Below are 72089 nucleotides of genomic sequence, written 5' to 3'. Positions count from 1 at the left end.
ATACATATATCACTGAGCTCCGCTGCCTCTGGCTTCCAGTCAGGTTTGGCCGATGAGGAGGACAGGAAGGAAACTGCAGGAATGGCAGAGAATAAAATTCGGGTACTTATTTCTATGACTTTTTCCCTGAGAGGGTTCTGTAGGCTGGCTGTTTCCCTCACCTGAAAACCGTAGCTCCTTCTGTCAGGTGGCCCTTGTCAAGTGACAGTTGCTCTCCCCACAGCCAGGTTCAAGAAACCACTCCCTCCCTTTGCTGCTTCAGGTATCAGAGTGTTAACAGCCTTTCTGGCCCGGGGTTTGCATATCACTTGTGGATTCCCTACACACTACCTCAATTTTGTGAAAAGTTGCTTTATTAAATGTTTCTTTTTAAAAATGTGAGTGTGCCATCTGTTCCTGATGGATGTTAACAGGTACAGGGCTCATGCTTATGCTAGTGAGAAAATTCCTGACAAGTTAATTCTATTACTTATATTAATGGCAAGTCAACAACATTAATTTTTAATTCAAAGACAAGATGTATAGAAAAACCATCTAACTGGTTATTTTGTTAAACAAAATATATTCACCTTAACTTCCTAAAGAAATAATTCCAAGAATATTGAACCTTAAGCCAAAAAATACATATTTTTTGAAATGCTGAGTTTTACAACAGTCATCTCAGATACATTTACTTGTCTAATGCCTATTTTCCCTACTAGACTGTAAACTCCATGACACCAGCGACATATCTGTTTTGTTCACAGCTATTTTCTCAGTGACCATACAGTACCCGTGAAATAGTAGATGCTCAATGAGTGTGTGTTTTTTGATTTAATGAATGAGTGAATTATGGTTCCTTGAAAATAGTCAAAAGCAGTAGTAAAAATAATTAACCACTATGGAATACTGATGGATCATTCTCTTAATTAGAGGCAGATATAATGAGGCAGGTACTTGCTTGGATAGATTTCTTAGTGAATCGTGACCTCTTTGTGGTTTACAATCATATTTTTGTGTGAAGGTGGTACGAGAGTGTTCACAAATTTTTCAGCTTCTGCTCAATTATAGAGATAACAGGAAATGGGAAATTTCAGCAGAGCCTGCACAGAATTGTTTGGGTTTTACTTCAGGAAAGCCTGAATGTAATCAGAACTGAGGGATTCATAGCACGTGCTTTGCAGAGGTATGCCTGTAATATCAAATGAATCCCTGAAGGGAAGAGGCAATAACACCAGGAAACCTATAAATGCTTTTGCTAGGAGCACCAGCAGAGATTTCTTAACTTGCTTGAACCCCTATTTAGCACATCACCCAGGAAATAACCCTCATCAGTACACCCTTTGCACGGCATTCGTTTGCGAATGCTTATGGTCAATCAACAAACATTGGCAGCACACCTATTTGTCCTGTCTTGTGAAGGCACCCTCCCACGCCATTCTGTAGCAATGTCTGTGATTGCTCATGGACTAGTGGAGCCACACACACAATATAATATAAGTACTCTAATGAAGGTATTACTGTTTTGGTATTTAAAGTTTTTATTTGGAGATAATTTCAAACTTCCATCAAAACTGCTAGAATAAGTTTCCTGGCTGGTGTGGCTCAGCTGGCTGGGCGTAGTTCTGTGCACCTTGATGTTTCACTCTCACATTGATGTTTTGTTCTCTCTCTCCCTCTCCCTCTCTAAAAATCAATGAAAAGGAATTTTTAAAAAGTACTAGGATAAGAAGAGTATAAAGGACACGTGTGTACTCTTTTGTGGGTTCCAAACCTTGGGAGCTTCCAGGTGAAATCTGAAATTGGCCCCCTCACGTGGAAGGCAAGAAGAGACCGAAGAAAGAGGCAGACCACCCCAGAAGCCTCCCTCTTCTGATTCCCTTTTGCCTTCATAGTCAAAATAAAACCAGAAATTTTGGGTAAAATATTTATTTCACCAAATGATACCTGGGAGCCCCCAGGAGGTGTTCCTAACGTCCTCATGAACTTATCTGTCAGCTGTAGGTAACATATAGCAACCACCATTCTCCTTCTCACCTGCTGCAGCCCTCTCATTAGTATCCATCACTCAATAAAACACCTCAACAGTGTCTCACCCTTGCCACAGCTGCATGTCCACTGTCCAAGTCTCATTTTTAGAAAGTTAAAAATATAACTCATACAAAATGTAAAGTGAGTCCCTAAAATTTTTATTTAACTCATTAATGAGGAAACAGCAGTATGGTAAGTTGGTTGAAAGGAGACTTTGAAAGAAAGTACATATAGGCACTGAAAGAAAGAATTCTAGAGTAAGGTTACTAAATTAGATACAGTACCAGTTAATGTCCTACAGGGAAATACAACTGTTACCTTTGGGGCCATCCTTTCTACTGGACACAATCATTTGCATGTCTATCAACTAAAGTCTGAAAGTTAACAGAGACTTCACAGAGGCTTGGCTTTAAACAATAGTAAATAGTAAGTCAAACAAAATGTATTTTACTCAAGAATACAATAATCTTTGGGTTGGCCTGTTGGGCAACGCTCCAGTATGACATGGAAATGACACCTTTTTACTTTATTTCCAAGTTTTGCATACTTTTTCTTACCACCACTTAAAAACAGCTGTGTCAAGGGTGTAGCCTCGTTATATTATTGAAATTGCAAATCATTGAGGTGTCAGGGGAGTGCTCCCTCCCACATTATCACACTTCAGCTGGGAACTAGATCCATCAGCTGGTGCCATTAGCCTCTCTCTCTCTCTCTGTGAGGCTCAAATATGTGTCTTTGAGGCTGGGCAGGAAACTCAAAACCCAAGAAAAATAAGGTGCCATCTTCTTTATTTTCACGTCTCCCCAGGTGCCTATGCAAACCTCCTTTACACAGATGCCCTAAGCAATCTGATATTATTGCAAATAAATATCTTTGTGTTGCTTGCCCTTCCAGGTTATGAGACATGCCCAGACATGGTTGAATTCCAGCCGTGGTAACAGTTAAGACAAACAGAAGACCCACAATAGTCATCTTCTTAGTTGATGACTGTCATTCCAGGAGGTCATGAAGGATGCCATATAGCTGATTGGGCACAGTGAAGGCAAAGGAAACACCCAATAGTTACACTGCCCTACTAAGGACCTCACTTCTTCCTACTATCCAATGTCAGTGTCTGCCTCTGGCCAAACCCAACCAGGAACCAGAGGGCAAGGAAGCTCATGTGATACAGCCCCCTGGGCATAGGGCAAGGCAGAAAACGATAAACGATGGGCTGTGGAATATAGGGAGATCCAAAGAAAAATACCCATCTCTTTCCTCTTATGGGCAGAGTTCTTGGTTTGCTGTCTCACTCTGCCTGCCAGGTACTTGTGACGTGGGCTAGGGAGTGACCTCTATGCCCTTCCAGCAATGCTGCTGCCAGGAGGCTAAGATGAATCTTAGGGTTCACTTTTTTCAAGGTATTGTGAAGTAGTAAATTAAGTGTGGGATTAACCCAGGGCTGCAAAATGACAGCATAGACAACGGGAGAAACCCAATGGTAGATGAGGGAGGGAGGGAGGGAGGGAGGAAGGGAGGGAGGAAGGAAGGAAGGAAGGAAGGAAGGAGGGAGGGAGGGAGAGAAGGGAGGGAGAGAAGGGAGGGAGAGAAGGGAGGGAGAGAGGGAAGGAAGGAAGGAAGGAAGGAAGGAAGGAAGGAAGGAAGGAAGGAAGGAAGGAAGGAAGGAAGGAAGGAGGGAAGGAAGGAGGGAAGGAGGGAGGGAGGGAGGGAGGGAGGGAGGGAGGGAGAGAAGGGAGGGAGAGAAGGGAGGGAGAGAAGGGAGGGAGAGAAGGAGGGAAGGAAGGAAGGAAGGAAGGAAGGAAGGAAGGAAGGAAGGAAGGAAGGAAGGAAGGAAGGAAGGAAGGAAGGAAGGAGGGAGGGAGGGAGGGAGGGAGGGAGGGAGGGAAGGAAGGAAGGAAGGAAGGAAGGAAGGAAGGAAGGAAGGAGGGAGGGAGGGAGGGAGAGAAGGGAGGGAGAGAAGGGAGGGAGAGAAGGAAGGAAGGAGGGAAGGAAGGAAGGAAGGAAGGAAGGAAGGAAGGAAGGAAGGAAGGAGGGAGGGAGGGAGGGAGGGAGGGAGGGAGGGAGGGAGGGAGGGAGGGAAGGAAGGAAGGAAGGAAGGAAGGAAGGAAGGAAGGAAGGAAGGAGGGAGGGAGGGAGGGAGGGAGAGAAGGGAGGGAGAGAAGGGAGGGAGAGAAGGGAAGGAAGGAGGGAAGGAAGGAAGGAAGGAAGGAAGGAAGGAAGGAAGGAAGGAAGGAAGGAAGGAAGGAAGGAAGGAAGGAAGGAAGGAAGGAAGGAGGGAGGGAGGGAGGGAGGGAGAGAAGGGAGGGAGAGAAGGGAGGGAGAGAGGGAAGGAAGGAAGGAAGGAAGGAAGGAAGGAAGGAAGGAAGGAAGGAAGGAAGGAAGGAAGGAAGGAAGGAAGGAGGGAGGGAGGGAGGGAGGGAGGGAAGGAAGGAAGGAAGGAAGGAAGGAAGGAAGGAAGGAAGGAAGGAGGGAAGGAAGGAGGGAGGGAGGGAGGGAGGGAGGGAGAGAAGGGAGGGAGAGAAGGAAGGAAGGAGGGAAGGAAGGAAGGAAGGAAGGAAGGAAGGAGGGAGGGAGGGAGGGAGGGAGGGAGGGAGGGAGGGAGGGAGGGAGGGAGGGAGGAGGGAGGGAGGGAGGGAAGGAAGGAAGGAAGGAAGGAAGGAAGGAAGGAAGGAAGGAAGGAAGGAAGGAGGGAGGGAGGGAGGGAGGGAGGGAGGGAGGGAGGGAGGAAGGAAGGAAGGAGGGAAGGAAGGAGGGAAGGAAGGAAGGAAGGAAGGAAGGAAGGAAGGAAGGAAGGAGGGAGGGAGGGAGGGAGGGAGGGAGGGAGGGAGGGAGGGAGGGAGGGAAATGAATGAAAAAAATGAAGGAAAGAAAGAAGCAAGGAAGAGAGAGAAAGAAGAAAGGAAGGAGGAGGGACTAACGATAGGTAGGGAGCAGGAGAGGGAGGCGAAGAGAGGAGGAAGGGAAAAGCATTCCAAGCATCAGTTCCCAGAAGAGAGACAAAGCTATAAAATGGGAAGACTTCCTTTGTGACAGGAATCCCTAACAAAGAAAAAGAAAGACAGTACAGATGAGTGGTCAATAGCATGGGCTATGGAATCAGACAGACCCTGGACCTCTTTCGTGTCTAGATATCTGGGTGTCTCATGTCTAGGTGGCACGTTACATTGCTGAAAAGCCATGAAAAGATGCTTAACATCATTAGTCGTTAGGGAAATACCAACCAAAATCACAAGATATCACTTCACAGCCACTAACGTGGCTATAATTTTTTATGGAAAATAAGTATTGGTGAGAATCTGGAGGAAGTAGAACCCTCAGACACAGTGGTGGGAATGGAAAATAGTGCACTCACTGCAAACAGTTTGGCAATTCCTTAAAAAATATATTAAATATACAGTTGTCCTATGACCCAGCATTTGCACTCCTAGGCACATATCCAAGAAAACTGATAACATATATTCATACCAAAACTTGTACATGAATATCCATAAGCAGCATTATTCATAATAGTCAAAAGGGGGGACCAACCAAAATGTCCATAACTGATGAATGGATAAACAAATGTGGTAAATCCATATAAATGGAATATTATTCCACCATACAAAGAAATAAAGTACTGATACATGCCACATCATGGATGAATCTTGAAAGCATTTTGCTAAGTGAAAGAAGCCAGTCACAAAGGCCACATTTTCTGTTTATACAAAACATCCAAAATAGGAAAACCCATAGAGACAGAGAATAGATCAGTAGTTGCCAGGAGATGGAGGGAGGGGGAAATTGGGAGTCATAAAGCTTCTTTTTAGGGTGATGAAAGTATTCTGGGATTAGATAATGGCAACGGTTGTAGAACCTTGTGAATGTACAAAAAACCCCATTGAAATGTACACTTTAAAATGGCAAATTTTATGTTATGTGGATTTATTCTCAATTAAAAATAAACAAAACAATGTTGCCGTTGTACAAACTGCCCTCAAATTCCTGGGACCCATGGTCGTAAAGCCACACTAATAATCAATATGTTTCATGCTGCCCGGCCGGGCATGGCTCAGCGGTTGAGCATCGACCTGGGATCCAGGAGATCGGGGTTCGATTCCCAGTCAGGGCACAGGCCCGGGTTGTGGGCTGCAGCCGATCAATGACTCTCTCATTATTGACGTTTCTATCTCTCTCTCTCCCCTCCTTTCCTCTCTCTGAAATCAATAAAGATATGTTTAAAAAAAAATAAAAATATATATTATATATATATATGTTTCATGCTTCAACCAGGGACCAGCGCCAGTTAAGAACTCTGGCGGGCCCTGGCCGAGTGGCTCAGTTGGTTGGAGTGTCATCCTGATGTGCCAAGGTTTCAGGTTCAATCCCCAGTCAGCACACATATAAGAATCAACCAATGGGTAGAACAACCATAAATGGGTAGAACAAGGAATCAATGTTCCTCTCTCTCTCTCTCAAATCAGTTTTTAATTTTTTTTTTAAAAAAGAACTTTGGCAAACAGCTCAGGGTAATTTTGATACTGTTATAATAAACCTAGTTATTAATTAAAAGGAAAGAAGCAAAGGGAAAGCTAAATCTTATAGGCATGCCATTTGTGCAGTTTTGCCAGGAAGCTGCAAAGCCACTGGTATATCCCCCTGCTGGGAGAAGGGACTGGACAGGGGAAGAATAGACACATGCCCAGTAAAGTCTGGGTAACATAGGGCAGTTACTTGTCTGTCAGTCACACCTGGGGACAGGTCATTGGCCAGAGTAGGTGTGGCCACTGCAAGGGCGCAAAATCTGACATACTTAAGCATTCTCTCTCTTGCTCCCCTGCCAGGCCCAGGGCCACGCGGTCCCCACATACAATGGACTAATGGACTACAAGTAGCCTAATGCTAAACCAGACCCAGCTCCACCATGGAATGGAAACTTTGGACGCTGGCTTTGCTTCTAGCTCTGCTAAATCCCCAGCTGCACCTCTTCCAGGGCTGAATTAAGGGAAGTGGGACTTTTAAAACCCAGAGATACAGTTCTACACAAATAAAAATCACTTGCCTTCCCATGAAAGTCACAGAAAATTCTTTTTCTCAAGCTATCATAAGGACCCAACTCCCAGCACCCAGTGGGGAAAGGGATCTCCCACTTCCACCAGTGGACACCACACTTCCACTGATAACAATTTCAGCCTTATTGAATATCCTATTATTAACCCTCACAACATACATCTACCAAGCACAGTGACCCCAAACCAGAGTGGAGACCCAACTCCTTTGGGGTAAGCTCTCCAGAAGAGGGCCCAACCCATGCCACCTCTGGGTAGCCCTCATTCTCAGACCGGATACAATCCCCATGTCCCACTGGGTACATCCTGATGGGCCTGCAACTCACACCAAAGCCCCCTTAATTTCCGCTAAACAGCAAAAGGCAAGAGTGCCCTGCTTCAGACTGACACTCCCTCCCATGCCACCAACAGGGCCCCACAGTCCAGGACTCTCTCCTGGTTTGAGACGTGAAAATCTCACTTCTTGGGAATTCCCTTGGTCCCAGGAAAATAGGATGGTTGGTCACCCTGAAGGCCCCCCTACTCCTGGGAAGGAATGTGTGTCCCCCACTACTGTGGAGAGTGCTCTGGTTCTGCGTGCAGGGAAGGGCCTGGCTCCTCTCAGTGCCCAGAAGTCACCAGAGCCCTGCACTTGACCTGAAGCTGTAGGGCCACCACTGCTCACTCTGCCGCAGCTGGGCACTTCTCCCCACAAGCCGCTGATGCCACCCCCCTCTCTTCTGCCTGCTAAATTATCTTTACTAACAGCGGGAACTCAAGGGCTCTTCAGGCCTCTCAAGATGGCTAAGTCTGCACCGATGCCTCTCAGCTGATTCTACACACATTTACTGAGCCCTTACAGGGTCATTAGAGGTGGCCCTTACTGCCACTTGCTGGGAGAGGGTCTGATTCAACAGCCCCTCCCGCTTTCTGCAGCAGCTTTTCCCATAGCAATAGGCAGGCCAGGCTGGGGTCTCCTCTCTGCCTGTCCCCAGGAGCTCAGGAATCCCACGTGCAGGTCCCAAGGGCTCCAAGCTTTCAAAAACACAGCCCTTCAGCTTGAGAGGTGCTCAGTTTTACTGTCCTGGGGACCCAGAGGCAAGCAACAGGGGTTCTTGCTTGTGAGGACCTAAGATCTAGAGGGGTGGAGGTGTGCCCGGGAACAGAGGGTCACACTGTGCTAGAGGCAAGTCCAGGTACCAAGGGTGGGATCAGCCAGGGCTTGTTGGGGAGGGGACACTTGAGAGGAGAGTCACAGGTCAGCTGTGCAAAGAAGGGGATCTTGGGGGAGGTCTGGTAGTGTCCAGAGAAGAGCATCCACAGGGCCATGGGATCGCAAAAGTGGTGAGGGGAGAGGTAAGTAGAGGCAGGAACACAGTCCAGGGGCTTGAGGGAGGAGAGAGTTTCACAGAGGAAGTTGGGACCCAGTGTCTGATCGCCAACCAGGTCCAGTAGGGAGGGTGGGAGGGAAAAGTAACCTTTGGATGTGGTAACTGGTGATCTCAGGAGAGATTGCACAGGCATGGTGGCAGAGGCCAGGTTATAAGGGTAGAGGAATGAATGGGAAGTGAGGAGGTGGTTCATCATATGGTGGCACAGGCCCCAGTTTGATCTGGGCTACCTCCTTGTGTGTGAAGTACTGATCTGGAAAGGAAGAAATGGCCTTCCCCTGGGCAGATACTGCCTCTTAAGGTGCATGGTTGTAGAGTGGATATTGAACTTTGGGAAGGATTCGGCACCAATGGTGCTGAGGGGATGAGGGGATGTGCCGTAGATACTGTTAGCTGAGGAGTGGGGTTCTCCATATGGGCTGAGTGATGGTATAGGTTTAAGTGTTTGTCTTTGTGGGACTTTGTCCTGGTGTGCCCAGTTCTGCTACAACCACAAAGTGTGGTCCAGGAAGGGACTGCCTTCTGCTCGTGGTGTGTGGATGAATGGTGTGGGTAAAGGCCCAAATTGGTGCTGTCTGATAGTGAGCCATGTGGTTTGATAGGTCTATATGCGCAGCTGTCTGCTGGTATGCGGGAGGTACAGCCATGTGTAAGGGCTCAGTTCTTCACAGGGACACATTCCTTCTTTGGTGAACATATAGGCCCTATTCAGGGCCATAAATCCTTCAGCTATGCTAAGTGGTGGTATGGGGTGTTTCATGATCTAGTTCAGATTTTGGGTTTTTTTTAAATATGTTTTTATTGATTGTAGAGAGAGAGGAAGGGAGAGGGAGAGAAACATCAATGTGAGAGACACACATTGATTGGTTGCCTTCCGCACATGCCCTGACCAGGGAGGGGGATGAACCTGCAACCCAGGCACTGCCCTTGACCAGGAATCGAACCCGGGACTCTTCAGTCTGCGAGCTGATGCTCTAACCACTGAGCCAAACCGGCTAGGGCTTCACTTCATATTTTATTATTTTATTTTATTTTATTATTTTAAAATATATCTTTATTGATTTCAGAGAGAGGAAAGGAGAGGGGGAGAGAGAGAGAGAAACATCAATGATGAGAGAGTCATTGATCGAGCCCGCAACCCGGGCATGTGCCCCGAATGGGAATGGAACCCCGATTGCCTGGATCCTAGGTCGACGCTCAACCGCTGAGCCACACCCGGCCAGGCTTCACTTCATATTTTAGAGATTTATTGTGTTCTTATTTAGAATTAAATTTATAGAAATTCCATATTTGGGTTCTGAGTACCATGTCTGACAGAGGGAAGCCAGATATATAGCGTTTTATTCCATCCCCTCCCTTGTAGTCATCTGCTATCCTACAAAACACTCTCCCTTGTTTTGCTTCATCCCATTATCAACACTACAACAATAAGCCTTCTGCCATCCTAAATTCCTGGATTCACGTCTCCTCTTGCCAATCTCCTGCCCTGGCCCAATTTCTCTACTCCCTCTTCCTACCACGTGCTATTAGAGAACCTCTCTAATTCAGACTGCCTAGATTCAGTATTAAGTCAGGCTCTCAGGCCTCCATAATGAGTCATAACAGATGGCCCCCAGCTAGCAAATGGTTTGCCAGCATCAATGCCTCACTTAAAACCCCCTGTTTAAGGTTACACGATGTGACGGAACCTCAGTTTCGCCCTTGACCTTTAGTAGCTTGCTGGTCTCTCCTTGCTTAGATCGCAGCTTCTGCCTGTTCACTCACCCATTGCCTAGTGCTGCCCAGCTGCACACCACCTGCCCCACTCCACATCATTTCCCCAGTTAGTGAACCTTGCCCAACCCTTGCCAGTTGCCTTGACTACTGCCATGCCCAGCCAGGACTTTGACTTCTCGACGGGGATCTTTAAGAAAACTGTTTTTGCCCAGCTGGGCGTGGCTCAGGGGTTGAGCATGGACCTAGGATCCAGGAGGTCACCGTTCGATTCCCGGTCAGGGCACAGGCCCGGGTTGCGGGCTCGATCCCCAGCAGGGGGCGTGCAGGAGGCAGCCGGTCAGTGACTCTCTCATCATGGATGTTTCTCTCTCTCTCCCCCTCTCCCTTCCTCTCTCTGAAGTCAATAAAGATATATTTTTTTTAAAAAGAAAACTGTTTTATTGAGCCATGCACTGTGCTAAATGCTTCTCATCCACTATTGAATTTAATACAACAACCCTATAAGCTATGAATCACCCCTCTCACCCTCAGCCAATGACCGCACACCTTACACTGTACAGGAAAAAATGGGGATGAGTTTGCCCAAGTTCCCTCTTCTCCACCTCAAAGTCTCTCTGGATCTTCAACTGCTTCACTTCCTTTACTTCAATTATGAAAACATGTCAAATGGGCAAGGACAGTAACAGAGGGATATCTGAGAGATAGACAGACATGGTTGATCCATGATCTTAAAGAGCAAAAAACTTAATGGAATCCATAGGGATCAACAAGAAATGTCTAAAAGGGCCCGGCCGGGCATGGCTCAGCGGTTGAGCATCGACCTAGGATCCAAGCGATCGGGGTTCGATTCCCAGTCAGGGCACATGCCCGGATTGTGGGCTTGATCAATGACTCTCTCATCATTGATGTTTCTATCTCTCTCTCCCTGTCCCCCTCTCCTTTCCTCTCTGAAATCAATAAAGATATATTTAAAAAAAAAAAAAAAAGAAATGTCTAAAAGGAAGCATCAAGAGCCTGCCAACCACGTTAAGAAAGCTGTCATCCAAGAAGATGCTGAAATTAAAAGATAAGAAAGAAGCCCAATACAGTTTAGGGTTAAGAACATAGCATGTCTTGTGGGGCAGCTTGCTGATTTCCGAGAACACCCTTTTTTTTCACGTGGAGTCAGCCAATGTGTATAGGCTTTTACCCTTCAGTCTTTTCAGGGCACTATTCACTTTTTGCTCCCTGCCTTTTCTACCTATCAAGGTTAATCACTCAGATGACTTTGATTTTATCTCTGCAACCACCACTTCTTTTTTGCTGATGCCTCCACACCCCTCCCTGATGAGTTTCAAAATAATGACCAAATGTTCCAGTTCCCCGCCAAGGCCCAGGGCCTCAGCCTGCCTTAGATTTGAGGAAAGCTAATATTGCCTTTCTTTACATTATATCACGTTCCAAGATGAAGCTCCTTAAATCACTAATCCTCTCTCTTCTTTCATCAAGCACAATACATCCTCACCCACCAAATTCCCACTGCACCTCTCCCTCCCAGACTTTTCCAGTTGGCCCTAGGGAATTCCCTTTCAAAGAAAGACAAACTCTCTTCCATGGAAACTCTCCCACTTCTGGCTTCAAATGAAACACAGTTCTCCCCTCCAGACACTCCTTCCCCGCCTCTCCCTGCAGAGAAGGCTGCTTATTCATGCATTCTCCACATATCACAGGACCCAGAGAGGGCTGGTGTCTCGCTACTTCCAAGCCATAACTCCTTCAGCATTCCTTCTTTGCAGTTCATATCATCCATCTTCTCTTCTTCATTGTGATCATCTAACAACCTACTGGCCTCTCTCTCTCTCTCTCTAAATATGTTGCTGCTTCACTCGCAGCCTCCCTCTCTAACAAACTGGCCACCACTCTGAGCAACTTCAGTGTTCATATTAACAAGCATTAACCTTGGGCACCCAATGTCCAGGTTGGGGAGTCTAAGAAGGCAGCATTTGAACAGCCTCAGTTGACCGAAACTTGTGGTTTCCTAGTGGTTTCTCAATATGAAATGGCTGTATTTGAACAGAGATTCGGCTTTGTGGTATCCAGGGTGGAGATTTCAGGATGATTGTAGTTGAGTAGAATTTCAATAGACTTAAATTTTTCTCAGCAGCAGACTTGGTCTCCAAGTATTTCTGGGACAGGATATGCAAGCAAGAGTTGCAACAGATTGAATCTAGGTTTATGTGGCTGGTAGCACTGTAGTCACATTAACTCTATTACAAAGAGACTGCCCTCTGAATTAAAGTTTCACAATGTTGATAACTAAAAAATATTTCAACAAATATTTCCTGAGAACCTACTATATACCAGGTACTGTCCCAGAAACTGAGAAAAGACCAAAAAAATAAAAATAAAAATCCCTTACCCAATGATTAAGTAAGCTTATATATATGTTTAACATAAACCATTTATAATCAGATAGAAATAATGATACTTCACGGGGTTATCGTGAATACAAAGCGAATAGCTCGATGGATGGGAAGTAAATGGAAAGGCCCAGGGCTTGCACGAGCCCTTCTGCACCGCCCAAAGGCGACCACCAGGTGGCAGCCTCCCCTAGCTAAACCCCATAGGCCAAGGGTGAGCAGGTCGTCGCCCTCTGTACCACCCAGGAAGGAGCGAAGGACTTCCACGCAACTATTGGCCCCTCAACTACTCCTGGTCGCAACTGCTTGGTTGCCGAAATTTCTTGGTAGCGATTTTAGGTGAGAATTTGTGCGCCTAATGAGGCAGCTCAGTTCAAAATGCTCCGCAGTATTCCTCCGCACCACAATTTGGAAATGCCCAAGATCAGGTCAAGGAGAAACAGGAAAAAGACATTCCCGGCCCAGAGGAACAAGGCAACCCTGATCCAGGAGGAGGCCAGAGAGAGCGGGCATAGGGGGAAAGAAGCTGGGCGAGAGGAAAAGGCGGAATGTTTCTTACTCAGCCACCTCTCTGGGGCCTCACCCTGAGCTCTGCCAAAGCCTTCTCATGTAAACCACCAGCAACCCGAAACAGCCACCTCCCAAGCTCCTGGCACCGTCAAATCCCTTGTTAATCCCCGTAATCCCTGATTCTCTAGCTGGCTTTCTCCTGGATATATTACCGAGAGGAGCTTTAGAGTCCCCAGCAAAGAACTCATTCTTTCGTAGCCCATGTAATTTCTACTTTGTATCTGAGCTGCTGTATTTTCCAGACTTCCCCGTTCTCCTTAATAGAAACTATATTTCCATTTTTTGAAAGACATCTTTTTCCCCCTTACAATAGCCTCTTTGACTTTGCCGGTTAGCCAACCTGCATATTTTATTTCCCAAGTGTCTAGTATTTTTGATCGTTGGCATACATTTTCTCAGGCTTCCAATTCGGTATTTTTAAAATAGTCCGCAGGCTTCCTGTGGGTTATTGACTTTTTGAATGTTAGTCTTAATTTTTCCTAATGTTTTCTAACACGTGGCATACCCAAAGAGGAATAGGCCTTGTTCAGATACCATCCTGAAGTAGAACTGTTGGCTTCAGTCTGCTCTCTCTGGACAGAAACCTGGCTGCAGCTCTTATTCGTGCCCAACCACCAGTTAAGAGCTCTTAACACAAAAAGAGATCTTTGCTCTGGAATTTCTAAAGAAAACCCAGAAAATTAATTGAGAAAATGGAACCTACGCTCTAGAAAGAATATAATAAAGAGTAAAGCATGTTGCAATATCAAGGCCAAACTTGTACGCTACCACTAATTCTTTCTCTCCCTTAGCAAGGTGTGGCAAAGGGAAGTGAATCAATTTCTAGGACAACACAAGGATTCTAGGAACTGTCATATCCAGTTACCTGAAAACTCTGAACTTGGATTTCCTCCAAATCATGATCAATCCAGGTCATTGCCGGATCACTCAAGAGAGCCCTGAGTCCTTCCACTTACCCAAGGCTGCTGCTGCTGTTTCTATCCATTGCCATTAGAGAAATAGCTTTATTAGGGAAATGGCTCTGCTATGGCAACATTGCATGTAACCACATAGGCAAAGGCTTGAACTATCTGAGTTTTGGTGGAATGCCTCGTGATCCTCCTGGAACATGAGGTGTGAGGCCTGTGAAAGTTGCTCCAAGGCCATCTCCCGCTTGCCTCCCTACCTCCCCTGGGAGGCAGTCATGAGACAGCTTCTCATCGCCTCCCTAGTTCTGATGAGGTATGGAACTTTCTGTCTTACTCCTTCAGAACAGAGCTGCAGAACATAAAACACCATAGCGGCAGCCGAGAATGGACTCCTCAGCAACATTGAAACCTTGTGTCTTCAGTGTTGTCCTTTTTACTGTGTGGCACAGGGATCACAGGGAGCTAGCACCTCAGGCTTGTTCTATTTTTTGCTGTCTACTTAAGTAATACAATGTCTAAATCTGGAAGGGACTTGGTGTATCTTTTCTGGCCAAATCAGTCAGGCCTAGACCTTGGCATTGCCTTGCCTCATGAGTGAGCTTGACAAACCTTGAGCAATTCCACATAACCCAGCTGTGATCGCATCCAAATCATGATGGGCTGAGGCTACAGTTGATGCCACTGACAAAGGTTGAGGCCTCCTACCCACTGAAGGCTGTTGCTCTTTATAACAGTAAGTGAGGGGCCTATAAACTAATGTGTTCCCCTTCTGTACACATCAGCTAAGATTGCCTCTGAAACACAGTAACATCTTCAGCATTTTTTCCGATTTTTAAATTGAGAATATAATTTACATAAAATTACACATAGCTTTTAAGTGTACTGCTTGAAGAGTTTGCCACAAATAAATGTAGTCACATAAACATCACCCCATGTAGATATAGAACATTTTGATCACCTCAGAAAGTTTCCACTTAAACTTGCAACTAGTAGATAAATAAGTTGTGAAGATCTAATTCATAGCATAGTGATTATAGTCAACAATATCGTATTATAAACTTTAAAGTTGCTATGAAACTAGATCTTGATTGTTCTTGCAATAAAAAAGAAACAGTTATGTGACATGATAGAGGTGTTAGCTAATGCTACAGTGGTTATCATAGTGCAATAAATGAATGTATCAAATCAACACACAGTATTATATAACAATTATTTCTCAATTAGAAGAAAAGTTCCCACTTGCCCCTTTCCCATCCATTACCACCACTCTCCCCCAAGGGGCAACTACTGTTCTGATTTTCATTTATAAATACGTCATATAAATGGAATTATAATGTATGAACTGTTGTGTATGGCTCCTTTTGCTCAACTTTAGGGTTCTGAGATCTTTGCAGGTTGTTGCATGTATCAGTGGTTTGTTCTTTTTTATTAATGAGTAGTATTCCATTGGGTAGATATATCGCAGTTGTTTACCCATTTACCTAATGGTGAACAGTTGCTTCCTGCTTTTTGCTATTAATAAAACTGCTATGAACATTTACATCCAATCTTAAAGAAGTGCCTGTTTGTAAGCATCTTTTTTTTTTATTATCAAATATTTCAAACAAACAAACAAGTAGAGACCATCATAAAAGGAATACCTGCATAACCCTCCATTCATTTCCCCCCTTAGATAGACTATATTTTAGAGCAGTTTTAGGTTCACAGCAAAATTGAGTAGAAAGTATAAGTTTCCCTATGCTCCCTTGCCCCCCACGGATGCACAGCTTTCCCCACTATCAAAATCCCCCACCAGAGTGATACATTTGTTACAACTGATGAACCTGCATTGACACAAGCCCCTACATAATCACCAAAAGTCCGTCATTTACATCAGCATTCACTCCTGCTATTATGTATTCTATAGGTCTAGACAAATGTTTAATGACATGGATCCACCATTAAAGTATAGAGAGTAGTTTTGCTGCCCAAAAAAATCCTTTATTCTCTGCTGTTGTAGGAGGTCACCAAGAATATGTGACTGTCACTTAACCCGAAAGCTGGACCTGGGCAAGCAGAGGCTCCTCATCTCCTCCCCTGTCCTTGGAATATATATTCTGCCGCTGTTCTCACAGTGAGAGCTCTTTTCAAGGACACAGCCTTGAGAGAGCTACGTGTTGTTGAGACCATCTGGACACCATACATGACCGAACCCAGCTCAGGCCCCTACATAAACTTTTAAGATTCCGGCAGGTGGGAAAACAAGAGGCGGCGCAGGGACCAGCTGCCCCCACTGCCTCCCGCAACCACATCAAAATCACAACTAAAACACAGAACCGCCACCACTCAGAGCCTCCTGAGATCTGGCTGCACAGAAGCCCCGCAACCAGGGACTGAAGCAGCACCGAGACCGGGAGGAGGGGGAGACGCGGGCGGGTCGGGGCTAAATCGGAGAAGCGGCCGCGGGCCCACACCCGGTGCCTCGGGTAAACCCGGGAGGGAATCTCGGCGGCGGTGGGGGTTTCCCGGAGGAGTGAGGGGTCCCAGCCCCACAGCAGGTCCCCAGCCCAGGGCTCCAGGGCTGGGAAGAGACGTCCCCACAACTCTGGGCTGTGAAACCAGAAGGGACTGGCCCTGAGGGTCGCGGAGGCTGCGGGAGCCCCAGCAGCTCCTCTTAAGGGCCCGGGACGGACTCACTCGGACGCTCCCTCTGAGCCCAGCGCCGGGAGCAGCGGGAAAGGACCCGGGACACTCGGGGGGAACTAACCTGCCTGAGATCCGGGCGAGAGGCGGAGGGCGGCTTCCTCCCAGGCAGAAGGGCTGGCGGAGGCCATGGCTCCTGTGGCGGGTCCTCCCCGCACAGCCGGCAGGCAGGCGCCATGTTTGAATCGCCAGCACCTGACTCACACCGTTGGCCCCGCCCCGTGATTCCCGGAGGCCCCGCCCTCCCCACCTGCAGCTCATCCAGGCCGTTTCCAGGGGCTTTTCTGTGCAAGTGGCCTCTCGAGCCTCATGCTTAGGACTTTCCTAAAATCTCTAAAACAAGCGGCAGCTGCCCCATGCGGCTTGAGAAGTGGCCCCAGGCCTGGCACTAGCGGCAGCTGCATTGGTTCATGGCTTGGCCTCTGCTGGACACCTCCAAGCCCAGCACAAGTAGCAGCCAACTACGGTTTGCTGTGCAGCTCATGCTGGGGGGGGGGGCCCTGGGCAAGGCACTGGCACAGGCTGACTTTGCATCTCCCAGGAGGCCTCAGAGACAGTGCACCTGGTAGTCAGACTCAACCACGCTGGATTTAACCCTTCCACATTCACGAGTGACACACTCAAGGGGCGCACTTGGTAAACACCAAAGTAAATCCTGCTCCATAGGGGTGTCTCCAGCACAGCAGCTCTTTGGCTGTAGCTGCAGCTGGTCCTCACAGCCAATTGGTCTGGGGATCAGTTCCTCTGAGTGATGCCAACAGCAACCGAGGCTCAACTACAACAGGACAGTGCACACGGCCCACACAGGGGAGCACCTAGAAGGCCCAGCTCAGGTGACTGGGGAGGCTGAGCCACTGGACCCTACAGGACACCTACTACACAAAGCCACTCTACAAATTCCAGGAGACATAGCAACTCTACCTAATACACAGAAACAAACACCTGGAAGCAGCCAAAATGTGGAGACAAACATGACACAAAGGAAAGAACGGAAGAAATCTCCAGAAAAGGATCTAAATGAAATAGAACCAAGCAAGCTACTAGATACAGAGTGCAGAATTTTGTTTATAAGGATGCTCAGGCATATTAGTAAAAGTATTATGAAAACAAGTGAGATCATCAATGACATAATAAAGTACCAATTTGAAATGAAGACTACACCAACTGAAATGAAGAATAATTTACAGGGCCTGGGCGTGCATGGTTCAGTGGTTGAGCGTCGACCTAGGGTCCAGGTGATCAGGGTTCAATTCCCAGTCAGGGCACATGCTGAGGCTGCCGGCTCAATCTCCAATCCAGGGCGTGCAAGAGGCAACCGATCAATGACTCTCTCATCAATAATGTTTCTATCTCTCTCTCTCCCTCTCCTTTCCTCCTCTCTCTGAAATCAATAAAGATACATTAAAAAAAAAAAAAAAGACAAAAAAAAAAAAGAATAATTTACAGGGAATCAACAGTAGAGTAGAGGATGCTGAGAATCAAATCAGCAATATGGAACATGAGGAAACAAAAAGCACCCAACCCAAAGAGCAAAAAGAAAAAAGAATCCAGAAATATGAAGATAGTATAAGGAGTCTCTGGGACAACTTCAAGTGGCCCAACATTCATACTATTGGGGTGGCAGAAGGGGAAGAAAGAGCAAGAAATTGAAAACCTATTTGAAAAAATGACAGAAAACTTCCCCTACCTGGGGAAAGAAATAGACTTACAAGTCCAGGAAGCACAGAGAGTCCCAAACAAGAGGAACCCAAAGAGGCCCACGGCAAGACACATCATAATTAAAATGCCAAAGGTTAAAGACAAAGAGAGAATCTTAAAAGCAGCAAGAGAAAAGCAATTAGTTACCTACAAAGGAGCACCCATACGACGACTGTTAGCTGATTTCTCAACAGAAACTTTGCAGGCCAGAAGGGAGTGGCAAGAAATATTCAAAGTGATGAAAAACAAGGAACTACAACCAAGATTGCTCTACCCAGCAAAGCTATCATTTAGAATTGAAGATCAAATAAAGAGCTTCACAGATAAGAAAAAGCTAAAGGAGTTCATCACCACCAGACTAGCACTACAGGAAATGTTGAAGGGTCTACTTTAAGAAGAAGCTAATGAACAAAAGAATCTGATGAGCTAAATAGATCCAGAGACATTGACACATGTAACAGTCAATCATATTTCAGGGGAAAGAGGGAAGGGGGTAGAGGGTGAGAAGAGATTAACCAAAGAAGTTATATGCATATATGCATAACCCATGGACACAGTCAATAACGGGGTGAAGGCCTGGGGAGGGGGTGGGAGCGAGGTGGAGGAGGTCAATTGGGGGGAAAAATGGGACACCTTTAATACTTTCAACAATAAAGATAAATTTTAAAAAAATGTCTTGAGTGTTGTCACTGTATTGTGGTTATGCAGACGAATGGCTTTGCTCTAGGAAATACATGCTGAAGTATTTACAGATTAAGTGCAATTTACTGTCAAGTGATTCAGAAAAAATAATGTATATTTACACATAGATAAAGCAAATGTGGAAACATGCTAACAATTGATAAAGGGTGCACAGGTGTTCATGGTATTATTCTTGCAACTTAATATTTTAAGTGTTTCAATATAAAAGATTACTGGGAAGAACCATGTTGCAAAGAACATCCTTGGACATATCTGCTTGGGCACATAAAATTCTAGGTTATATACTTAGAAGAAGAATTTCTGAGTCATAAAATATGAGCATCTCAGCTTTAATAGATATTGCTAAGCTACTCTTCAAAGTGGCTGTACCAGCTTATACTTTTACTACATTTCACCACATCTTCACAGACCACTCAGTTCTTGTTTGTGCCACCCTGATGGGTGTAAAATAGTATCTCATTATAGCTTTTTCATTTTGTTATGAAAAAATATAAACATACAGTAAAATGCTTTTTTTTTTTTTTTAAATATATCTTTATTGATTTCAGAGAGAGGAAAGGGGAGGGAGAGGGAGAGAGAAAGACAGAAACATCAGTGATGAGAGAGTCATTGATCAAGCCCACAACCTGGGCATGTGCCCTGACCAGGAATCGAACCCCGATTGCCTGGATCCCAGGTCGACGCTCAACCGCTGAGCCATGCCCGGCCGGGCAACATATAGTAAAATGCTTTTAATTATGCAATGAATTCAGGCAGTGTCTACATGAGCATTTTATCCTATTTGCTTTATCACATATCTATCCATCCCTCTATCCATAACTCAAAATCCATCATATTTTGTAATATCTTACAAAGTTGAAACATCAGTACTATATACTTCACCCCTAAACACTTCAGCATGCACATCATTAACTAGAGTTCAACTTTTGCTTACAGACTTTTAAGGTAAAATTTATACACCGTGGAATGCCCAAACCGTAAGCATATATATTCACTGAGTTCTAACAAATACATATACAACCGTGTAACCCAAACCTCCATAAAAATATAGAACACTGTACCATCACCAATAGACAGTTTCATAATTCCCCTTCAAGTCAATCCCTGGTCCCACTCCCACCAGATAACCACTATTATGTATTTGTTTTACCATGATAGATTAGTTTTGTCTGTTCTAGATACAATACATACTCTTTTGTGGAAAATTTCTTCCAGTCATCATAATGTTTTAAGACTCATCCAGGTTGTTGCATTTATCACTAGTCTGTTTCTTGCTCTTTTTTTCTGAGTAGGATTCCACTGTATTGTATGAATTTTTTAAAGAATTTGTTATCCATTTTTCTGGTGACAGATACTTGGCCTCTTTTCAATTTTTGGCTATTATGAATAAGGCTTCTATGAATGGCCTTATCAAGCCTTTTTGTGTATATATGCTTTCATCTCTCTTGGGTTCTTATTAATCTACCTGACTCTGATTACTAGTGAAATTGAACATGTTTTCATATTAACCACATTTCACTCTATATGTTGTCTACTTGTATCTTTTGTTCATTTTTCTGTTGAGCTGCTTGTCTTTAACCCTTTTTCAAAGAAACTCTTTATTCAGATGCTAATCAGGTATCTCTTACCTGTTGTAAATATCTTATTTAGGGTATCTATTCTTATGCATATGTTTTAAAATTTAATATAGTCAAATTTACTAATTTTTCCTTTATGATTTATACATTGTGTCTCTTGTCTAGGATAGTGATCTTCAGTCTAGGGTACACACGTTCCCTAGGGGTATATGAAGGTGTCTAAGACTACGGATAACTTTGAAGGAATAGATTTCTAGATCTTCAATTCCTTATCTATTCTTTTCTAAAACTGAAGTGTTTCAGAATGCGTGTGTGGTGGCCTTATTCTGGATCTCTTTTTCCATCTTTCCTTTCATAAATGCCTGTATACCCTTTCCCCAACCTCAATGTTAGTATTGTCACCCAAGTATAAAACTTCTGGTGACCCAAACAAAGAGGCAAATCAAAATATCAGTGTTAAAAGTGTACACACTGTATTTATATGAAAGTAAAAAACAGGGAATCTGAATTTACAGTGAAAAAATCTGAACAGTGGTTGCTTCTGGAGTGGGAATGAAAACTGACCACCTCAAGAAAATAAGAGCAAATAATACACATGTTGAAATATTGAGGAGGAAAGTGTACTAATGTCTGAAACTTCCTTTGAAATGCATAAAAATATAGATGGGTTAATGGATGGATAGGGAAATGGGTAGATAGAAAGATTGGTAATAAAGTAAACATAGCAAAATGCTAATTGCAGAATCTAGGTGCCTAGGACATGAACATTTGTATACCATTCTGTTAATTTCTCTTTGTGTTTAAATTTTTCTGTAGTAACATGTTGGGGGGTGGGGGAAGACCCAAAAACTACTGATGCTGAGGAAGCCTCCACTAATCAAACTCTTGTGTCTTTCTCTGCTACTGAGAGATGAGTCCATGAAAACAAAGCAATGAGACATTGGTAAGAAATACTGAAGGGGTAGTGCCTGATTTCATCTAGGCAATAAATTCATGGCAAGACTCTCGGGCTCATCTATCTTAGAATTAGAATTCAGAAATGAGATAGTCGTTACAAGGAATGCATTAACACATTTTATTTGAATTGAAAAACAAAGTCAGACTTTTAAAAACAGGGTAGGACTGACTCTGCCAATTAGATTATATGGTAGGCATTTTCCATAAATTGAATAAACATAAATCAGGAGGGTGGGGCTACTGGGAGCCTGGTTGGTGGGGCTAGTGGATCTCCCATGAGGATGAGGTGCCAGTCAGGTTCACAGGAAAGTGGGGGGAATGGACCCTGCCCCAAAGCCACACAACTCAGTCACTGACACCCCTCCTGAGTCTGCCCGGACCTCTACACCTGGGTCCAGGCAGCTGATTCCTCAGCAGGGCGTGAGCTCCCCAAGGTGACGCAGTGACAGGTATTCCAAAGGGTGGGGCTATTGCATTCCTTCAGGCTGATGTCATAAGGAGGGAAATGCTCCACCCAAGGAAGATGGCGTCTGTGGTATCCAAGGGGGACTCAGCATAGGGATCCTGGTGGTTGTCCCTTCAGCTCTCTCCCCAGGGCCACAAACCCCAGTGATTCCTCTTACGACTCTAGTCTGCTCCTCCTTCCCTGTGCTGGAGTCCAGGATGAATGGCAGTGAATGAGATTTTGTGCATTGGCCTTTGAAGAGTGTGCATGTTTCTCTTGCAGACTCCTGTCTCTCCCTGGCGGACAGAATCCTTGCTGATTTTCACAACTAGATTTTATGTGGGTGCCTCTTCCTGGCTCTGGTGCTCTGGGCTGGGCAGCCCAGCAAGAGGTTGAGACCTGATGCTAATCCGGGGTAACGTTTGGAACTGAGATATCCCTCAGGAATCTCAGCTGCTTTTCAAGGCTGTGGGGCCAGCCCTTTTCCGCATCTCCACCCTTCCTACCAGTCCCCATGTGGCTTCTTCTGTGAATACTTGGCTGTAAGACTTCTCTTCAGCTGGTCTTCACTTGGTTATTCACATTGATAGTTCTATACATTAGTTGTAATTCTAGTTTTGTCCTGGGAGATGGTGAGTGTACCCTCCACCTACTTTGCCACCACCTTAATTTCTGACTTTTTCTTTTTTTTTAATGGTTTATGCTGTTGACATTCTCACTGAATTCCTTGAGTATCCTTATAACCATTGTTTTGAACTTCCACCTACTCTGCTACCATCTTGTATCCTCCTGTCGCCAACTTTCTTATCCATGGGGTTAAATGTGATGATTAAATGTGATCATCTATGAAATGCATTTAACACAGTATGAACATAAAAACGTTCAATATATGTCAGCCATAAGGCATTAACTTCTATTCCTCAAATGCACACTGTTTTGTTTCACTTCCATGAGTTAGCACATGATGACATATCTGCTTAGAACGCCTTGCTCCCACTGCTTCACCTAGCTAACTCTTGGTTGTCCTGTAAGACTTAAGTCCTGGCAGAGCTCATTGTAACCCACCCTTCTCCCTATCTGGAGCCCTCCTCTGGGCTCCCACAGCACCCTGTGCTTGCCTCCACAAAATAAGAAGCCATTGCAGGGTTAGGTCTGGCTTGAGTACTTACTATATGCCAGGCACCGTTCTAGATTCTGAGTCAAGACCAGAATAAAACGAACACTTAGCTCATAGGGTTACTGAGAGGATTATGAGAGATAAAGTGTGCCAAGCACTTAAGACAGTGTATGATATAGGGAAAAGTCAGTAAATGCTAACTATTGTTATCAATCTATATTCAGGGCACTGCCTCACATCCATTGACATTTGTGGCTTTTGGTTCAGTCTTCCTCTCTAAACACAGATCCCACTACCATCCTTGGTAATGACCCCTCCAGCATGATAACCGCTTTCCTGGACCTCTACTCCAGTAGTTTTCACCTCCACTCTATCCAGACACACTATGACAACATCTTGACCTTGATACTGTTCTTGGAGTGTTGGATTTTTACAAACTGAATAGATTGTGTGTAACCATAGGAATGGATTAGATATAGAAAGCCCAGATGAAATGTTCCATTAGGTTGAGACAAGAGTGAGCTCTTCTGTCTCTACCCCAAACAAGCAACACGTCACGTCTCTTCTGTGTGCCTGGGTCCCTGGAAGATAAAGGCAGAGATGGGAAAGGGAGGGCTGGCTGGAGATGCTAGTTTTGCCAGCACAAAATAAGGGCAGGCATCTTTATGACTGCTTAAAGAGAGGAAATTATAGTTGCAGTCTTTCTGGCAGCAAGGAGGGATTGAGAGGTCAGAGGTCAAGACACCCAAGTAAAAATCAGGAGGCAGAGGGGCATGTGCAGCCAGTAGGCCTTATTCAACATGAATGTTCTTCACAAAGGTTGTGCTCTCATGATAAGTCTATAGTAATGCTGTGCAGGTGTGTACCCCTTCCTGCCAGAAGGTACATAAAACTCATGGTTCCAAGGGCAAGGTCTGGAAGTCACCCCACCTTTCTTCACTCAAAGCAACTCTGCTCTTTTTTTTTTTTTTAAATTTGGGCTTTTACTTATAACTGCTTTTGTAAAAAGTGTTCTAATGCTAAACATTTGCTGTCCCCTCAGCAGGTAACTATACATTTTACTTTCCAAAGAATCCAGTTGCCATTGAGGTGTGGTGACCACCCTCGAAATTTCTACTTATCTACATTGCATGCCCTTTGGCCTCTGAGGATGTGTTTTGTTTTGTTTTTTCCGTTCAAGGCTAATGCCACTAAGGCTTGATCTCATTTCTTTCTCATTTCCTCTGAATCTTTATGGCATCAATTTTCCTTTCTCCTATTAGGTTGACCCACATTAAACTGCTGCTTTGGACATTTGGCAATGATGGAACATTGGCAGTTTCATATGGTTTAAGCTAATATATCTCCATTCTTTTCCTCTCTGAATGTTTCTTCTCCTCAACCAAAAATAATTACCAAAAAATCCTTGTACAGGTAAGAGTAACCTCTACATAGGCTGTGTTCTTCTAACTTTATACCTCTATGTGTTACTACATGTAAAACCCGGACACCATATCTCAGGTATACCTGCCTTTGCTGCCCATGTCTCCCAAATGACAATATACCCAACCAGTATTTACTGAGGGTCTGGCATGTCTATGTAATTTGTATTCATTCATTCAATAAATACCTTCTGAGGGCCTACACTGTGCCAGACACTGTTCTAAGCAGTTAGACTACATCACTGAATAAAACAAAGATCCCTGTCTTCTTGGAGCTTATATTCGAGCAGGCGCGAGAGAAAGGAGATACACAATAAATAAACATAACAAATAAGAGAACCATATAGTATTTTAGAAAATGAAAGATGCCATGGAAAATGGAAAAGGCCAGCAGGAGAAGGTGTAATTTTAAAAATGGTGATCATGGTAGGCCTTGTTGAGAAGGTGACAATTGAGCAAAGATTTGAAGGAGGTGAAGGAGATATCTGGGGGAAGTGTTCAAGACAGAGTAAATGGCAAGTGCAAAGGCCCTGAGGCAGGGAAGCTAAAGAAACAAGGGGAAAGAGTAGCAGGAGATGAAGGTATAAAGGTAGGAAGGATGCCTATTATGTAGGATCTTTGTATCAGTTATCTACTGCTAAGTAACAAATTGCTCTAAAATTTAAAACAACAATACACAGGAATTAAAAGTAGCTTGGCTGGGTGGTCCTGGCTTTGAATCTCAAGAGGTTGCAGTTATCTGAAGTCTGGGCCTGAAGAATTCTCTTCCTAGGTGGCTCACTCACATGGCTGGCAAGTTGGTGTTGGTTGTGGGTGGGGGAGAAGGAGATGTGGAGAAGGGGCGGACCTAGTTTTTCCCTGTGTGGGCCTCTTCACATGCTGTGTGAGTATACTCAAGACATGGCATCTAGCTTCCCCCAGAGCAACCAATCTAAGAGAGAGCAAAGCAAAAGCCACAATGCCTTTTATGACATAGCATCTTAAGTCACACGGCATCACTTCCACTGTGTTCTATTGGTTACACAGGTCAGCTCTGGTTTACTGTAAAAGAGAACTACCCAAGGGTATGGAAAGCAAGAGGTAAAGATCACTGAAGATCATCTTGGTGGCTGGCTTCAACACCTTTTGTAGGTTTAAAACCTGTGGCTTTTACTTTGAGTGAAATGGGGAGTCATTGAAGGGATTTGAGCAAATAATTGACAAATATCTGAATATTTAGGATAACTCTGGCTTCTGTGTGAATAGGCTGGGGAGGGGCAAGGATGGAAGCTGAGAAACTGGTGAAGAAACTTTTACAGTCCAAGAGACTAAACTAGGGGCATAGTGGTGGTGATGAGAATTGGTGATATTCTGGCTATATTTTGAAAATTGAGATGGCAGGATTTGCTCATGGATTGGATGTAGGATAGGAGAAAGTGCAATTAAAGATGATTCCAAGGGGTTTGGAGGAATTACAAAAATGGGTTAGATATAGACTTTGCCACAAATGAACTTAAAACAGAAGTGAGATAAGGTGTGTACACAGTAGCTACACTGTAAGGCAGAAGGCACTGTGCTCCATAACAAAGGTACAAATTCAAATGCCAAGTAAGATGTAAAAGTTCTAGAGATGGATGGCGAATGTACATAACGCCACTGAACTCTACACTTAAAAATGGTTAAAATGGCAAATTTTGTTATATACATTTCATCACAATTTTTAAAAGATGCTAACAAAGCCAAAAAGAAAAATTCAACTGCCAAGAGAATTCAAAGGAGGAAGATACGACCTTCAGCTAAGGGAATCAGATGAGGCTTTGTGTAGGGGCAGTCTTTTCACCTCGCAGAAGGCACAGTTTAGCAGATTAACAGAAGAGGCAGAAAAACTGGGGATAGGTGCACAGTGAGTAGTTCCGTTTTGTTACAAGATGGGTAGGAGGCCCAAGGAGAGAGTAAACATGAAGCCCAGTAGTTTTACCATTATCCTGGAGGCCATACTGAACAGTTTAGCTCACATGGCCTTGTGCAGGCTGGATTGCCATGGACTAGTGTAGGGATAGAGAGACCAGTTAGGAGGCAGGGTCAGGATCAGACACACCTGTAATCAGACTGATCTAGGTTTGAATCACAGTTCAGCTCCCACACATATTAGCAGGGTGACTTTTCTTGCAGCTACCTAACCTCTCTAAACCTCAGCATCTTCATCTGTAAAATGGGAATAATGATAGTTACATACTTTATAAGGTTGCTGTGAGATTTAAATGAAATAAATATTGACTTGCAATTAGTATTATTACAGTAAGTCCGATGTGAGATTCGCAGAGCTGTGACAATGGGGGAGGATCAAAGGGGAGACCATCTTAGAAAATGCCTACAAATCAAAAAGAAGTCTTTACTCCCTTCGTGGTCCCTTTCCATGAAGGGCAGCATCATTTGAGGATGCAGGTGATACTTAACGATCTTCCCCTTGAAAGGAAACCTTCACATTCAAAACCTCTTATCTCACTACACTAGCTTGTAAAGGAGCCCAAGTTTCTGAAACAAAATTCATCTTTTGGTCTGACAATGCTACAGCATATTTGAAATAAATCTAAGGTATAATCAGCATTTTATGTACAGAGATTTCTTTTGTGTCCCTTCTTTGTGCTTTCTGTGCTTCCTATTTATTTCCCTCTTCATCTCCCAACTCCCTTCCTGCCCCCACTATTTTCTTCCTTTCTTTCTCCTTTCACCCTTCCCTCCTTGGACACAGGTCACATTGTAATCTCAGTTCCCTCGTTTATCAGCTGCGTGCTACTGGGGTAGTTACCCTCTCTGGGCCTCAATTTCCTCTGTAAAATGGGTTTAATAGAGTTGTCAAAATGACAACAAAAAAACACGTTCTGTGGCTACCAAGGCGCCTGGTCTATAGTAAGAATTCAACATGTTCACTGTCTTCTCTTTTTATCCTTTAAGCTCTATTTCCCTACTCCCCAACCCCAGAACCCCGCGGGTAAACACCGTGGGAAACAAAAAACGCCCCCAGGCTGAAAGAGGAAACGCTCGAGCTGGGGGGCGGAGCTGCGCAGGGCGCATGCGCGCCCGCCCGGTCAGTTTCTGGTTTCCAACTTGGGGGGTGGGGGAGGGGAGAGGGCTTCGTTTGCCCGGGCAGCCCCCTTCCCGCCCCGGGAAGTGGCGGGACGTCGGCGGAGCCCCGGGTGGGCTCGGCGCCCCGCGAGGGACGCCCGGGCCCTAGAGGTAAATTTGAAAATGATGGAGGGGAAAGAAGAAGGGGATTTGCGGGGCGGGTGGCTGGCTTCCTGGCGGGGGCGACGGGGAGGACACTGCGGGGGGCCCAGTGGCGGGGCCCGGGCGGCGAGGCGGCCAGACTTCGCCGGGTGCCTCCTGGAGGCGCTCTGAGGCCCGCGGGGCTCGTCCGGGCGACAGGCGGTCTGGCGGGGGCGAGTGTGGGAGACGCAGGGACTTCCGTTTCCTTGTAGGCCGGCCGGCCGCCGAGTGGAGTTGGCGTTTCCAGATTGGGGCTTGGGCCGCGCCTCCTCCGGGAGCCTCCGCTCGGGACCGCGCGGGGCGCCGCGGGTGAGGGTGATCCGGCCGGCTCTCCTGGCGCGGTAGGTGCAGCCCGCACGGGCTTCCTCCTCCTCCCCTCCTTTTCTCTTCTTCCCTTCCCCCCCCCTCTTTTCCCCTCCCCCCGCTCGCGTCCCGCGTTACCGGGAAAGGCGGGAAGGGCGCCCTGGCCCCGCGAGGGTGGCCAGGCCCGGGCTCCTGGCCCAGCTTTCCGGGACCGTGGAAGGGAGGCGTGGGCGGGTGGGTGCCAACCCGAACCCCATGGCCTCTAAGGTAAATCGAGTCAGAGAACTTTTTTAATGATCCAAGGGGCCTTCCCATCCCCCCAATGGGTGCCTGTGGTGTGTTCGGGGCGGGGTGGAATGTGGGGTGAAGGCGTGTGAAACCAAAAGAATGGAAGCCGAAGAGCTCCCGGAAGAGGAAATTAGCTAGTAATTCTTTCCAACCTTTGCCGCCCTAGTCACCTCCCCTGCATATTCTGTAAGTAAAACGAAATACAGTCTAACTTTCGGTTTCAGTAGTTTAACTCCGAAATATACTTATTTTCTTTTCGGGCGTACGGGCAGGGGGTGGTGGTTATAAATGAAACTAAGCCGCAGCCCTCCTCCAAGAAAAAAAACACACAAAAAAACAGGAAAACGTCAATCAAAGCTTTGTAAAAACCTATCCGATTGTAATCTGCTACTCTGCTTTCAAATATAATTATCTTACTAGCTTGTCGCAACTCTACCTTGATTGTTCATGACGCATAAAAATTTCCTTCCATAAGTCTGGAGATCGCTAGATTGTTTCTTCTCTTTTTTCACTTAATATTTGTTGCGAGTTCGAGAGAACACTGTTGCAGACGGCCATCTTAGAATTATAACATTTTAGAGGTGGAGGGGATCTTAGTCCAGCCGTTCTCGGAAGCTGTAACTGAGGCGCAGGAAGACTGCACGGCTTCCTGAGGCTACTGGGCCGCTCACTTTAGAACCCAGGTCCTCTGGCTTCTTGCTCAGGGCTCTTCCTGCGCAGCTGCCCCACGTAGCCTCGGAGCCAGAAACTTAAATGTATTCAGTGCGCCGCCCGTTTCCAAAGCGAAGGCTACTTTGTGGCATCCAGCTCTGCTACCACTTTCAGGGTTTTTAACATGCTTGCGGAGCCGAGCTGGTGCTTCGAGACATTTTTCTCTCAGCATTCAAGAAGTGGCATCATTTTGGGTTAAAAAGATGTGCACATACACACGGGCACCTATGTATACTTGAATATGCTCAGTAACTTCTTCAAGGATGCATAAAAACGTTAACTGTAGTTACTTGTGGAGATGGAGACGGGTGGGAGACTTTTTGCGCTTCACATGTGGCCTAATGTACTGTTTGACTTTCTTACAGTAAACAAGCATTAATTTTATAATTAAAACAAGTTTTAAAAGTTGACACATATATGTATATCAATATAAACAAGTATATATCAATGGTGTGTATATATGTTTATATACATATATGTATTTATCAGTGGTTAGGGTTTCTTTTATTTCTTACGTATCAGTGGTTTGTATTATCAAATCCAGTCTGGTTTATGTCAGCCCAACTGGTAAAGCATGCTCACATTTCTTCTTTGGTTTTCTCCTATTGTTCCTAATGTAAGATGGTAAAAATTATATATGAGTAAACTAGTCTTCAAATATTTTTACAAAATGTGCTAAGCTTTTTTTGGATTCTTTTGTTGAATTTATTGGGGTGACATTGGTTAATAAAATTGAAAATGTGCTAAGTTTTTTTTTTTTAATCGTCACCCGAGAATATTTTTTTCCATTGCTTTTTCAGAGAGAGAGAGTGGGAGGGACGGGGAGAGACATCCATGTGAGAAAGACACATGACTGGTTGCCTCCCACAGGCACTCGGGTCTGGGCAGAGAGAACCTGCAACCCAGGCTTGTGCCCTTGACTGGGAATTGAACCCGGGACCCTCCAGTCTGCGGGCCAGTGCTCTAACCACTGAGCAAGACCAACCAGGTGCTAAGCTTTTGGTTATCAAATAATGTAGCAAACTAACGTTCAGTATATCAAACTTGACACAGACACAGTGAAAAAAATCTGAATGTAGAATCGTGAATAAAAATCATTTAAAAATTAAGACTGGAAAGGTCCCTTGTGATAGTTCAGCTCTTTTGTTTTTATGAATAGGTTAATCAAGACTCAGAGATGAAAAAGTTAGTTGCCCAAGGTTATATGTTTGATTATTAGCAGAGCTTAGACTAGGGTCTAGATCCTAGTCCAGTGCCTCTTGTAATATACCTGTAATTTTATTGCTTTTTAGTGCATTCATGACTCCAACTAGGCAAAGTAGTGGTGACTAAAGGTTACTCAGGCCCATTTCAGTAGATAAGAATTATTGAAATTAATGCACCATTAATTTGTATAGTGCTTGAAATATTTTAGTAATGGAAATATTCATTGTAAACATTAATTTGTTTAGTGAACCCTTGTTTATGTTATAAATGCTTAGAGACCCCAAATGTGAAATACGTTTTTGTTTGGTCTCATATTTAAGTCAGGTAGCTAGTGCTAACAGGAAAAAAAAGCAATGGTTTATGTAAAAAAAAAATTATTGAGCACCTTCTATAAGCCAGTCATTGTGTCCTGTGTGGTGATGTTCCAAAGGTGAACATGGCAACGTAGGTGCCCTTGTTATTTTGAGGCTGGAAGATTATGATGAGCTGTCAGTTCTCAAACTTAATCTCTGATCTAATCTGGTAATAGTATTATAAAATGTAATCTGTAGCACTGTTTAAGGTCATTGTGTGAGTAGATTTGAGGAGACAAGAACAGTGGTAAAATAAGTTGATATTGAACAAGTGTTAGTTTTGTATCATAGAGGCCATATGGTATAGTGGAAAGAGCCCTGATTTAGGTTCTGGTCTTGGCTTTGTTTCCAGTGAGCTGTGCAATATATTTATTCCATTTAATTCAAAACATAAAGAGTATTTATAATATTATTAATATTATATAGTATAAAAGAAACATGTTTGAGATTAAGAATAGTATACAAAGAATAAGTATAGCCCACATTCTTTTATATTAATTTTTTTTCATTTAGGAACATATTATATGTAGATTGTTTTAATCTTTTTCTCTTAATATTCTGTATTGAATATTTCCTGTGTCATGAAGTCTTTCAAAATATAGTTCTTATTAATTCAGCATATTATTCCATGCCCCATTTCCTACATCTATAGAGTAACAGGTTTGAGCTCGTTGATTAAAAGATTGAAAACCCATTATAATAGTTTTTTTTTAAAAAACTGATTATCTCAGATTTTACCAAGGAAAAAAAATCCCATGTAACCATCCCAAATCTGTTCGTAATAAATATCTGAAATAAAGGGACAAGAAATTAAGAACAAGGTGGAGATGCAGTTCTTGTCATTTATGGTTTATACTTTAATGTATTTTATTTTTTTTAATCCTCATCTGAGGATATTTTTTCCATTGCTTTTCACAAAGTGGAAGGGAGGGAGAGACAGAAACATTGATGAGAGAGAGAAACATCGATGTGAGAGAGACACATGGCTGACATGTAGTAAGTAGGTGCATGGTAAAAAATTGTTGATTGAATACTCTTACTTGTTACCAAAAAATGTGTTAGATGAAAAAGGAGAAATTTAAGCTCCCAGGCCCTCTGGATAATCGAAAAGAAAGACCTTTCTGTGTTCTGAGAAATTAAGCAAAGCAGTTGTTGATTAGTTATTGTATCTTCCATGAGAATTTGAGGCCAACCATGGCCGGTGTGGCTCAGTTAGTTGGGTGTCCTCCATGCACCGAAGGGTCCCTGGTTTGATTCTCTGTCAGGGCACGTGCCGGGGTTTCAGGCTCAATATCCAGTAGGGGGTGTGCAGGAAGCAGCCAATTGACGCTTCGCTCTCACATCGATGTTTCTTCCTCTCCTTTCCTCTCTCTCAAAAAAAAAAAAATCTATAAAAATCTTAAAATTTTTTGAGGCCAAGCTTAAGAGTTACATGTTTTATGCCCCATGCCCTGGCCGGTGTGGCTCAGTTGGTTGAGCATCATCCCAGGCACTGAGAGGTTGCTGGTTCAATTTCTGGTCAGGGCACATGCCTGGGTTGCAGGCTCCATCTCCAGTAGGAGGCGTGTAGGCGGCAGTCGGTCGATGTTTCTCTCTCGTCCATGTTTCTCCCTCTCTAAAAAAATCAATAAAACATTTTTTTAAAAGTTACATGTTTTATCTGCTGCTCTGTGTTTAACTTAGCACATTGTCCTTTCTGTGATAAAAGCATATTTGTGTTCATTTTGTGGGACTCAGCATGGACTTTTATTATTTTTAATTATGATATAGTTGTAACTCTGCTGTTGGATACATTTTGGGATTTGATTTTGGTATGATTAGTACCCAGTCTTTGTTGAGGATCCATGTGATTCACTTAGCATGATCTGCATTTATAATGTGTTTTCAAGGACCTGGGTTATGGTGAAAAGTGAGGTGTATCTGTGTGGAGAAGGAAAAATAATTTTCATCTACCCTTCTAAGTTCTTCTGGCTGGACTAATAACCAAATTAACATGAGACAGATTAACAGGTGAAAATTTATTACATATGTACGTTCAGGGTTCCCTAAGAAGCTGAGACCTCAGGACACACTAGGCAGTTGAGGCTTATGTGCCATTCTGGACTCAGGAGAGGGAGGCAGGGGTCTGGGACTTCAAAGGGAAAGTAGACAGTTCACAGGTAAATGAGAAAGAGCAAACATGTGATAATTAAATAAATTCTTGCCATGCCACCTGGAAACAATGGGGAGTCCCCAGACTTTGCAAGTTCCTGTCTGCTACACTTGGATTATACTATGCTAAGGTGATAGCTCCCTTTCCTTTAAGCAGGTTTTTCTATCTGAATTCCTTGAGGCCTCTAAGGGGGAGGGTCAAAGGTTCTTTCTAAGTCTTCTGTTTCTTATAAATAACCAGCTTAAAATAATATTTCAAAAAGGCATATTTTGGAGTGGCAAATTCTGCTTCCCCTCTTCTCTCCTGGGAATAAATATTGTTTGAACTTTTATACTTATTCCTGTAATAATTTTGTTGACCTCAAAACACAGGCCTCTCAGCATATATCACTGTGGGATTTACCCTTCTGTGGCTCTAGCTAATTTTTCAGTCCTTGAAAGGGCAAGGAGCCTGACATTTTCTGTTACCTCATCGGACTACCCCTTCTGCCAGTAATTCTTATAAAGTCATTTCCTTAGACCCATGTTGGTCATAATCACCAGTTTTGGTTTCTAACTTATTCACTGGTCATGTGTTCTTTGATGAGTAACAACCAGTCAGAAAACCAGTTTCCCCATATTTCAGATGGGGGCTATGATATATTCTATAGGTTAAGTTAGATACCACATATGAAAACATTATAAATTCTAAAGCACATTATAATATGTTTTGGTTATTATCAAAGGTAACATGGTAAAAAAAAAAAAAGGGTGAGCTGTGGAATCACAAGTTCATGCTCAAATTTTGAACTTGTATTAAATAGGCTTAGAGATTTTTAGTTTCGGTTCAGCATTTTTTAGTAGATTAGAGACAATATTTACATGTAGCTAAAATGGTGGGGCGGAGGGAAATGAAAATTTGTAGATAAGTGTTTAGAACACGTGGGCACTCGTTAAATGTGTTGTACTGTGCCCAGTCAGCGAGGCTCAGCGGTTGAGCATCGACCTAGGATCCAGGAAATCGAGGTTTGATTCCCGGTCAGGGCACAGGCCCGGGTTGTGGGCTCGGTCCCCAGTCAGGGGCTTGCAGGAGGCAGCCGATCAATGACTCATCATTGATGTTTCTATTTCTTTCTCCCTCTCCTCCCTTCCTCTCTCTGAAATCAATAAAGATTTTTTTTTTTTTTAAAAAAAAAAAAAAGAAAAAATATGTCATACTGTTTTAATTTGGCTTGCAGTCACTTATTGTGGCAGAATTTCCTTTGTGTCATTTTTAAAAATCAAACGCAAACAGAAGACAAAACTATGAAATGTTTTCACATGGGCAGCAGAGTGGCTTTCAGATAGAAATAAATATTTTCACTAAGGAAAAAGAAAAGATGTTGGCTTTTATCAAGAACTTGTTTCAATACTTGTTTGAGATCCCAACATGATCATGAAAGAGAATACTTAATTCTGAAAAAAATACCTAGTATCACTTTCCCATTCACCAAGTCATCCATTAAAAGAACCTCGTCATGACACTTGAGGAACCATCTGATTTGTAAGTATTGCATCCTAATCATTCTGGACAAATATCAAGTACAGTGGGTTCCACTAATCAGCTGTATGGCCTTAGTCAAATCATTTAAATTCCTTATGTTTAATTTCCATATCTTTAACTGGAAGATTTCTATTATCCTGTTCTGCACAAACGTAGTTATGGTGAACAAGTTTTGCTTGGGGGTGTCTAAAATATAATGAGTTTACTTTTAAAAAATATATATATCTTTATTGATTTCAGAGAGAAGAAGGGAGAGGGAGAGAGCAACATACGTCAGTGATGAGAGAGTCATTGATCGGCTGCCTCCCGCACGCCCCCATTGGGGATCGAGCCCGCAACCCAGGCATGTGCCCTGATCAGGAATCGAACTTCGATCTCCTGGATCCTAGGTTGATGCTTAACCGCTGAACCACGCCCAGCCGGGTCTGAGTTTACTTTTCAGTATACTTAGTTTGAGCTGCCCTTTTAGGAAAATTTTGGGCCAAATATCAGGAGAGGCTCTTTTCTTCTTGCTAGGTCCCAAATTAATTATTTTTACAAGGCAGTAAGTGAACAGTTCAGAACTCCAGCAATAGACATCACTCAGAAACTTTTTTTTTTTAAATCCTCCCCCAAGGATACTTTTTCCATTGCTTTTCAGAGAGAGTGGGAGAGACAGAGAGAGAGACACATCGATATGAGAGAGAGACGTCAATTGGTTGCCTCCCGAACACCCCCGACCAGGGCCGGGGATCTACCTGCAACCCAGGTACATGCCCTTGGCCTGCATCGAACTGGGACCCTTCTGTCCTTAGGCTCATGCTCTAACCCCTGAGCCAAACTGGCTAGGGCACTCAGAAACATTTTTTCAACAAAGTCCTTTTATTTTCAACTCAAGTTAACAATAAGTCTCAATTAGGTATTACCTTTGTTTCTCAGCCCTCTCTGCTGGTGATACACTGCCACCCAAGCAGTGGACCAAAAGACATTTATTCATGGCCAACCATTGTGGACACGACCTGATTACTGCCTTTATCTCTAAGACTTGATGATTGACAGTGTTGCCACCAATTTACAATTTTTCTTTCATCAGGGTTGCTCAGAGACAGTTATCTAACAGTAATATTACAAAGTAGGAAACTGGCAAAAATTCTCAGAATAGGCAAAAGTAAGGACCAAGAACATATCCTTCCCTCTTCTTGTAAGTTACAAAATGATCTTTTGTGAGTGAAAAGCCAAAAATGCAATACCAGGCCCTGCTGTTGATAGTTTACTGGGACAATGTTTTCACAGATGCAGGAAGCATTGTCACATGGAAAATAGCCAAATAACACCCCCAGTCTTCTGGACAGGATTGTATAAGGGACCTAACTAATCAACAGCCCAACCGCTTTTTTCTTTTGATTAGAATCTAGTATATTTGATGAATAAGTTTTAGAAAATTAAGAAAAGCAACAAGAAAATAAAAATTTTCCCACTATCCAGAGATAACCACGCTAGAATTTTAATGCATAATTTAGCCTAAATATATATATATGTATTTTTATTATTGAGATTATACTGTACAATATTATTTTGTAACCAGCTTTTTCTACTTAATACAGTATCATGAACATATGTCCATGTCCTTTAGTATTCTTCTGCAACCTGAGTTTTTAATGCTTGCCTAGTATCCACATATCAGAGTGTTGTCTTTTGTTGGACATTGAAATTTTTTGTATTTATAAATAGCACTGTATTGAGCATCCTTATGTATACACTTTTTTAAAACTTCCCTTATCATTTCCTTAGAGTTAATGCTTAGAACTAGAATGGCTTGTTTTATTGTTGGTAGTGATGGTGATCTCTGCCAAAACGGACAAAAATAGTGTCTTTTGAAATGTTTATTTTTTGATTACTAACGAGATTTAACATTTTTGTATATGTTTGTTTTGGCCATTAGTATTGGACATTTGTAAGTTTGCCTATTTTCTATTGAGTTGTTTGTCTTTTTCTTACAGATTTAGAAGTGCTTTCAAGTTTTTTCTTCATAGATTAAAAGGAGGTGGGGATAGGACACAATCCTGTTTGAGACCATTTAATATTAATGTTAAAAGCAAATAATGACAAACAGGTTTAGATAGGATATTCATGCCAACATTTTTTTTTAAATCTTTATCTGAGATCATTGATTTTTAGAGAGGGGGGTGGGGGGGAGAAAGCGAGAGAAAAACATCAATGTGGGAAAGAAATGTCAATTAGTTGCTGCCCACACATGCCGCCACGTGGGCAGGGCACCGAACCCGAAACCTAGGCATGTGCGCTGACTGGGAAACGAACCTGGGACCTTTTGGTGCACTGGGCCACACCGGCCAGGGCAACATTTTTTATAATAGGAAAGTTGTATAGTTTTTATCCAATAGTATACCAAAGTATAGTAGCAAAATATTGCTAGCTTTCTAAATGTTCAGCAGTGAAGGTACATACCTATGCCAGTTAACATTTGTTTTTTAAAATGCTCATACTTGTGCCCGGCCAGTGTGGCTCAGTGGTTGAGCATCGACGTAGGATCCAGGAGATCGAGGTTCAATTCTCGGTGAGGGCACATGCCTGGGTTGTAGGCTCGATCAGTGACTCATCGTTGATGTTTCTATCTCTCTCCCTCTCCCTTCCCCTCTCTGAAATCGATAAAGATATATTTAAAAAAAATAAAATGCTCATACTTGCTTTTATAGTCCTAGATCATCTCTGTAGGAATATACAGAAAACTGTAGGAGTGATTGCTCCTAGGAAGAGAACCAGAAGTGTAAGGTACAGGGGTGGGCTGGATGTAACTCTTGTGCCTATTGAATTGTTTGATCACTGTTTATATTGTCTCTTTTAAACAATATACATCTAAAATTAATGTTCAACAATATGGATTTGGTGAGGTTATGATACATTCATAAGGCAGGTACTTGTCATCCATTTAAAATAACATTTCTAATCTAGATAAAAATTTATGTGAGATGTTTATTATATATTATTAAGTGAAAAAAGGCAAGTTATAAAATACCATGAAAAATAAATTCCCTTTAGAAATATTTATAATGTGTACGTGCACACAGAAAAGGTTCTTACAGGATAAATATACTAAAGTGTTCACAGCCTGGGTTGTAGGATTTTTCTAACCCCTCTCTTTTAAAAAGGAAACCAGTTTTTATTAAAAATTGTGTTGGGCCGGGCTGGCATGGCTCAGCTGTTGAGCGTTGACCTGTGATCCAGGAGATCGCGGTTCTAGTCCCATTCAGGGCACATGCCCAGGCTGCGGGCTCGATCCCTGGTGGGGATCGGGCAGGAGGCAGCCGATCAATGACTCTCTCATCATTGATGTTTCTATCTCGCTCCCTCTCTCTGAAATCAAAAAAGATATATATATATATTTAAAATTGGGTTGGTATCCATCTTGAGATATTTTTCTGCCTGCTCTGATTTTAGCAAAGGTTTTGATCTGAGCTCTGAATAAGCATAAATAGCATTAATCTGTGTCGTGGATCTACAGTTTGGACCAGTTTGGACTGTACATGGTTTGTTTTTGAATCAAAGACTACTGATTAATGAGCACTATAAATTGTCTTAAGTTCTGCACAGTTTTCAGTGAAATAGAAGAGGGGAATAATAGTGATCTTGAGCCTTTTTATGCTCTTGAGTGAATTCTTGAGCCCCAAACCTATCTATTCTTCATTCTTTGGGGGGAACACAGTTCTGTAATTCGTTGAATAGATGAGGGAATGCCTTACTGTGTGTTTATTCTGAGGGAACTACACCTGTGGAGTTAGTCGTTATGAATAATTTGTCAAAGATTGGAGGTCTGTGCTCAAATTCAAGTATTACTATGACTTCCTAAATTAAGTGTAGAACATGTAATTGATATTCCTCTTGTTGGTTCTCAGTATGCCCTTTCAGGTATTTACAGAAGTAGGCTTCATGATCAAGCATACGTTGTATACAGCAGTATTAGTAAGCTTATGTTACTGACTGAGCTCATGGGCTAAGTGCTCATTAGTGCCATTCAGTTATTTGAATGGCTCTAATGCTTAAGTTTAGTGAAAGAACTTTTGATTTGATTGACTGTAATTAACCTCAAAAATGTTTTGTTGACCATTTAAGTTCAAGTTAAAAGAAAATATGCTTCACTATTTGAAGAATCTCCGAATACTATAAATAAACAATTTGATTAAATGTTGAATTTTTATGTGAATGTATCATATCAAATTCAAAGCTGAATTTGGAAAATGATATTCCATTTTTGTTTAGAGCATTTCATTTTAAAAATTCAGCTTTTTAATACTATAATATATTTACACAGCTGTATTTCCTAGATACTACAACATTGTAAATCAAAATACTATTTCTAAACAGGGAAGTAACTGGCTGATACTGCTAAGATAATTAAAAGAGGATTTGAGCTACATTGGGTCAGGGAGAATGCTGCTTATGTGACAAGATCTCTATGCTAGATCCTCTATAGAGGAAAAAGCCACTGATGAGAAAAACTTGTAATATTTGAGCAAAGAGAGAATCTTAAAATACATTTTAAATTATGATGGCGTTTTTGGTTAGCACATACAAAATTTTTATGATGTTATGAAAAAATGTATGAATCCTTTAATATTTTTTAAAGTCCTTTTAAAATATGTCTTTATTGATTAAAATCAATGAGAGAAAGAGGAAGAGTGAGGGAGAGAGAAAAACATTGATGAGAGAGAAACATCGATCGGCTGCCTCCTGCACATCCTCTACTGGGGATCAAACCCAAAACCAGGGCATGTGCCCTGACTGGGAATCAAACTGGTGGTGACCTCTCCGTGCATGGGACAACGCTCAACCATCTGAGCCACACCGGCCAGGGTGAATCCTATAATATTTTTGAAGTGTGATTTTAGTATGGGTTTTTACTGTTTACATGGTATGCATGTATTTCCTGTTTTTGTCACATTTCCTAGGCACAACGGCATATTAACGATTTTAAGTACTCAGAATGATTTCAAGAGTCCAGGGAGGTGGTGGTTGGGATGTGGAATAATAACAGCAGTAGCCTAATAGAGGTGGTTCACCATTTATTCTTTTGCCCAGTATTTAAGTGCTACTGTGTGTCGTGCATGGTTTTGGGCATTGGAAATACAAATGTAATAAAACACAGCCCTGTCATAAAGGACCTTCATTCTAACAACACACATACAAACATACAAAGCTGCAGAAATTATTAAATCTTCTTCTAGTATACTTGGGTCATCAGCAAATTATGTAGAGGATGCATGGGGGGAGCACAAAGTGTAGTCATTCTGAGGTTTTGAGTGGAAGAATCAGCAAAAATGTCATAGATGAGATTCTAAAAACAACTGTTTTCTGAATTTTATTTATTTATTTTTTAAATATATCTTTATTGATTTCAGAGAGAGGAAAGGAGAGGGAGAGACAGAGATAGAAACATCAATGATGAGAGTCACTGATCGCCTAGCCCGCAACCCGGGCATGTGCCCTGACCTGGAATCGAACCCCGATCGCCTAGATCCTAGGTCGACGCTCAACCGCTGAACCACGCCCGGCCGGGCTGTTTTCTGAATTTTAAACAGATGACTTTATTACATGATTAGGTAATGTTTCGGTCAGCATGATAATAGTACTGCAGTGGGAGCTAATAGGGTTATATTGCTTGCATAATTTAAAATATATATATATATTGATTTCAGAGAGAGGAAGGGGGAGAGAGAGAGAGAGAAACGTCAATGATGAGAGAGCTGTCATTGATCGGCTGCCTCGTGCACACCTGCGACTGGGGATGGAACCTCGATCTCCTGGATCCTAGGTCCATGCTCAACCACTGAGCCACGCCCAGCTGGGCACTTGCATAATTCTTTTCATATTTTTAACATCATTGCATTAAGTTTCTTAGGGCTGCCATAACAAAGTACCATAAACCGAGTGGCTTAAAACAACAGACTTATTTTCTCACGGTTTTGGAAGCTAGAAGTCCAAAATCAAGATGTTGGCAGGGCCATGCTCTCTTTCAAGGCCCTGGGGAGAACTTGTTTCATTCCTTTCTCTTAGCTTCCGTGGTTGCCATTGATCCTTGGTACTCCTTGGCTTCTAGATGCATCATCACTCCTGTCCCTGCCTACATCTTCACAGGGCCGTCTTCCCTGTGTGTCTGTCTGTGTTTCTTCTCTTATAAGGATATCAGTCATGTAATGACCTCATCTTAACTGATCACATCTCCAAATACCATCTTTTTAAATTAGGTCACACTCCTAAGTGGTAGTTAGGACTTCACATCTTTTGTGGGGGTGCATAATTCAACCCATAATGATCATTTAATTCCCTTTGTACTGTGCTACATCAATAGAGTTACTTAAATGATTTTTCATGATGAGAGGTTAACAAAGCCCTTGGTTACAGAAATAATGTTAAAACTCATGGTATTTTAGCATAGATTTTAAAAATTGCTTAAAATTCTCTTAATCTTCATTTCAAGTAAGACAGTCTTTTAAAAATTTTTATTTATTGACTTTTAGAGAGAGAGGAACATCAGTTTGTTGTTCCACTTATTTATGCACTCATTGGTTGACCTTTGTATGTGCCCTGACTGGGGATTGAACCCTCATCGTTGGTGTATCAGGACGATGCTCTAACCTCCTGAGCTACCCGGGCAGGGCATAAGCAAGGCAGATTTTTATTCTAATGTTTAATACTAAAATACATTTCTGAGTAGTGTTTTCATATTCTCACAAAAAGTATTTCTCTGCATGGGATTTTTTTCTATTTAATGTTAGAAGTTGTCTTTTGTTTTGATTTTTTTTAAATCCTCACCCAAGGATATGTTTTTTATTGATCTGAGAGAGAGAGAAACATCTATGTGAGAGAGAAACATTGATAGTTGCACGGGATGATGTTCCAACCAACTGAGCCACACTGACCAGGGCAACATTAGAGTAGTTTTCAGTCAATTAAGACTTTATTTGTGTTTTTTTGTTTTTATCATTTAGAGAAGCTATCCTTTAAAACAGAGGCCAAAACAGAGTCATCTGATTCTTCATTGTTTTAATGGCATACAACCGTCATAAATGCATCCATACTAGCCCTACCATAAAATTAACAAATAGCTTTGGTGGGAATTATCCATAAACCGTAAGGAATTAATGTACTTTATAATATTCTTAATTTCTATATACACACATACTGTGGTGCTCACGCACATTGTACAATGATAAATACCAAAGAAATCAGGCAAAGAATGCATGTCGGCAGCCTTACTCTTAACTTGTTCTAAGTGGATGTGTGGGAAGTAGCCTAATGAAAATAAAACATATAAATTCTACCTGTCAGTGGTCAGTACATCTTTTTCCTGAAGTGTAGGTGGTATTCCTAGAATAATGCCACTGAAGAAAATCCAAAATCTTTGTATAAAAAAGTGCACATTTGTCTTATATGTAAAAATCTCTTAATCTAGGTGGATTTTGTACCCCAAACAGCTCACACTACTTTGAATACATTAGTTCAAAAGCACAGCAGCATATATATAGACACATGCACCCAAAATAAAAGGAATGCTTTCCAGTGAGATTGGGAATGAGGATACGAATTAAAGGAGAGAGTCTTCTATATTACCAGGGTCAGTGGAGTTATCTGAATTTTAAAACATAAATTATACATATTTGGAATTCGTTTATAAATATGTAAGCTATAGGATGGACAAACACCAATGTGAAAAGCTGCCACAGAATTTTATAATTTAGTAGCATAGCTTCAGTGCTTCATAATATGGAAAGAAACTTATTTTAAAAAGCCAATTAGGCCCTGGGCGGTATGGTGGTTAGAGCATTGGCCCGCACACCGAAGGGTCACGGGTTCAATTCCCAGTAAAGGGCACACACCTGAGTTGCAGGTTCGATCCCTGGCCCCAGTTGGGGTGGCAGGGGCGTGCGGGAGGCAACCAATCGATGTGTCTCGCTCACATTGATGTTTCTCTCTGTCGCTCGCTCTCTTCCTCCCTTCCACTCTAAAAGTCAATGGGAAAATATCCTCAGGTGAGGATTTTTTTTAAATTAAAAAAATTTAAAAAGCCAATTGGTTTGATTTCTTAGAAGTTAAATGCATTTCAGAAAATGATGTGTAACAATTAACAGAAGAACAACATTAAGAAATAAAATACTGGGAACACAAGAACTGAGGTCCTGAGAGTACCAAAAGAAATAGAATCAGACTTCACTTAGAATTTAAAGAATGTAGTTATAAAGAAAAACTTAACTGGGATCTCTGCAACAGGTTAAATATTTAACCACTTCAAACAAATGATTTGGTAATCTCACAGAGTTCTGAAAATGTACTGTAACATCTAGTTTCCACATCAAAAGCAGGTAACTTCATTAGCAAAGGTCCCTTTGTTTTAGACTTAAATGACCTCTGATCCATCAAAGTATACTAACATTTACCAAACTGTTATTTTAATAACATTTGAACAGCTTTATCGAGATATAATTCATATGCCATAAAATTAATTTGAAAGTGTACAGTTCAGTGGTGTTCATTATATTCTCAGAGTTGTGCAACCATCACTACAACCTAATTTAGAATATTTTTATTACTTTTAAAAAGAAACTCAACCATCTGTAGTTGCTCCCCATTTCCCCTCTTACCCCAGTCTTAGACAACTACTAATCTTTCTTTTTCTGTTTATTTTTATAACATTTTAACCCTTTGCGGTCGTTTGTCTACTCTCAGCCACCAAAGCTTTTTTACCGTTCCGGTCGTATGTCTGCTCTCAGCCACCACAGTAAGGAACTATATGAATCTTAACTCTATTCATTCATGTATCAGTTCATAATTTCTCTTGTTTATCCTTCATAATCTTGCATCTTATGTATCACTGCTCTTTCAATGGAGATTAATTCCGACCAGTACGACACCCATGTCCAAATTTAATACGACCGCAAAGGGTTAACTTGCAACATTATTGTTCTCATGCCTATTCCAGGTCATTGGATCAGAGGTTTAAAAGCTCTTAAACTTGCCAGATTTACAAGTCCTGTGACACCCTCACTCAGAAAACATTCAAACGATGGTTTCCTGATGTTATGTTCCATAGTCTAAAGAGTTTTTGGCCTGGAACATGTGTTTCAAATTCTCTTCTGTTTGTGCCACTTGCTAGAGCTGCTAAACTCAGTAAAAAGGAATAAAACTGTTCTGTCCAGACTCAAAACTGAACTTGTTCTATTTGTGTCGACTATTCCAAGGACTTTGGTAGTAGGAACAGCTTTAGGAATCTTCTGTGGCTCACCATTATCTTCGATCATAATGCCATCATCTTCTCTGTCTTTGTCCTTTGGCTCAGTGTTTGGTTCAGTCTGCTGTAGATCGCCTAGAAGGCTGTTATCAGTAGATTGGCTGGAGCTTCCAGAAGCCCTACTGTTCCTAACATCATTCCCCTGGTTTGTCTTGCTGTTGTGATGAGGTTGCAGCTGTTTGCTTGATCAAAACTCTTCCTTGAAACTTCTATATCATTAACGTCTAAAGCTTCATCATTAACAGCCAATAGACTTGTGCTGTGAGCCAGACCTCCTGGAACAAGGCAGGATATGAAGATATCCCTGGGACCTTCTCTAAGCCATGCGGTATCTCCCTTAGGCTGAAACCGTCCAGCTATAGAGTCCTAGGGAATGTTCAGTGTCTTTTTTTTTTTTTTCTTTAATATATCTTTATTGATTTCAGAGAGAGGAAGGGAGAGGGAGAGAGAGAGATAGAAACATCAATGATGAGAGAGTCATTGATTGGCTGCCTAGCCTGCAACCCGGGCCTGTGCCCTGACTGGAAATCGAACCCCGATCTCCTGGATCCTAGGTTGATGCTCAACCGCTGAGCCACGCCTTGCCGGGCCAGCGTCAAGTTTAAAGATGAACTATAGCCCTATGATGTGTTTCTGGGTGAATATCCACACCTGTAATTGAAGATAGGTGTGAAATCTTAGGGCATACGAGTGGCTGGATGTGGCTTTTTTCTGTGGTTGACAGGACAGTGTATTGGTTAAAACATTTTACTACTTTGTTAGCATGTTTGTACCAAAGGCACTGTTGTCTGTTTCTTCCTTCTTTTGTGTAAAAATCCTAAGCAGTGGGTTGGCTGTACTTGTCATTATTTATAGGTAGTAAGTGTCCCTAGAAGTCTGCATAGCCTAATAAAATGTCAACATTAGATATCTTATGAACATGTTGCAGTAATCTAAAAAACTCCTCAAAATGTCAAAGTTCTGCTCTTTCCCTCCAGGATGCCCCTGCAGCCACAGTCATGCTGAGTGTGGGGCTGCCCCTCACAAGTGCTAGGAGCCCACGATTCACCAAATGCACCTGCGTTGGTGACTTGGTTCTCAATGCTGACCTCCACTGAGCGCCACAGGGCTCGTTGGTGGCAGGCGAAGAGGCAGCTCCCTGCGCCCCCCCCCCCCCCCCCCCCCCCGCTTTGATGCTCCTGTGGAGGGGGAGGGGGGAGGGGAGGGGGAGGAGGCATCTAGTCCATCCACCTTCTTGCTCTTGGCCGCCTCCCACACAGCTGGGCTCCTGGCCCAGAGCAGAGGTGCCGTCCTGAGAGACATTAAGTGAAAATACTATTAAAGACATTTTGAAGGAAAAGATCACCTTTAATCTTACCACCTTAACACATTTTACCCATTTATTAAAAAATTACCTTCCAGGTCTTGTCCATGAGTGTATGTTTTCATGCAATATCAGTCTAATGTGCATCCTATTTTATTTTATTTTATTTTAATCTTTTTTTAAAATATATCTTTTATTGATTTCAGAGAGAGGAAGGGAGAGGGAGAGAGAGAGATAGAAACATCAATGATGAGAGAGTCATTGATCGGCTGCCTCCTGCACACCCCCAACTGGGGATCGAGCCCGCAACCCGGGCATGAGCCCTGACCTGGAATCGAACCCCGATCTCCTGGATCCTAGGTTGACGCTCAACTGCTGAGCCACGCCCGGCTGGGCTGCATCCTATTTTATATCCTTTCCCCCATTAAAGTAGCTTTAATTTTGTGTATTTAATAATAAAAACCCAGGGAAATAGAAACTTTTGTAGTATATGCAGATAGTAGGAAGGTGGGTCTTATGTGTGTGCTTTTCTCTCTCCTCCAACTGCCCATATTCCCACATTATCACTAAATTAGCTGTCAGCCTCTTCTCTTTGGTGCCTGCCCATGGCTATCTTTACCTATTTGACTAGGCTATATATATCCTGTGTGTGTATGCATATGTATATTAAGCACATCTCACATCCTGAAATCTTCCATACCCTTCATATAAACATGTACCTCTACTTGCTGATTCTTTCTTTTGCCAGTTTGCATCCATAGTGCCTTTTTTCCTAAGCACTGTTCCCCTAAAGATTTATGACTGCCTAACCCCTTTATATCGAAGCTTTCTTTAACTCTGTTTTCTCTGTGCCTTTCTTACCTTTCTGCTTACCCAGTATAAAGCCTGCATATACTTTCACAAAGAAGCCTTAAATTATCTCAGCATACTTTATTACATTCAGACCTTTTTTTATCCCAAAGCTTTTTATCACCCTTCTCCAATACCCGTACCCCATTTCATTCTGTATTCACAATTCCTGTGCTCCATATATACTTATTTTCTAAATAGCATCTTCCCTACCTTCATTTCACTTAATTTTTTAAATTCTCTCTCCCTTTCTTTTGGAGACTTCCTCCAAATCCAAAAGATGACTGCCTTTTGTCAGTCATCTTTCTTCCTTTCACTCTTAACCTCTCTAGTAATTTCATTTGCTCACATTTCTCCAAAAGCTCTCACTCTGATAATGTATATGTACTGTTGGGTTGAGTGCTTCTGAATAAATATCTGCTTTTTAAGACAGTGAAATCTAAACTATTAGCATAGAAATAACCCCTGGGAAGATGAGGTCTCCACTTGAAAGCTTCAAATAGAGATTCTCCTGCTAATAATATTGAATGATGGAGTTTTATATAATACCTGAAATAGGGTAGCTGCTTAAACCACACAGAACATACACTATTGTGAAGTGAGAATAGATTGTTGATTTTACACGTCTATCTATTTTGATTGATCTCTGAGAAATAAAGCTTATCATCTCAGAGAAGGTAATTTTCATATCGATTGTATTGAGCATTAATTCTTCAGGGTAATTACAGACTTAGAAATGTTTAATACTGTCTCAGGCCATGCTGAAGTACCTTCCAGTGATAGGAGGAACTCATTCTACAAGGCAACACAGGGCAACCCAATTCATTTTGTACTGCTATTGTTATTGTAAGCATGCATCCTTGCAGTGGGTTAAAATCTACAGCCTGTAGTTATATTTCTTGGCTTTGATTCTGCCCTTAAGCTTCACAGAATTTGGATCCCTTTCTACATGACAGCGTCTTAGATACCTAAAGGCAGTTAATCTGTCCCCCATACTCCACAGTTTTTCCCCTTCCAAGATAAGCACTCAGCTCTTCCACCTCTCCCTCATAGGACAACATTTGCATTACTCCGATTAGTCTTTAGGGGGCATTACACTTTGTTAATGTCCCTTCTAAAATTTGTTCAGAATTTAAAATAATATTCACAGTGTAGCTGAATTGGCTCTGGATGTTGCACATCTGGACATTAATGCAGCCTAAAGTTGCTAGTTTTTTAGCAGCCATGTAGTGTTGGCTCAGAAAGAATTTGTAATTAACTAAAATCCCCATTTTAGTCTGCTTTGCTTTCACGTGACTTCTTTTCAAATCAAGTTTCCATCTTCTTTTAGTTGTGCAACAGATTTTTAAAGTCAGAATGTAAAACTTTTTACACATATCCCTGTTAAAATTTCTCTCATTCGCCTGTCAGCCAGCCCTGGTTTCTTTAGATCTTGATTTTTGTCATCCAGTTTATGCTGATTCAACAAAGGGCCTTGAAACTAGTGTCAGAATATTTTCAGATATCTGAGAAACAGTCATCAAAAGTCATGGAGACTTCCAAAAATTGTTGTATGCAGATATAACTCAGCTCTTGAGGTATATATGAATTATAGCATTGCAAATTGACAAGGCCAAGAAGGACTGATGTCCATTGTCAGCCTGCAAGACAGAGGCCTTGTGTTGAACGTTCTAAGAGAGGTGGTCTTCCAGGGCACACTATGCCAGTGTAATGCCAAAAGAGCTGGTTATTCTTCCTAAGAAATCAGTTAACTCACTGGTGAAGCAGAGGCAGAGTCATTGTGACTGTTCTTTTATTTTGCTTTTGACAAGCAATACTGAGTACAGTGTTAGGAACTGTGGGGGATTCTGGAGAATCATGGTTGCCTGAGGCAACCCTGATTTCCACCTTTTGTCCCAGGGTAATTATTAGGAGCATCAGTTTTCACTTTCAAAAAGTGTCTAGGTTTGGCCCTGCGGGGCGTGGCTCAGTGGTTGAGTGTCGACCTAGGATCCAGGCGATCGGGGTTCGATTCCTGGTCAGGGCACAGGCCGGGGCTGCAGGCTCGAGGCAGCCAATCAATGACTCTCTTATCATTGATGTTTCTATCTCTCTCTCCCTCTCCTTTCCTCTCTCTGAAATCAATAAAGATCTATTTAAAAAAAAAAAAAAATGTCTAGGTTTGGAGTATAAATAACTGGCCATCCTTCTCATAACCCAACTAGTTCCTTTTAGGTTTTTTGTTTTTTTTTTTAATCTGGGTTAAATATTACACAGCTATAATTTGGCAGATCTAATGAGGCTGCAGTGGTACTTCTTACCTTTGAACTTCCTTGATCGTGGGAAGTTGATAGCAAAAGTAACTACGCATAATTAGTATTCCTCCTGAGCCACCCTCTAGAGGGCAGTATTATATACATCTAAAATCCAATTTCAGCAAAAAATGGCCTCTTTGTTTACGCATGAAAATCAGAAACTTTTGATGTTCTTAAAGAACCCATTGGAACCATTATTGTGAATAACTTATCTTTTGTTAAGCAAAAAAGCAAAGAAATACTAAGATCAATTCATTAGCATTCTGAACATTCTTTTTTTAAAATTGTAGAAACTGAACTTTGATGCCTTGAATCTGTAACAATCCATTATAACAATTATGCATAGACTTTAAGAATCTGCATATTTTATGCTTCTTTCATGTTTTTCCTAATTAATGATTTCACATGGTTAATTTTAATATATTCTGCATCACAGTTTCTATATTTATGTAAAATAAGCACTTAAAAATGAATAGTTCTGTTCTACTTGCTTAAATATTACTTTCCTCTAAAAGTGAAAACAAATGCTAGTTTTTACTTCATGTCTTGACTCATGTGGTAATATAGAACTCTAGAACTAGAATGTTTCTTAGAGGTTGTATGATTGATTGTATGTCATGAGTGGGTAATTTGTTAGTTCCTAATATCAAAAGTGATTGCCTGTGTTTCACATTTTGGCTTTCCTAATGTAATGTTCTCTTTTTAGAAAAGGTGGACAAGTCCTATTTTCAAGAGAAGATGACTTTTAACTGTTTTGGAGGATCTAAAACTTGTGTACCTGCAGACACCGATAAAGATGAAGAATTTGTAGAAGAGCTTAATAGATTAAAAACTTTTGCTAATTTTCCAAGTAGTAGTCCTGTTTCGGCATCAACACTAGCACGAGCTGGTTTTCTATATACTGGCAAAGGTGACACGGTGCAGTGCTTTAGTTGTCGCGCAGCAGTAGATAGATGGCAATATGGAGACTCAGCAGTTGGAAGACACAGGAAAGTATCCCCAAATTGCCAGTTTATCAGTGGCTTTTATTTTGAAAATAGTGCTGCGCAATCTACAAGTTCTCGTATCCTGAATGGTTCGTACAAAGGTGAAAATTATCTGGGAAACAGACATCATTTTGCTTTAGACAGGCCATCCGAGACTCACGCAGACTATCTTTTGAGAACTGGACAGGTTGTAGATCTCTCCGACACCATATACCCGAGGAACCCTGCCATGTGTAGTGAAGAAGCTCGATTACAGTCATTTCAGAATTGGCCAGACTATGCCCACTTAACCCCCAGAGAGTTAGCTAGTGCTGGGCTCTACTATACAGGTATTGACGATCAAGTGCAGTGCTTTTGTTGTGGTGGAAAACTGAAAAATTGGGAACCTTGTGATCGTGCATGGTCAGAACACAGGCGACACTTTCCTAATTGCTTCTTTGTTTTGGGCCGGAATATTAATACTCGAAGTGAATCTGATGCCCTGGGTTCTGATAGGAATTTCCCAAATTCAACAAATCCTCCAAGAAATCCAGCCATGGCAGATTACGAAGCACGGATCATTACTTTTGGGACGTGGATGTACTCTGTTAACAAGGAGCAGCTTGCAAGAGCTGGATTTTATGCTTTAGGTAAACTTTATTATAAAACCAGGCTATTAAATAACTTTCCAACTATCCCAGGGGTCCTAAATAGTAAGTAGATTCCTTTAGCCCCCTGAACTGGTAAATATTTAGGTGTAGGCTGGCATGATTATGTCACTGTTATTCTGTTAACCCTTATGATGAATATGTGATGTAACCACTGAGTTGATGTGAAAAAGACTATATTATGAGTCATGTTTATCTTCGCGTAATTGTTTTTTGGAGAAGGATGACATGCCAAAGATGATAGGTATCCCCGATAAGAGAATGAGTCTGATAGTAATACTGATTATAATTTATCGAGCGCCTACTTTACATGCTCAATACGCATATCACATGCATTTTCTCTACACCTCTTAAGAAGAGTTAGCATTAGAGAGTTGAGTTTGGCTGATAGTAAAATTGGTATTAAAATTGATAGTTGCCTTTTGTACAGAGATTATATATTTGAAAGCTGCCCTATATGATGCCTTATTTCTTCAAATGGATGCTTTTCAAATGGACTACCATAGACGTGTCAGGAAGAGCCAGTAGTGTGATGGCTTCCAGGGATATTCAGAAAAATTATACCATTATATATTGGGTCCATTTACTTTAGGATTTGCCAAAATATCGAGTATTTCAATATTTTATTTACATAGTATCATACAGCAGTTTTGAAGGTTAGTGTCATGTAGCTATAACTTAGAGAAACTTATCTTACAATTTTATTATGCATTAAACATTATTATTGAAGTTTCACAGGTTGAAAAAGCATAGTATTGATGGCCTCAAATGACATGTTAAAAAAGAACATGGCCATTGTAATTTTACGTATAAAAATTGGGCAGTTTTACTTTTGTCTTCTATAAAATACCTCAAGTTGAATCAGTGAATTCAGTTTGTATTTCCTCCTCAAATAATCGTATCTATTATTTAGATGTGAATTTGAATGTCTTCTTTCAAGCTAAGAGATTTTTATGTAAATTTAGAAATGCTTAATTTCATGGTATTAAAAAGGTATTTTTTTATTGGTTGATTTTTTATTTTTTTTTTGAGAGGGGGAGAGGAAGAGAGAAAGAGAAACATCGATTTGTTCCACTTATTATGCACCATTGGTTGATTCTTGTATGTGCCCTGACCGGGGATCAATCCTGTAACCTTGGCATAATGGGACGACGCTTTAACCAACTGAGCTACCCAGCCAGGGCCTATAAAGGGTATTTTGGTGTAAGCTTCTAATTGCACAAAATACATGTATTTTTACTTATGTTTTCTTAGGTGAAGGTGATAAAGTAAAGTGCTTTCATTGTGGAGGAGGGCTGACTGATTGGAAACCCAGTGAAGACCCTTGGGAAGAACATGCTAAGTGGTATCCAGGGTAAGGTATTTAAATGTTTATTCAGTGACAGCCAACTTGGACAGTATGCAATGGGAAGACTTGAATAACTTTTCACCTCAACTATTTTTGCCTTCCCAGGGCTTGAAATTCACACCTGGTTTGTAAAAATGGGGTCACCTACTTTATAGGAAAACACCACCACCTAAGCCTTCTCTGGTGATGAAAACATTGTTACTTATGTATTATATTTATGACATTCAGATGATTCCATTTCTAAACACCAAATTAGGAATGTGTACTTTAGTTGTTGGAAGTAGGCTCTTTTACAATGGGCACAGGAGAGCTCACATTGCCAAAGAGATTCCTTAAGAACCCATCACACCCTTTAGCAAACATTACTGTTTCTCACTGATTCTAACACACGGTTGTTTACATTTCCAGATCTCTGAAGTCAGGATACATCTGGCGGTGGCCTGTAATTTAATTGGCAGCATTGGTACATAAAATAATAGTGCTTCCTGCAGTCAGTGGCATCTTAGAGTGATGGTGACATACTCTAAATGTCTCTGCCATTTTGCCTCTTTAAAATAAAGTAACAGATATAGATGTGATGTGCATTTTGATCTACAAAATAGTACAACTTAAAACTTCAAGCGACCATTCGAAGATAAACCTTAACCTTAAACAACCTTAAAAGGAAATGTCGAAAGCCTAAAGAATTCCTTTTAAATGCACAATTGATTAATCTTCTAAATAAAACTTGTTAAGGTTATTTAAAACTTGATTTTTAAATGTTAAGGTGCGAATTTAATAACTTGCTTAAAAGTTGAAAGTTCTCAAGTTGATATTTTTTGATCTACTAACATTACGATAAGTAGCATAACAAAGGGAGCGTATTATTTTAACCTTAAAATGACAGTTGGATAGGGAATTGAGTAACATTTTCTTTTGTGGCTCCTTAAAAATAATGGAAAGCAAGTTGATGGGATTAGGGTGATAGAGATGACATCATACACTGTACTAATTTTCCAGCTACTAAAGTTTAACCTTCTTATTTAGGTGTAAATATCTGTTGGAAGAGAAAGGACAAGAATATATAAACAATATTCATTTAACTCATTCACTTGAGGACTCAGTGGTAAGTCAGATATTGTAGAATATATTTTTTCAGATATTATGTAATTTGTTTGCAATAATTTCTTGGTGTAAATTCACAGTATGGTATTTTCTAATAATAATGTACAGTGAGCCTTAAAGGTGAGATCTTGAAAAGTGTTCTTTGTTCTTAACCTGAAGCAAATGTGTAAAAGGGGGATTAGGATGGACTGATTTGGTATCACTGTAGGCAAAAATGGTCTTGAAGAACTAAAATACTTGAATCTCTCAGTCTTCCGAAATTTGACTTGTGTACAGTGTGTTTTGTACTCATAGTTTTAAACTTTCCCCAGACAATAATTAAGATCTCAAAAAGGTATCTAAATTGATATTGTCGCCTGGGGTGCCTGAGGCATCAGTACCATGTGAAAAGACCCCTGGGGTAGAATGGGAGGTCAGAGTTGCCATTATGGTTCTGCCAGGAACTATATTGCCTCAGTCAAGTTGTTTAATCTTCCCAAGTGTCAGCTTCTTGTCTGAAAAGTGAATGGCTTGGGTTAGATGATCTTTTAAGTTCCTTCTAGCTTCATCAGGCTATACCTCTTGTGAATATTCATATGTTGAATTGGAATAAAGACAGTTTTTAAATTCATGATTAATGTAACTTTTCAAATTGAGGTAATTGCCTTCTACCAAAAAGAATTTTAACTTATAATTCATATTTCTATTTTAGGCAAGAACTGCTGAAAAAACACCATCAGTAACTAAAAGAATTGGTAAATATGCTTATTATAATAAATGTACTTTTAATTTCATTGCCAACTTATACTTGTTATTTATAGGGTAGAAAGGTAAACATATTCTTTCAGGTTCACCAAGGTGTATTTATTTGAGATGAGATTGCTATAAACTTAAGAAGTAATGAAGCACCTATAAATTTCAGTAGGATATTTATATATTCAGAATATTCCTAGAGGTTGGACAGTTAGCTATTCCAAGTTTGGGAGGAGCAGCCATAGGTTATCCATCACCACTCTGTTAACATCACAAAAGTAAGGATTAGATGGATTTTTGTCCCTGGGGCTGTTTTAGTTCACCAGGATCGTGAATGCAGAGCTCTGCTAATGTGCCATCACCATAATGAACCCTAACCTGCCTCCTTATTTACTGCATGCCATGTTGTGCCTTCCCCACCTTCTTCACAGAGGCGTACGGTTGGGTTTGCTTATTTCCTATTACCTCACAGAGAGGTAGAAGTTTTTATCACAAAGATTATTTACTCATCGTAGATATCTTTAACAACCAGAAAGTAGGCAGAGAAAGATAGTATGTTAAGGGAAGGTGTCGTAATCCCCACATTTCAGATGAGGAAACAGAGTCAGAGAGGTTAAGTGTTCTGTACACAGTTACATTACAAATCATTAGTGGAACTAGGACTGTAAACAAGGTATTCTGAGTCCTACATCACACTACAAGTCTCATTCTCAACTGAGGCATCATATTTCAAAAACAGGAGAAAGTTTAATTTAAAATATGTCTGTGATTCCCCATGTCCTATACTCATAGCATCGTCTGTTTAGTATATTAAGGATTACAAGGCAAGAGAGTACTGTATATTTATAAATAAGCCTGAGAAGAGCCACTTTAACATGATTTTGTAATGGGAATAAGTAACACAGGTTAAGAAATCATTTGTTCCAGCCTGTACTTTTGAAATTATCCAGAAACAAAGATTCTGTAACTTCTCTTGATAATCAAACTTACAATGCATACTGTTCTTTTTATGACTAATGAAAGTCTTCTTTTGGTTTAGGATTAATGTTTTTAAATTAGATATAATTTATTTAGCAAAATTTTCACCATTATAAAGTATACACTTTGGTGGTTTTTAGTGTATTCACAAGGTTGCGCAAGCATCACTACTATTTAATTGCAGAAGATTATCATAACCCCAACGAGAAACCCCATACCCATTAGCAATCACTCCCCCTTGCTGCCTCCCACACCCCCGTCCCCAAACAACCACTAATCTACTTCTGTCTCTATGAATTTGCCTATTCTGGACATTTCATATTAAATGGAATTATAATGGCCTCAAGGTTCACCCATGTTTTAGTACTCAAATATGAATATTTCTTTTTTTTATGGTGGAAAACTATTTCTTTGTATGGATAATATACCTTATTTATTCATTCGCCAGTTGGTAGACATAGCTGATGCTGCTATGAACATTTATGTACAAGTTTTTGTGTGGACATGTTTTTAATTCTCTTGGATATATATTTTGAGGTGGAGTTGCTGGGTCATGTGGTAGCTCTTTATGTTTAACCTTTCAGTAAACTGCCAATTTTCCAAAGTGGCTGCACCATTTTACATTCCCACCAGCAGTGTTTCTCCACATCCTTGTTAACACTTGTTATTTGTCTTTTTATTACAGCCATCCTAGTGGGGGTAAAGTGGTGCCTCATCTGGGTTTTGATTTGTTGTTCCCTGATCGCTAATGATGTTGGGCATTTTTCATGTGCTAATTGGCCATTTGTATGTCGTCTTTGGAAAAATGTCTGTTCATCTCCTTTGACTATTTTTTAGTTGGGTTATTTGTGTTATTTTGAATTGTAAGAGTTCTTTGCATATCCTAGTTCTTTTTATATATAAGTCTCTTATCAGATACATGATTTGCAAATATTTTCTCCTTTTCTGAAGATTGTCTTTTCTCTTTCCTGTTGGTGTCCTTTAAAGCAAACAAGTTTCTGTTTTGGTGAATTCCAATTTATCGGGGGCTTTTTTGTTGCTTATGTTTATTGTTTTTGTTTTAAATATGTTTTTATTGATTTTAAAGAGAGAGGAAGGGAGAGGGTATAGAGAGATAGAAACATCGATGGGAGAGAAACATGCTTCTGCTGCCTCCTGCGTGCCCCCTACTGGGTGCCGAGCCCAAATCCCAGGCATGTGCCCTGACCACATACCCTGATGGGGAATCCAGCTGGTGACCTCTTGAATCACGGGTCGACGCTCAACCACTGAGCAGCACTGGCTGGGCTGTTGCTTATCCTTTTAATGTCATATCGAAGAAACCATTGACTAATCCAAAGTCACCAATGTTTTCAACTTCTAAGAGTTTTATGGTTTTAGCGCTTCCATTCAGGTCTTTGATCCATTTTGAGTTAATTTTTACATATAGTATGAGGTAGTGGTACATTTAATTCTTTTTCATGTAGATAGCCTGTTGTCCTTGCTTTGGGTTTTCAGCAAGTTGGGCTTCAGGTACCCGGAGGATATCCACGTAGGTGAATGCTAAAACCTGGAACTCATATAAATGAGGGTAAAATTGTGGTAGTAGGGAAAGTGTCCAGAGAGATTGTCAAAAGGGGGGGGGGGGGGCTGTCAATGAGAGAATGGAAGGGAACCGTCAATATCTAATCAGGTGGGCAGAAGGAGCCAGCAAAACAAACTGGAAAAAAACCAGAGTGAGTAGAACCAGGAAAGAGTGAAGTCAGCTGACCTTTGTTTTCCTTAATCTCTCCACATTTAATTAATGACCAGGTCTGATAAATTCTACCTTTTTAATATTGTCTAAATTCCACTGCTTCTGCCCTGGTTCCTGGCCTTATTTTTCATCCAGACTATTGTAGTAGTCTCCTAACTGATCTTTTATTCGCATTAAAACCTCCTGACAGAATTTTTACCAAACACAAATCTTAAGTTACTTTCCCACTAAGAAAATATCTTTTGTTACCATACAATGTTTCTTACAGTCCGATCTCTACATGTCCCAGTCAGTATCCACCCCCAAGTCATATTCTGACTTCTTTTACCGTCGAACATTAGGTTAGATTAGAACATCTTGTAAGTGTAACCATACAGTAAGTAGTCTTTTGTCTCTGGTTCGTCTTTATGATGGTGTTTTAGTCCTGTCTGGGAGATGCATCTGTGTGGTCTGTGGCAGCAGTCCATTCTTCGTTCTTGCTGTGTGGTGTTCGACTATACGGCGTTATACTTACCCATTCGGCTGATGACGGACATTTGTGTTATTTCCAGTTTGGGCCCGTTAAAAATAATGCCGCTGTGAATATTCTTGTGTATGTCTTTGGCTTGCTGGTTTGTTTTTGGTTGTTTTCTTGCTGCTTAAATTTTTCCTTTTAACTATACTTTGTGTTGAGTTGTGTCAATGAAAAGAATTGTTTAAACTCTGTTCTTTTTCCTTGCCAATGTTCATTTCAGATGATAACATCTCTCAGAGTCCTATGATACATGAAGCTATGCGAATGGGATTCAGTTTCGGGGACATTAAGAAAAAAATGGAGGAAAAAATCCAGACATCTGGGAGCAACTATAAGTCACTGGAGGTTCTGGTTGCAGATCTAGTGAGCGCTCAGAAAGACAGTACACAAGATGAGTCAAGTCAGACTTCATTGCAGAAAGGTATGCCTGGCTGGTTTTAAAAAAAAAAGCAACACCTAATAGTACTTCATTGTGGATAGTATTTTATATGGCTTTGTGACCCATTCATTTCCCCCCTCTCACATCCCTGTTAGGATAAACATTTTTAACTTTTTATTATGAAAAATGTCAAATATACTCAGAAGTGGAGAGAACAGTATAATGATCTCTGATGTAGCCATCAACCAGCTTGAGTGATTACCAACACTTTTCCAATCTTGTTTCATTACTTCCCCCAATGTGTTTGGGTTTTTTTTGCTGTAGTATTTCAAAGTAAATACCAGACATCCTATATATCATTCACCTATAAATAGTTCAGTAAGTATCTAACAGATAAGGACTTAAAATATATATACATTGATTCAGAGAGAAGAAGGGAGAGGGAGAGACAGAGTTGAAACATCAGTGATGAGAGAGTCTTCATTGATGGGATACCTCCTGCACGATCGGGTCTGCAACCGGCATGTGCACTGACTGGGGCTGGAAGCAGTGATCTCCTGGATCCTAGGTCGATGCTCAACCGCTAAGCCACGCCCAGCCGGGCAGGACTTTTTTATAACTTACCCTTAATACTGTGTGTTAGTCTGCTTGGACTGATATAACAGAATACCATAGGCTGGTTGAGCTTAAACAGTAGACATTTATTTTTCACAGTTCTGGAGACTGGGAAGTCCAAGATCTAGGTGCAGGCAGACATAGTTCCTGATGAGGGCTTCTTCCAGGCTTACAAATGGCTGCCTTTTCTCTGTGTCCTCACTTGGCTGAGAGACAGAGCACTCTGCTTTCTCTTCCTCTTTACTGTAAGGACACTGATCCCATCATAGGGTCCCGCCCTCATGACCTCATCAAAACCTAATTACCTCTCAAAGGTCCAGTCTCCAAGTACCATCGCATTGGGTGTTCGGCTTTAAAATTTGAGTTTTAGGGACACAGACATTTAGTCCATAACATACTATTATCACACTTAAAAGAAATGAACAATAATTCCATAATATCATCTGAAACTCAGTTTATATAGTTGAAACTGGATTTAGAGTGTTCTGCAACTTTTCATATGATATAAATATATAAAGGGGTCATAATACTAAATAGAGCTTGAATGAATGGCACCTTAATACTGTGAATCACATATACAAAGTGTGTTAATTAATATAGAAGAGATACATACAAACTCCTTTTTGAAAAGAAAGATTTTTAAAAATACAGGTCCCTCCTCTAAGGATGACAGCTACTCTAGTGCTTGCCAGCAGCATTGAAGGGTAAAGAAAAGGTGTTCATCAGAATACATTTATTATAACCATTGTTCTCTAAGCTCTTGTCCATTTCTCCCAAAAGATGAGAATTTTTGTAGTGCTGAATGAACCTAAAAGTTTAATTAGTTTTTTTACATTGAAGACCCTTGTGATCTTTAAGTTATTTCAGATGTTTTTGAAACATTACTCAGAGAATTACATAAGTCGTAAAACAGTATAACACTGATGAGAGTCATTGATTGGCTGCCTCCTGCATGCCCCCAGCTGGGGATCTGGCCCACAACCCGGGCCTGTGCCCTGACCGGGAATCGAACCGTTAGCTTCTGGATCCTAGGTCAATGCTCAACCGCTGAGCCACGCCCGGCCAGGCAGTGATTTTTAAAATTACATCAGTTGATGTAAAAGATTCAGCAGAAAGCTTAATACTTTTCTAAAGATTTATTTATTTAAAACCTGTAATAGCTCCACTTGCCTTAGCCATGATAAAATAAACCATTTACTTTGTCATCTTTCTGCTGCAGTAGAAATACAAGTGACTGTCTCAGTTTTGCCTGCATTTAATCACAACTCGAGCTTAATTAAATTTGACAGTAAGGTGTTAGTTTTTATACCTCAAGTTGTCTGCGGCAGAAGGATTTAGTGGGTTGCAATAGGAAGAGAGTCCACAGGGGTTATTATCGCAGAGACTGCAAGCTAGGATGGTGAGAGAAGGCAGGTCTAAGCAGCGGCACTCTCGGGGGGAGGAGCTGGAATTCGCCAGTTGACCTCTCCTTGTTCTCGCTAAATAGGGAGGCGGGTAATTGATGCAGGCTGTCTTCTCAGGCTAGGGCTGCTGCCTGTTTCTCTCCCCAAAGGCTGCTGATGAAAAACTGGCAGTAAGAATCTTTTAATTCTGTACAAAATGCTGAAATAAGGTAGAAAAAGTAGAGTTGATATTAGTGTTCCGTAGGCATGACCTTTCATTCCATTGTGATCTGTAAAATGGAATCTCAAACAGAACCAGGAGGAACCTTAAAGGTCATACAACTTTCATTACTTCAGTGAGAAAACTGAAGTGCAGATGTGCTGTTGTCTAAGGTCACTCAGGTAGTTGGGAGTGAAATTCGGGTTTCCTGACTTCTGGGCCAGCGTTCCTTTTTTTAAATTTAAGAAAAATGATGGTAAAATACACATAACAAAATTTACCATCTTAACCATTTTTAAGTGTACAGTTCAGTAGTGTTAAGTACATTCACGTTGTGCAACCAAAGTCCAGAACTCTTCATCTACAAAACTGAAGCTCTGCACCCATTAATAACAACTCCCCATTCCCCTTCATGCCAGCCCCTGGCAACCAGCATCCTGCTGTCTCTCTAAATTTGACTGCTCTAGATATCTGGTCCACTGTTTTTTATTCATTGCAGCATCACATCCAAAAGTAATGTATAAATTACTTCATTGTTTTCCACCTTATTTTTTAAATTCCAAAGCTGCCTTTGGTGCTTTCCTTCCTGGGGGCACACCCATGCCTTTCTTACCTCTCAGGTGTACATCTCCTAAACCCCAAAGGTCCCCACGAGACTTGCAACAAGGGGAGCAATGGGCAGCGGCAGCTCATCCCGGGCTGACCCCCGGAACCTGTCTCCAAGGCCCCCTTTTCTCTGACTTCCCAGTGAGCCAAAGCAGCCCCTCCTAGCCTCTCCTGTTGTTTCTTCTATCCTAAGTCCGTCCTTGTTTCACTGTCCCCAGCTTTAATAAAGGTACTCTCAAAATTAAAAATGAAAAATTACAAAGCTACTTTTAATACTTTAAGGTAAGCCCCACGGGAGTAAAAAACAAAACAAAAACAACACTGGGAAGGGGTAATCCCCTCACCTCCCAGGAGTGGTCCAGGGGAAGAGAGGCTCTGTGGGGAAGGAAGCACAAAAGAGACCCAGTCCAGACTCGGGGGCAAAGGGAATGTCATTGGTGCTGGGACCTTTGAGCAGTACAGGAGGACACTTGAACATGACAGGACTGGCTCAGGCTCACAGGTGAAGGGCAAAAGGGTTGGACATGAAGCCGCAAAGCTGCTCGGGTTCCTCCTCATTTGCAGTCTTGTGCTTCTGCTTCCTAATCTGAGTCCGTCCCTCTGCTTCCGAGGCAGCAGAAAGCCTGTCATCGCATCATTTTAAACTAGTGGCTCTGCTTTCTCATATTCTGCTGGGTGGATGCATGCCGGTGACCGCTGGTATGACAGCAGCATGAATATGCATTTCATCCTGACTTTTTTGGTCATACGCTTTTTTAAAAATATGTTTTATTCACTTTAGAGAGAGGGGAAAGGCGGGGGAGAAACATCAGTAGGTTGCCTCCGATGTGCAGCCAGCGACCTTTCCTTGTGCGGGATGGTGCTCAACCAACTGAGCCACACCAGCCGGGGCTGGTCGTGTGCTTTTGTGTCGTTACGGTTTCTCATGCTATCCCTTTGCTTAAATTGTTTCCGTTGCCCTGAGTGCCTTTTCCCTGCCTGCGTACCTGGTCTCGTTCCCCACTCCGCCGCCGGTTTCCTAACTCCGGCTTGGGAACTCGTCCTTCCAGGCTCAGCTCAGAGGTCATGCCCTTGAAGTTTTGCCCAGTGCCCACAGCAGAGTTCAGAGCTCCCGCCTCTACTCTCAGTACTCTTAGAGCACTTGTAACATTATTTTGGAATTTTCTTTCCTGCCCATTAGATAAGCTTCTTCAGGTTAGGTACTTTATCTTCTTGGTTCTGATAAGTTCCATGTTTGAGCCTATAGTTTTGATTATGCCCAGAAGGTTGCCTTATAAGAAAAAGGAGATTAAATAATCCTTTCTTACACCCCTAGCCAGGGAAACCTTACTGAAGCACAAATCTGAACATATCTCTCTCCAGGTTCAGACCCTTCACCAGCTCCCAGGGCCCTGAAGATGAAGTTCAAACTCCATCACATAGGTTGCCAAATATTTCAGGATCAGGCTCCTCCTAACCTTCTGTAGCCTCATCTCTTGCTGTTTCCCCTTCAAATTCTATTCCCAAGCCTTACCTGTGGACTTGCAGGCCCTGTTCTGTCTCTTCCTCTGGAGCCTCCTTATGCCATTTCCTCCACTAGAGCACCCTTCTTCCACTGCCTCTGTCCCCCAGGGCCTTCTCCCTCTCCCTGGTTTATTCCTGCTCACCCTTTAGACCCCAGTTTAGGCATACGTTCCTCCAGGAGGCCTTCCCTTTATGTGTTCATGCCTGTACCCACATGCACACACTTACACCCTTCCCATGTTCTTCATAACACATCGTAACTACCTTTATCATCACACTGTATTCTAATTTCATGTCTACTTGTGTCCCAAGGTCTATATATATATATATAATTGTTGTATCTCTAGTGCCTAGAACCTCGTTAAGTGTTTGTTGGATAAAATTAAACCACTATTTCCCAAACATGTTTTCATACTAGTGTCCCCAGGATGTTAAAAGGGATGCCATGGTAGAGGAGCTCTATAGTTAAGTAGGGAAATGCATTATGAATTACCAAGCGGGAACAAACACTATATTATACTGCCCTGAACTTGATAGCAGTGGTTTCCAAATGCTAGTGGGCTCAACCCCCAAAATTTTAGATTCACTGAACAGGGCTTAGGAATCTGTTGCTACAAATGCCTCAAGTGATTCTCATGTGAGGCCAGATTTGGAAACCACTGGTGTATGTAGTGATTGCAAAGATTGTTAAAGTATGTAATGCATTTGGAATAGTGCCTAGCACATGGTAATAACTGCTGCATTACTGTTAACTGCTGCTATGGTTGATGTTGTCATTATAGTTACATAAGACCACAAAACACATTTCTGTGGCATATGTGTTAACGTTTCATTAAACCTAGTTTGGGAAAGGCTGAATTCAGCAAGTACTCCAGTGCCACCCCTATGCTGATGGCACCCAAATCTCTTATCTCTAATGCTGACTTCTGACCTCAAGATCGGACTCCCCGTTTACCTACTGGACATTTTTCTATAGATGCCCCGCAAACACCTCAAAAATACCTTGAAAATCCCAAACCTGTACCTCCTTTTCTATTTCCTACTGGCATCACCATCCTCTTGTCAGCCACACTAAAAGTCTTGAAAAACTGTATTTCTTCTTTCTTCGGCGTCGCTCACCTCCGGTGAGTCACCGAATCCTGCTTGTCCCATCTCAGAGGTGTCCCTGAGGTCCATCCCTCCGATGCCAGAGTAAGCCACGCCCTTTCTGTACACGGCTTTTACCTGACCCTTGCTTCTCTGCCTGGCAAATTGCTGGTCATGTTTCAATGTCATTGCTCCACTTCCCACTCCCTCGGCCCAGCAGCTGCCAGCCGTGAAGCTTTCCCCGGCCAGTCTGAACGGAAGAACTTGTTCTTGCGTCTTGTCCCCAGCACTTCGCACGGAACTTTATTACAGCGCTTATCACTCTGTCCTTTGTGCTCACCTTTATCGCCTTGGCTAGCGTCCTTCCCTCCTACCAGCATTCGAGCCACTAAGAGCAGGTGCCATGTGTGAGTCATCCCATCTCCTAACAGTCAATTGGTGCCTGGCACATAGTAGGGGTTCAGACCGTTTCCATGAATTTAAACAACTTAGAAAGTCTACAGTTAACTCATTTCTTTTCTCTTCGTGCAGACATTAGTGCTGAAGAGCAGCTAAGGCTCCTGCAAGAGGAGAAGCTTTGCAAGATCTGCATGGATAGAAATATTGCTGTCGCATTTATTCCTTGTGGACATCTGGTCACTTGTAAACAATGTGCTGAAGCAGTTGATAAATGTCCCATGTGCTACACAGTCATTACTTTCAAGCAAAAAATTTTTATATCTTAATCTAACTCTACAGTGGATGTGTTATGTTCTTATTACTCTGATTGAATGTGTGATGTGAACCAAATTTAAGTAATCAGCATTGAATTACATTAGCATTTGCTGCCAAGAAGGAAAAATGTAAAACTGCGGTGTTGTAGGTGGTGATCTAAAATTCGAATTTCTGCATTTTTCACAGTATTAGCTGTATTATCTATATTTTTTCTATTAATTGAAAGCCTAGACTAAGAACTATCCTATTGTAACTGATCACAATGTGTATTTGTAGTGCACTGACTTGGTTTTTAAGTGTAAGTGAATTAATCAACTGAATTTTTCATTCTTTTCAAATAGGCTTAACATTCTGTGTAAATGTGGAGATTAGAGTTAATCTCCCCAATCACATAATTTGTTTTGTGTGAAAAATGAATGAACTGTTCCACACTGGTGGAAAGATAGACTATTTTTAGATGTTAGCCTTTGTGTTGTAGATTTTGTCTATTTTAAAATTATACATACATACTTGGGTGGATGATTTTTTAAAAAATATTTTTGCCATTGTTAAAAGGGTATTTAATGATAGAATTCCATCTAGCCTACATGTATTGACATGGAAAGACATCAAAGATATAAATGTAAAATGCAGGTGGCAAAACCCTTTGTATCGAATGAGCCGAATGAAGGTGGTGTGCATTTTGTCTATGTATAGAACAAAAGATTTGGAAAGATATGCACCAAACGGTTAAATGTGGTTTCTGGGGAGGGGGGTGGGGGGTGGGTCCCAGAGGGGCTTTACAGGGGCCTTTCACTTCCTACTTTTTTAATTTTGTTTTGTTTGAATTTTTGTAAGTATGTGTTAATTTTGTAATCAGAATTTTTAGAAAATATTTTACTGATTTAAAGGCTTAGGCATGTTCAAACGCCTGCAAAACTACTTATTGCTCAGTTTTCGTTTTTCTAATCCTAGAAGACAGGGCAGTTAACCTTTTTGGTACCAATGTGAAAATTTTAAAGTGTCTTTATGTTTGTCCTGCTTTGTGGATGAAAAATATTTCTGAGTGGTAGTTTCCTGACAGGTAGACCATGTCTTCTTCTCTTGTTTCAAAATAAATATTCCTGATTTTGTAAAATGAAATATAAACTATGTGTCAGATCTTCCAATTAATTAGCAAGGATTCACCCTTAATCCTTGCTAGTTTAAGCCTGCCTAAGTCACTTTACTAAAAGATCTTTGTTAACCCAGTATTTTAAACATCTGTCAGCTTATGTAGGTAAAAGTAGGCGCATGTTTGTACACTGCTTGTAGTTGTAGTTGTAGTGCAAGCTTTCCATGTTGAGATTCTCATATCATCTTGTATTGTAAAGTTTCGTGTGAGTTTTTACCGTTAGGGTGATTAAGATGTATATAGGACAAAATGTCAAGTCTCTACTTACCTTTTTTTTGGTTTTTTTGACTAGTAATAGTAGTAGATAATTCTGAAATAAATATTCTCTCAAGATCCTTAAAAACCTCTTGGAAATTATAAAATATTGACAAAGAGAGAACAGTTGTTTAAATATTAAAGAGAAAATAAAACTTGAATAAGAATCTATATAGCTAAAAACTGAAAGTTTTAAAACCCTTCATAGAACGCCCAGGCTTCATATTTCAAGATTCTCACCACAACCTGTTGCAGAGGTGAGTGAGGCATTTTACTGCAGAGAAAAGCTTGAGAGTAAAACTGTTACAAATATAATTATTGTTGTGCTTTCTAAGGGAAAGATTGTCATGTTCTCCTAACCTCTGTTGATTACTGCTTTAAGTGATATTTTAAAACTGCATTGCAAATTTAAACGAGAATTTTAAAAATGACTGTCCTGTTTTTGTTTTACCGTTAGTTATATATTCATTAAGTTGAATTTTACATGTATAGTGTAAGCTTTAAATTTAAATTACAAGAGCAAAAAAAGTGTTCAGTTTTTAAACTGTGCTTTCAGGACACATCTGCTCCAAGTCAAGTAGTTAGTTCAATCTAGTTGTTGGCCAAGGACTGAATTGTTTTAACATAAGGCTTGTCCTGTTCTGGGAGCCTCAGTTCATTAAAACTCTTCTTTGAAAACTTGTCTGTTTAGAATTAAGCAAGGCCTTTTTCCTCCCCGTGAGTTGTGAAATATAATGCATGAAGCTGATGTGACTAACAAGTTTATTTTAAGAATTGTTTAGAAAGGCTGTTGCTTCAGGCTCTTAAATCACTCAGCATTCCACCTTCTAATCAAATTTTTTAAGACTTAACCAATGTTTGTCTGTGTTCACACTATAAAAAGCACTGGATCCGTCCCATCTAATTGTGCAAAAAATAATCACTTGCAAGGTCAAAAATATAACCAGATCCAAATCTCTGCTTCCTCCCTCCCCAGAATAGTTCTCGGTATCTACATGTAGACATGCCTTTTCTGTATGCAGTTCTTGCTAAGATTTCCGAGTTCCCACCTATTTTGCTACATTTAGTCCTGTGAGAGTCAAGTTGTTTTGTAATAAATAGTTATCTTTATTTGTAATACTTTGGTGTGCTGATCAAAAGCCTCGTCGTACTTTTTAAGAAATGGCTTTAGTGTTTATAAATTACAGTTTATTCATTAATGGCTTTGTATTGCCTTTCCGGCTAGATTTGTTTTTTTTGTGTGTTTTTGCTTTTTCCCCCTTTGGTTAGGGTCTAAGATGGGGCAGGGTGGGTGTAGTGAGTGTACATAATGTGATGTGGCCCTGCGTATTATGATCTTTTCTTGTTTTTGTTTTTATAATATTTAGATTTTAGTAGTTGCTTTCTCTTGTTTTCATTTTAGTGGAAAAGTTGGTATTTTGAACTCTCTGAATGGGAGACTACCACCACAGCATTAGTTGCATGTATTGTACCCTTTAGATCCAAATCATTGTTTTATTTCCTGATTACTCAGGTGTTGAATGTGGGAAAAGAGGTAGAGGGATGGGAGAAATGAGATTGGTTGTGTATCATTTCCATTAGAGAAATAACACGGGAGGGAATATTTGACAGATGTAGTTATTTTTAGTGAAATCTGCTCTTTAAAAAAGAGGTTGCCATTTCTTCATCTGTGAAAATGAGAATAGTACCAGTCTTACAGTTATGAGAGTTCAGGGGGATCGGGTATGTAAAATACCTGCTATAAGTGTTAATTCCCTTCCTAACACTGTTACCCTCCTGGTCTGCCTTGACTCTGGAAATTTGGGCTAGAAGTTAGATGATAACTCTTTCATTGACTCCTACTCATCTGTTTTGGTTTCTCATAGTTAAGATGTAAATTACAATCAATAAATAGGTCAAGTTCTTAAAAATATTTAAATTTCTTTTTAAAAAAACTTGAAAATTTTCTCATTTAGTTGAGCCTTCCTAATAGAAACAGTTGGCTAATTCCCACCTTCGCAGTCAGTTTCAATTTGACTCATACTTAGCACAATGTGAATTTCATTTGCAGCACAATAGAATTATAGGGCGTCAAAGCTGGACGTGACCTAGAATATCTACTTCTTCCCCCTCATTTTACAGGTGAGGTAACTGAGGCTCAAAGGTGAAGTGCTTTGTTGAAAGCTACATAGCTAATTAGTGGGGCCCAGGCTGGGGCATAGTTTGAAGGTAAAACATCAAGCTACCTCTCCTGGGAGGTCTCAGAAGTTTATTTTTTCAACTATTCTTTCTTCTGTACCATAACTTTCGCTACATATTAAATGACACTTTATAACTAATCCAATAGGACAATCTTAAATACGTATATCTTCAAATTGTACAATACTACATTAATGTTTGGGTGGTAAGATTCTATTTTGAAGTCTAAAGTTTGCAGATAAGTGTATAGACTTTTTTGGCATTTAGGGCATTCTTATTGTGTATCACTAATGTAACATTTAAAATTACTATATAAGTCTATTTTGTCTGTACTTATTTACAAATTTGCATTTTTGATTTGATGTAACAAAGGCTTTTATGTAACTTTTGTTAGAAGATTTTGCCCTTTTTTTCTTTACTGTTATACTTTATCTACCCTACAAGAATGGCTGGTTGCTATGTCATTGTATTAGTGTTGTGAATAATCGTGTGAAATGTTTTGAGATAGAGTACTATATTTGTGAATATAATTTTATGGCTTTTTCCCCCATATAGTAGAAACCTTTCCATCGCTATGGAAAACTAAGAAAATTACTTTCCACTGCATAATCTGGCAGTCATAGATCAAAGCTTATTTTTCTGTGAATAAAATGTATTCAATAAAGTACTATTCTTTAAAATGATATCTTATTACTTTGTATGTATTGTACTTTTTCAGGAAAAAATAAAATAGCCCTTTTAAAAATACCAAAGTGTAACCTAAAAACACCTTATGCCATTGTGCTAGGCATTAAGGTACACATCAAGTCATCATTTTTAAAAAGAGGGTATCCATTTTCACATTAATTTATAGAATTCTCTAAGTGCATGAAAAGTCAATTTTTTAAGTGTATAAAAATAAGAACCATAGTAACACTCCCCTCCCCACAAAGACTGGCCTGGTTGTCCCATGAGATAGTATAGTCACCATAACACAGCTTGAACAAGCAAGGGGCCTAAGAGCCACTGCCCCTTTGAGGCAGGGGCAGAGAAGGATTTTTGTGAGTCTGGAGAAGCAGTGACTCAGAGAGTTTCAGAAGCTGCAAGCGATGCGATGGGATAAAAAGGGAGGGAGTAAAGGATCCTTAAAGGCTGAGAGTTTAGAAGTAGGTGTTTCAAGTGGCTATTGCCCCTACCCATTCCTGCCCACAATGGAGATTCCTAAATCAAGGGTTGTATTTCAGGCCTAGTCTATTATAGTGACTATTGAATCCTGGACTATGTTATCACTATTATCAAAGATTACCATAAGAATACTTTTTAAAATTGACTGGAGAGAGGAAGAGAAACATGGATTTGCTGTTCTGCTTATTTATGCATTCATTGGTTTCTTGTACGTGCCCTGACCGGGAATCGAACCTGCAAACCTTGGACAATGCTCTAACTGAGCCACCTGGCCAGGCCCATAAGAACCTTGTTTTAAATGCAGTTGCATTTTTTCTCACATGTCAACTATACTTTCAGTGAATATCGATGAAGATGTGAATTTTCAAAGCTTTTTCTTACAGAAATTTTCAAATTTAAACAAAAGTAGAAATGAAAGTATAATGAACTCCATGATACTCATCATTCAGCTTCAACAAATACCAATATTTTGCCAATTTCGTTTCTTCTAGGCTCCCCCGCCCCTTTTATTTTTGCTGGCATATCTAGAGCAAACCCTAGACGTCATGTCGTTTCTCCTGAATTACCTTATGTACCTATACCAGATTAGAACATTGTTTACATAAATGTGTGAATTTTAACCCACTTACTACTGAGTTTTAATGGGCATCTAAAAAATTAAAATAAACTTGAATCCCTCTTCCCCTATTTGACGACTAAGATAAATAAACCCCCTCAAAACTGATATCTAAAATTGCTTTTAAACTAGGTCCTCACTATTTCATTTGTAGTGTGCTTACAGACTGTAGAATAAATGTGGTACTTATTAAAAGTTAGTAGGCTGCCCTAGCCGGTTTGACCTGTGGACCAAAGGGTCCTGGGTTTGATTCTGTCCAAGGGCACACATCTCAGTTGCAGGCTCTACCCCGGGCCTGTACGGGAGGCAACCAATTGATGTATCTCTCACATCGATGTTTCTCCCTTCCTCTCTCTCGGAAAAGCAATGGAAAGACTATCCTCAGGTGAGAATTAAAAAACAGTAATACACTCCTGCTGGAGAGGGTGTGGGGAAAGGGGAACCCTGGTGCACTGCTGGTGGGATGCAGACTGGTGCAGCCACTATGGAAAACAGTATGGAGGGTCCTCAAAAAATTAGAAATGGAGCTGCCTTTTGACCCAGTGAATCCACTCCTAGGAATGTATCCTAAGAATCCTGAAACACTGATCAGAAGGAATATATGCGCCCCTATGTTCATAGCAGCACAGTTTACAATAGCCAAGATCTGGAAGCAGCCCGAGTGCCCATCAGTAGGTGAGTGGATAAAAGAACTGTGGGGCATTCACACCGTGGAATACTACGCAGCTGTAAAGAAGAATCTCGTACCTTTGGGACCATGTGGATGGACCCGGAGAAAATTATGCTAAGCGAAATAAGCCAGGCAGGGAAAGACAAACATCACATGATCTCGCTTATACGTGGAATCTAAAGAACTTAATAAACTGATGAACAGAAGAGATTCAGTGACATGGAAGCATGGATCAGACTGACGAATGTCAGAGGGATGGAGGAGGGCGGGTGGGTGGAGGGGGAGAGAGTAACCAAAGAATTTATATGCATCTATGCACAACCCGAGGACACGGACAATAGTGGGGAGAGGGACTGGGGAGGGGGAAGGCACGGGGTGGAACGGGACAGTAGGGAGAAAAAGGGACATCTGTAATATTTTTAACAAAAAATAATAACAAAAAGTTAGTAGGCTAACTAAATGGTATATGGTTACCTAACGGTTGGTTCTCAAAGTGTTGTCCGGGGACCAGCAGCATCTGCATCACATGGGAATTTGTTAGAAATGCAAATCATTGGGCCCCATCTCAAGCCTACTGAACCAGACACCCAGCGATCTGTTTTTCACAAACCCTCCAGGTGGTTGCGATGTAGGCTCAAGTTTCAAAACCACTGGAATATGGGGTCGGATCTTAATCCACAAAGAACTGAATGGTTGTAACCTACAAATGAAATTGCTCTGCAAATGACTGCCATCCTCCCCTTCCTTTCTTTATAACTCCTTGCTGATCCAGTCCTATATTCTCTCCTGCTACCAAAACGTGAAGGCATAAAATGCAACACCCTGAAGGTCCCCTCTGGTTCTTTTTTTTTAAATTGTTTACACTATTACAGATGTCTCCCCCCCACCCCCTACCCCGCCCCCCACACTATTGTCTGTGTTCCGGGGGATATGCATATATGCATGTAAGTTCTTTGATTAGTCTCTTCCTGTCCCCCCACTGAGATCCGTTATTCTGTTGCAAGCATCTATATCTTGCTTCTACTTTTCAACAAAACTTTCCTGCGTACAGTACCCTGAATTTTGTAATGAGAATCAACCTTCAGACCTCTCACTGCTGAGTTCTGAATAGCCACACACTGGTCATTGTCATTCAACTCTACTGTACTCCGATCCAGCAGTGAAAGAGTTAAGTATTTGAAGACTCATGACTGCTAGGGAAACCACAATCAGTTGAAATTGTACAGACAGACTGCACTTCTAGAAAGAACCAAAGCTTCAGCGAGATGTGAGCAGGTAATCTACGGTGATAGAATTTAAGAGTTAGAAGGAGTCAACCTGTCTAATTCATCATAACTAACAGTTCTGAATACTTTTTTAGGTCTGAACTCTTTGGGTAACTGGCACAAAAGCTAAAACTTGTGAAGTGGCCTTAGATCTATAAAAGGCCTTCAAAGTTGCGTAAATCCATACTCATAGGTCAATGTTGGTCTCTAACTGTAACCAAAATAAAACTCTTAAGGTAGGTAAGGCCAGATGAAAGTCAGTGGACCTCGTTTTCTTTTCCTGCAAACCACTAAGTTGCTTATAACAAATATTAAATAACTAGCCATTTGGCTTTTAAAGATTTCTTTTAGAGAGAGAGAAACATCTATTTGTTGTTCAACTTACTGATGCATTCACTGGTTGCTTCTTGCATGTGACCTGACCAAAGATCTAACCCACGACCTTGGCATATTGAGGCGATGCTCCAACAGATTGAGTTACCCGGTCAGGGCCAGCCACTGGGCTTTGTATAGAGCTGGTCTGCTTAAAGGGTTCTTTCTGGTCTTACTCTGATTAATTTGAGATTTCCAAGACCCTATAGGCACCATAGTTAGTGACAGTGTAAGAAATCTTTTCATAGGCCTATGCTTGTTAACTTTAGGCTTATGAATAAATATTGGAAAAATGTTGGTTCAAAACAAATAAGGAATAAGAACCTAAGAGAAACTAAACTTTGATTATTTCCCCCTTTTAATTTCCAGTAAGAATTTAAATTTGCAAAAAGAAAGACTAGGGTACGATTAATTGAGATAATAGTATTTCAACAACAAAATCTACAAAATCTAATATTTCAATGTTACTATTCCAAAAATGTGTTTTACATACAAAATTATGGGTGTTTATTTGTTACATAAAGTTATTTTGAGAGTTATTTTTCTGTAAGTCTCTGTGTTGTGTTTCTTTAACTTTATTCTGTTACTAGGCACTAGGGATTTCTTTTTAATTCCATTAGCTTATATAAGGGGCTTTGCATTATTGGCTAAAGCACCAAAAATATATTTTCTCATTAAATATTGGAATTTTGTTTGGCAGTGATACTGGAATTTTGTTTGGCAGTGATTAGGTTCTGCTTCTGCCAGATTACTGACAATTGTACTGAGGGAAAAAACAAACAAACACGAGTATGTTTATGAATACTTGATGTTTTAGAGGAACTTATATTAAAAATGAAAGACCCCAAATCCCCCCCTATAAAATTAATCTGAAGTGGAGAAAAACTTGCTAAAAATTATTTTTTATTAAATAAACATTGCCCATGGATTTCCTAGTAGAAATTTAACAAAGGCCTGTGTTAATCATTAAGAGAATGACCTGACTTATCTGGAAAAACCTGTTTCTCTTTCAACAGGATTTTTGTTTGTTTGTTTGTTATTTGAGTACTAAAAAGAATGTGCTCTACTGTACTTAAACCTTTTTTGGTTTTCTCCTGTAAACTTTTCAGATACATTATACTCTTATGCGATCTATAAGAATTAAGTACAAAGACCTATACTAAGTATTGAGTTCTAAATCAATATTTGGTAAGTTATATGAAATGAAATGTACCAAAAACATTAATACATAAGGATAGTAACCCCTGCTCCACCTACTACAGAGGATTGTTGCCAGGATCATGTGAGTAAATGTACATGAAAGAGCTTCAAAAAGTATAAACCCTCCATATAAGTTCAAGGAATCATTTCTCTAATTAGAGTTTACTGGACTAATTATGGGTTAGTTTCACACAAAATGAAACAGTCATGGACCAGTGTCTTATTAAGCAGGGATGTACAATGATGAAATTTATTTATACAATTTCTTGGCCATTTCCGTGGCTCTCAAAAACCTTTCCATACATTATCTCTCTGCCTTCCAGCCTCTGCATGGTTACTCCTTGTGTTTAAATCAGAAGTACATGGGTAATGGTGCAGAGATAATTGGTGAAATTGTTTCTGTGTACACTTGTGGAAATTGTGTTCATTAACCCTGCCATTCAAGTGGCCCTATAAATAGATTCACTTGGGCAGTCAGGTTAGTTCTGTTTTCTAACGTGAAACTAAGAATATATAAAACAGATAAATTTAGGGACGATAAAAT

The 72089-nt window shown here is 41.1% G+C and overlaps 1 protein-coding gene across 3 annotated transcripts; it reads left to right on the top strand.

Moving 5' to 3' along the window:
• The first annotated feature begins 28106 nt into the window (after positions 1-28106).
• XIAP (X-linked inhibitor of apoptosis) lies at positions 28107-66948 on the top strand. 3 transcript variants are annotated; one of them, XM_087829528.1, is made up of 7 exons: positions 28107-28204; positions 48830-49738; positions 51011-51110; positions 52131-52209; positions 52900-52942; positions 56388-56588; positions 62490-66948. In XM_087829528.1, exons 2-7 carry the CDS (start codon positions 48862-48864, stop codon positions 62681-62683), a joined length of 1494 nt encoding a protein of 497 aa, XP_087685654.1. In that variant the 5' UTR covers positions 28107-28204; positions 48830-48861; the 3' UTR covers positions 62684-66948. The 3 variants fall into 3 exon arrangements, with proteins under 3 accessions (XP_087685654.1, XP_016052545.1, XP_016052544.1); XM_016197059.2 differs by lacking the exon at positions 28107-28204 and adding an exon at positions 39812-39991 and having other exon boundaries at positions 48835-49738; XM_016197058.2 differs by lacking the exon at positions 28107-28204 and adding an exon at positions 39812-39991.
• The last annotated feature ends 5141 nt before the right edge of the window (positions 66949-72089 follow it).

Source organism: Miniopterus natalensis, chromosome X, assembly GCF_054644295.1.
Source record: "Miniopterus natalensis isolate mMinNat1 chromosome X, mMinNat1.hap1, whole genome shotgun sequence".
NCBI classification, from domain to species: Eukaryota; Metazoa; Chordata; class Mammalia; order Chiroptera; family Miniopteridae; genus Miniopterus; species Miniopterus natalensis.
Note: the sequence above shows the minus strand (reverse complement) of the source record. Positions and strands in the feature narration are given on the sequence as shown.

What these genes read in the sequence shown, in the direction of transcription:
- XIAP (XM_087829528.1), top strand. Translation starts at nt 48,862, where the DNA reads ATGACTTTTAACTGTTTTGGAGGATCTAAAACTTGTGTACCTGCAGAC. An exon ending in CATGCTAAGTGGTATCCAGG is followed by an intron (nt 51,111 to 52,130) that starts GTAAGGTATTTA and finishes CTTCTTATTTAG; the next exon opens with GTGTAAATATCTGTTGGAAG. An exon ending in ATCAGTAACTAAAAGAATTG is followed by an intron (nt 52,943 to 56,387) that starts GTAAATATGCTT and finishes TGTTCATTTCAG; the next exon opens with ATGATAACATCTCTCAGAGT.